This window comes from Carettochelys insculpta, chromosome 16 (assembly GCF_033958435.1).
Source record: "Carettochelys insculpta isolate YL-2023 chromosome 16, ASM3395843v1, whole genome shotgun sequence".
In the NCBI taxonomy this organism is placed as follows: Eukaryota; Metazoa; Chordata; order Testudines; family Carettochelyidae; genus Carettochelys; species Carettochelys insculpta.
In genome coordinates, this window is record NC_134152.1 from 31,326,943 (window position 1) to 31,398,553 (window position 71,611).

The 71,611-nt window shown below is 49.6% G+C and overlaps 1 protein-coding gene across 1 annotated transcript; it reads right to left on the minus strand.

Moving 5' to 3' along the window:
* Positions 1 to 17,098: 17,098 nt before the first annotated feature.
* On the minus strand, positions 17,099 to 34,926 carry LOC142021484 (ATP-sensitive inward rectifier potassium channel 12). Its single transcript, XM_075010300.1, has one exon. It carries the CDS (start codon positions 34,909 to 34,911, stop codon positions 33,598 to 33,600), a length of 1,314 nt encoding a protein of 437 aa, XP_074866401.1. The 5' UTR covers positions 34,912 to 34,926; the 3' UTR covers positions 17,099 to 33,597.
* Between the last annotated feature and the right edge of the window lie 36,685 nt (positions 34,927 to 71,611).

The following is a 71,611-nucleotide window of genomic DNA, read 5'->3' on the forward strand; positions in this document are numbered from 1 at the left end:
TAAAAAGTTTGTGAACATCCTGCAGTGAACACGTCTTGCATTGCAAATCATCGTGTCTGTGCACTGTGCTTAAACTAGGGATTACAAAAAGTCTGGTTTGATGTTATTTATTAGCACTGCCTTGTTTTCACCCGCATTGCGGCTCTTGAATTATTGAGTTATTTTACTGAATTGGAAAAAATGACTCTTCTTGCTATTTTGTTTGCTAGCCCCTGGTTTGGAGCAATAGGCGGTTGTTGAATTCTGGTGAACGTTGCTGGCTTAACAGCTCTGAATGCTGGCTGCTGCTCGTTAGCTGCATATTAGGAGAAGGGCTGTTTAAGTCGTTATCCAGAGAGCCACAGCCATGGAGCAAGAGGCACATCCAGGGCTCAGTCCTTTGGTTCCAATCATTTTTCATCCTTTATCTGCAAAGGAACAGATTCACAAGGAGAGGCTTCCGTCCGTTTATTCTATAACTCAGTGGTTAGCACACTCTCCTGGGGGGGGAAGGAGAGAGAGAACCCACTCAAACCCTTTCCCCCAACTCAGACAGATCCAGGTTTCCCACATCCCCGGAGACCAAATGGGCCAAAAGCTCAGGTGGGCTGCTCCACTGGATGTTGTATGCGGAGTCAGGCAGGTGCCTCGCTCATTCTCACAAGAAATGCCTTAGGCACCTAGGTCATCTGACTCCAGGACACAGGTTCTCATGAGTGGGCCACTAAGCAGAGATTGGCACCTCCCTGCAGCCCAGACTTGGGTGTCTTGTTCCAAGAGAGGGATTTAAGATCCGCACCATCATCAATATCTCCTGTTGGCTAGTTTAGGCGAATTCTAGACCCTTTGATTTGCTACAGACCTGAAATATGCTGCTCCTGGTGGGCCTTTTACAGGACCACTGCCCACCACCAGTGCCACCTCATGGCATGGGCTGGCCCTGCACAAGCATAGCCTCAGTTTTCCCACCTTGGCATTCTCCACATGGTTTGGTTTTGGTGATGACGCAATGGGCCCGCTGGCCAAGTCACTAAACAAATTTAACCCATCCAAAAAGAAGGCCAACAAAGGGTGCAAACTTCCTCCTGCCCCTCTGGGCCTACTCTCCAGCCAGGCTTCAGTTCTCAGCCCCTTCCAGGCTATCGTTAAACCCTGCCTCACCCTGTTGTAGCACACTGACTTGCAGGCTGCTCCTGGAGCTCCTCAAGCAGCCTTGTGCCTGAGTTCCCTTTTCTTTGCTTATGTACCTCAGCTCTGCAGAATTCCTCCTTGTGTCTTAGATGAAACTCTGCCCCCCAAGGCTTTCTCCAGGGAGCTCCTTTTTCCTACCAGGCTCCCCTCCCAGGGGATTATGGTAACTTCTCCAATAGCTTTCTGCAGACTCTCCATCAAGGCCTCCCACAGGAGCTGAACCACACCTAACCTACCTCCTCTCATTCTTCCCCCAAACTAGCTTCTCATAGCCCTTTTATGAGGCCCACCTGGTAACACCTGACTCCAAATAGCCCCACCCCTCTGTCATAGGGGTAGTACTTATAACTCAGGTGGGGCTGCCCCTCCCACCCTGCACATTTTCCCTTAAAGGGGCCAGTCACCCTGTGGCAGGGCCCAAACTAGAGCCCTGGTTCCAAGCACGGGAAGGGCAAAGATGTGAATCCAGCTCCCGAATCTGCAACCTGAGCACTTGTGTGCCACCCATCCTCTCTCAGCTGTTGCAGCGATGCTCTCCACTCTCTGTAGCACCCTGGGCAAAGTTCCTGGCTGCAGAACACGTTGACAGGTAGGCTGCCTGGTGCCTCTATTGATCTTTAGGTAATCAAGTGAAATCAGCCTCTTGGCTCATTAGGGAGCCTCAGATTAAATCTTCCCTTTGCCTGATCAATACGTGTTCTTTGGTGCGGTTTTAACATTAAATCCAGAAGACAGATGGATTCTGTGATCCTGGAGAACAACTTCCTCTTGCTCCAACAGAGTTCCCCCCTGCCAACTTTCCCCTGGCTTCTTGAGTTTTTGGTCTGTTGCCAGAGGAAGAACAATTGATGTAGGTGTAAGAGTTGGCAGTCACAAGGGTGCCAGTGATGGGGTGCTGAAGGGTTGTACAGTTAATGCCCCTTTGCGGGTGAGTTTTGTGGGGTGGTCTGTTGTCTAAGGCTTGGCAGGGACTGTGTCCCCCAAGTCCTTTGCTCTTTCATGCATGTGGCTGGAACAATGGTATGACACACCAGCTAGCCATCAGAGGGTGACTGTCCGTAAAGGCTGGCTCTGACCCGTTGACCTGGAAGTGAAAGCCTCTGCTCTCTAGTAGAAATTGCCCAAGGGCTGTTACTTCTCAGCACATGATTAATCAGGAGCCCCAAGGACATAGGGGCAGAACACACTGCAGAATGGCACTGCCAAGTCATGTGACCTGCTTCAGGGAACGCTCCCTCCAAACCCATCACTGAGCCTCATCACTGACTCCTAGGGGTCATGTGAGGCGTGAGAGAGTCGGCCAATCTCTGTGTCCCCAGAGTGGAGTTGTCTGTTAGGGCAGCAGACCCTGTAGGAGAGCCTGCTGCCCCAATCTCTCTTTTAGAGTAAAGTATCCCGAACTTAGTGTATGGGGATTAACTGGGCCATCTACCACATTGGTAACCCCCTAGTCCTGCCGCTCCCAGAACTAGGTGTGCAGGGAATTTGAGGTGGGTAGGGGCTCCTGGGCCCCCCTGTTCTACCAGTTCTCAGCTATGGGCCCTGCAAGTGTGACCACATAGAATGGGATAGTGAACCCTGATAGGTTAGGTCACAACGCTGGCAGCCAATGGGAGTTCTTACAGAGACAAAGTGGGCGAGGTCATATTTTTTATCAGGGTGAAAGAGACAAGCTGTCAAGCTCCTTAGATCCCATCCAGATCAGACGCGCTGTATAAGCTCCACAGAACATCTCTCACCCTCAGAAGCTGGTCCTGGCACAGATGTGGCTACACCACCATGGCAAATAACCAATGGGAATGCTGGGGATTCCAAGCGGGAAAGGCAGGCTCCAGAGATCCAGCCCATGGGCCTTACACCTCAGAGATCATGAATACATCTGGGGAAGCTGCACTTTAAGGGGCTTTTGTCACCCTTCTGCCACTGGAATTGCCTTGGACAATGGGACTGCAGGGACGCTCCTGCTGCATTGACCAATGGTGAAGACTCTCTGGGAGGCCCACCGTTGGCAGAGATGTGCTGTGGCTGGTGGGACACCTGTGGACCATCCTGGAGCTGCCTGTCAGGGCAGACAGAGCCTTGTGACCCTGGATCCTTCGCCTCAGAGCGTTGGGTTCTGAGACGGCAAGGTTGTTTCAACTCCCCTGTCCCACAGCCAGAGCTCTGCTTTCTCAGCTGCAGCCATGGCTGGGTTAGCTAATCACCAAGGCGGGGCCTGCCTTTTATTTTTACTCCAGGCTTGGACTGAATTCCAGTTCTTTGGCCCTGGCACGTCTGGCTAATCCCTACGCAGTGATGCTGTGAGGTCCTGAGCGATCGCCTTTCTTGGGTTCACTGGGGCTAAGACCACCAACCTCGTTTGCACCTGTGACCTTGCGCTGGATTCCGGTGCTACAGGCGGAAGACCAGCATTATCACCCATCCCCAGCTTCTTGGCCAACCCCCTACTCCACCACGACACTCCCAAAGGTATGAACAGCAGGATCTTAGGTGCTTATTCAGCTGCTCTGGAGAAGCAAAGTGTGTGTGGGAGTGTATTGGAGGAGCATGGGTTGCAACCCATTAACTGTACTTCCAGCTGCTCAGCAAAAATGTGCTGAACAGTTTTTTGCAGGTGTTTGGGTGGGGGCTGATGGTGGGTGCGGTGGGGTGGGGGATATTCAGGAGGTGAGCCCTTCAGTGCCAAGCCTCAACCAGCTGCCCATGCTTCCAAAATCTGTACTAAAGCTCATCCCTGGGAACTGCCAGATATTGAGGGCCAGGGCTTAGCTGAGGCAACAGACACATTTGAGAGGAAGTGGAAGGAATTGACCCAGATGCCTCATACCTTTTCCCCCTCAAAATTAAGTGGCTTCTGAACCCAGAGCGACCTGACTGACATGGACTCCACGCATTAATAGCTTCTGGTTTTTAGATTCCTGCCTTGCATCAGCACAAACATATAAAGATATTTGACATAAGAAAGGAGCTTTTCTCCCCACTGCTTCTCCAATGACATCCCAAAGAACCCACAGACTTGTCCTCAGACAGAGCAGGAAGATGAGCATGGGAACCTGGCTGGCTGAGTTTGGACGTGCCCAGCTAGGGGCATTTGGGGTGAGAGGGGATGGGTGTGGATGAACAGAGGTGCTTGACTGGAAGTGTTGGAGGTGGCGGGGTGGGGGGCGTTGGGAGCTGGTCCAGAGGCCAGAGGATTAGCTAACCTGGCCATGGCTGCAGCTGAGAAAGCAGAGCTCTGGCTGTGGGATGGGGGAGTTGAAACAACCTTGCTGTCTCAGAACCCAAAGCTCTGAGGTGAAGGATCCAGGGTCACAAGGCTCTGTCTGCCCTGACAGGCAGCTCCAGGATGGTCCACAGGTGTTCCACCAGCCACAGCACATCTCTACTGACTGTGGGCCTCCCAGAGAGTCCTCACCATTGGTCAATGCTGCAGGAGCATCCCTGCAGTCCCATTGTCCAAGGCAATTCCAGTGGCAGAAGGCTCAGAACAGTTGAGGGTTCTTGGGCCTCCATCCGCAAAGGGCTTTTCAAGCCAGGCTGCAGCCAGAATTGACTGGGCCTGAAGCAGGTTCCTCCAAGTAACCCTGTTTTCTGCAATGGCCCCAGACCGGCTTCATTCTCAACTGTCTCCTCATCTCCTGCCAGAAGAGGAAACTCTGGTGAGTTCATTTTCCCCTTTCACTCAGCCCTTTTTGGATGGAGGCCCAAGAACCCACCTCTCTCCTAAGCCAGCTCAGTGCCTTGGCAGTGGCAAGCAAGACACAGATGGTGTTTGGCATTCCCCTTTCGGGGCTCCCGGTAGCACCCCAGAATTCTGCCAGCTGCTGTGACTGAGTGGAGGTGCTGGCAGGGAGGCCCCAGATGATGTGGTGGTGGGTGCACCACAGCAGTGCTGGCCTTCACCAGCAGGCGCTGGAAAATGGCTGATGAAAGAAGAAAGAAACCACTAGCACACCCTGAATCCCTCCTCTGTGGGAGATGTCACCACGGATGCAACATCAGGCGGACTCAATCAGGAGGTCTTGTTTAGCTTCTCCACCTGCTGAAATTATGGTGCTGCCGGCCCTGAGCTCTGTTCCCCATGTCACAGACCAGTCACCCCATTCGTAAGGGAAGCCAACGGGGGAAGCAACTCTCAGAAGGATTTCCCCTTCATCCCACCCACCCACGTGTAAGTAGCTTGGGGCTCACCCAGTCACGAGACCGGGGCTGGGGTGAGTTGGACGAAGATCTCTTCGGCCCTCAGGATTGGTGGATCAGCCAGGCTGCTGTTTGCCAATGTCAGGAGTACAATGAAGCCCTTCCCGGTTAGGCGTCTAGGGACTGGGCAGTAAAGCTGTTATCTTTGTCCTTCCCAGATCTTGTCCTAAGCAAGTGAAAAATACACAAAGTGACTGCTGCCGGCAGGCCAGAAATAACCAAGGTCCCAAACTGCTGACCTGCTTCAGAGGGTTTTTATTTTTTTTCCAGCCCTGGGAGTTTCTTTGCATTCGGCTTTACTTTCACCTGTATTTTTGCAGCGTACTTGCAGGAAAACCAATAAATATCGCCCTTCTCTGCAGCCTGGATCGAATGGCTGGGAGTGCATGGTACCAGGAGAGCAATTCGGTTCATTACACCTACTTAGCCACGGTCTGGCCAGGCAGCTGTGCACCCCTCTGTGGGGGTTGGCCAGGCAACCCGGCTGCAGGTCTTCCTGGCTTTAATCTGTGTTCCTGGCATGTCTGCCCTAGCAGAGGGAGAGCGGCCACTAGCATTCTGAACACTGCGAGATGGGGCCTGTGATACCCCGAACTCAGTTCCTCTCTCTCGCTCACGCTCAGGTTGTGCCAATGACTCCTGCTTTGTTGTGGGGTGAAATCAGGAGCTGGCCTTTCGGGAGGGTTTGCAGGTGGAAGGGTGAGCACTGGCCTCCCGGCTGGCTTGGGTCAGCCAGTCTACGAGTTCTGCAGAGCTTGGTCACTGGGGGGTTAGACTGGGTGCTTGGATCCAGCAGCTCCTGGGTTTTGGTGGGTGCTGTTCATAAGACAAGCCCACGACTGGGCAGGGAGAATAAAGTATGGGTGGGGTTAGTTTTTAAGGTGCCACAGGACCAGCGTTCCCTGAAAGCTGAGCGCTTGGGTGGCCATCCAGGAGAGATTCGGGTGCTGCCCAGCTGATTGGGAGAGTGCCCACAGCCTGTGTTTCTTCTGGTGGTGCACATCACTACATGCCTCAGCGCACATAACAAAATTTATTCCACCCACAGATAGAAAACAAAAGAGAGAATGTCACCGAGGACTCCTTGTTGTTTTTAACCATCCGAGGCTCTTCCAGCTTCTGCCAGCAAGAAGGGAAGACGATACACCTTGTACCTGAATCTCTCCTGGGCTACTCTGGAGAACCCAACCCCAGCTCTGCCTTGCCCTGGGCTCTCCTTTCTGCAGCCCCTGAAACCTGACACCTGGTTTTGTGTACTCCCTCCTAGTCTTGCGCCCTGCAATGCCAGCTTCCTGTCTGAAAGGGCACGAGGTCTGCAATGGGAACACTTGGACATGCCTGCGCCACGAGGCCAGGTGCATGGACCCTGTGCTCTGGATTCGGCTCCCAGTCTCTGCCACAAATGCTTATTAATTAAAACAAGACCACTAGGCCCCTGACTGTCTGGGTCCTTCATAGCCCTCACGTAAACCAACAGGCCTTGCATCTGCCTTTCCAGCAGAGCAGCTGATTGCAGCTCAGCCGTGCTGCCTTAAGGCCCCCTCCTCTGACACTGCTTCACTTGCAGATGGGCTGATTCCCCTCCCCTTTCGCCAACCGCCGTGCCTCTGATTTACACCATTGTGAGTGGAGGGTCAGGCCTAGAGATTTCCCTCAGCCTGCAGAGCAGGGAGAGCTGATCACCTAAGACTGCTCTGACCAGGAAAGAAACATTGTGTCTGCCTCCACTGAGGTTCGACCCCACCCGGAGCTGGCCTACGCCGGTGGACTTGAATGAAGGGGCTGTTTAAATGCAGTGTAGCCATTCAGCAGGAGGTCTGGAACCCTCCCACCTGGCAGGGTCTGAGAGCCTGGGCCACAGCCTGCTCTTGAATGTTGCTCCCACAGTTAAACAGCCTCTTTGCCTGAGCCCGAGTCAGCTGGCAGGGGCCAGCCGTGGGTTTTAATTGCAGAGCAGACATGCCCATTAGGCCGCTTGCCACAGAGCGCGATATCTGAGAGCCAGTCCTGGGAACATCGTGAGAAGAAAGTAAAGGCTTCCCCTGGCATGACCCTCCGCTGGACTGCCATGCATTGGCTGAGCTGTTTGGGAGAGGGGATGGGGAAAAGAGTTAAAAATAAGGTCTGCCCTGGCTCAGTCAGGACAGCTGACGCCTGTGCTCTCCACAATGGGATGGAGAACCATGCTGTTAGCCATGTGGTGTCAACACCCTGTTCCTGGCGTGTCACTGCCCTAGGTGGGATCAGCCTCAGGTTAGGTGAAAAGAATACAGGCCGTGCTCCCTTGCTGCAGCATAGCAGGGGGACCCTGCATGGGCGCTCCTGGCTTACCTTTCCCAGTGTAGCAGTATGACAGGCTCTGAAACAAGGGCCTAGCCTGACAGATGCTGTAAGGAGGAGGGGATGCCTCCTGCACACTGCCTCAGAGGCCTGGGGTTGAGTGATGGAACAGGAATGGAATGGAGAGACCACAGATCATTGGGGGTAAAGCTCTGGGGATCCAGTGAGGGGACCTCAAAGATCCTCAGCTTCTTCTGGTCAGAAACATAAACCCAACCCAAGGCTAGGCCATAGGGCAACACACAGGGCTCCACATTCCAAACAGGAGCTCTGAGGCTGAGTTACTACGCAGCAGAATTCATGGGTGAAACCAGCATCTGGTCACACTGACCAGGCATGAGCAAGAGATTCTTGCTTTGGAAAACAGAGCCCTCACTGACTTTAGGATGGACTCTTTATTTAAGCCCTGAAAGGGGCATTTGCAATCTGTCAGGAGCTACAGAATGGAAGCCCTTGGTACCATCTGCCCATGGGCCTGGTGAATCATCCTCATTTCCAGTTACCCACAGTTGCTTGCCTTGGGAGATCGCCAAGTGATGGTGGTGGTGGTGGGGGAGAACAGGCATCTTTTCCCACACAATAATAAAAATGCATTTTTTGACAAAAGCTAGAGTCAGCTCTGCTTTTACTGAGGCAGGAGGCTGGATAAAAATAGCAAATGAGAGCACGTGGGCTTCAAATGCCAGAACCCAATCCAGGTAAGGGCTGGTGAAAGAATCCACCAACAAGGTTCCAGGGAGCTCAGCTGGGGGGGGGCAGGCAGCGGAGGCTTTTCTTCATGACACCCAAGCTAGAGGGCCAGGCCACATTCTGCTTTTCCTATGTTGTTTCCCTAGGGCAGCATTCAGCAGGTAGGTGGCCACTGGGGGAGGCTACTGGTGCAGAGTTGTCTCAAAGACTGTGACCCAGATTCCCACATGCTGTAGTCCTGGGCAACTCCACTGCAGTCAGACGGGTGTGTGTGTGTGTGTGTGTGTGTGTGTGTGTGTGTGTGTGTGTGTGTGTGTGTGTGTGTGTGTGTGTGTGTGTGTGTGTGTGCGCGCGCGCACACGTCGGACTGCGTGATGCACTTCGCTTCCCCTGGATAGAGCAGTTGGCCTTAGAACCTGCTCCACTCCACAGGGCATCAGGCCATCCAGCTGTCACACTCCTAGCTCAGCTACTTATTAACGTGGCTTTGTTGTCTGTTCCTGCCCAGCCCTTGAGGCTTTCATGGCAGGGAGCTGCTCCCTGGAGAGCCCTGGGAGCATATCCGAGCAGCTGCCAAGCTCAGTGCAAGAGGAGGTTCCTCATCAAGGGAGGGACGGGACTGGTGCGGTGTGAGGGGTGCAGCTGTGTTTGAGTTCAGCAGGTAGCAACCCTCTGCGCTATTCCTCCCCCTGGGCTGGCCAGCTCACTAGGCCTGGAACTGGGCTTTTCGCTCCAGGGAACTGCTTAACGGGTGTGGACAGTATGTGGAAAGGGGAAGCCAAAAGCACACTAAGAATCAGCCTGGAAAGTTTTCAGACCGCCCCCAGCCAGCCAGGGTCCCAGGTCTTCTGTCTTTCTAGGAGGCAGGCAGGCTTTCTGTACTTCCCTTAGGCACCACATCAGGGTGGATCTGCTTCCTTTCCCTGTTAATACAGTATAGCCCAGCCCAAGGGCAGGAAAGGGTGCTCCTGGACCGTGCAGGCTGAAAGCTCCAGGCTGTGCCCCAGAGAGGGTAGTACAGCCTGCCCCAGAGCTGGTACTCCCCATGCAGGGTGCCTCTGATGTCACCAAAACCACAGGAAGAAGGTGGAACATGAGGAACAAAGGTTAAAAGGGTTTAAAGCCCTGAATAACACGAGTGCTGGGCCCTGGCCCTGATCCAGCCATTCAGCTCTGGAGCCTGGGGCTCCAAATCTCACCCAGGTCACGAGTGAAATGAGTTTGCTGGATCTCATCCTAGCCCTCTGCAGAGACTGTCACAGCCTGAAAACCAGCTGGTTGCTTGTAATGAGGGCCAGCGTTTGCAGAGGCGAAAGCCAGGGCTCAGTTAGCAGAGGGATGTGGCAGGTGGCTTGCCAGGACTGGAAAGGCCTGGTAGCACGAATGCGCCAGGCCAGGCATGAGCTGAAGAACATTGGCAAAGCTGAGGCTCAGGACTGGCCTAGTGCGGTACAGCGAGAACTGCATCAAAACCTTGAATGGCATCTGCCCAGGCTGCCTTGGCTGAGGAAAGACAATCGCATGGCTCCAGAGGGGCTCCTGCGCAGCCTCGGTTGCTTTACTGGGGCCGAGTGCCTTGTTTACTTCACTGAGCAGGTTGGACTCAGCGGCCACAGATATTTCTGTCTGGGTTGAGTGGTGGGCTGAGCCATTTGAACTCACAGTGGCTACTGCCACAGAGCACGTCTCACAGAGCTAGAGGGGACCTGGGGAGGTCATGGAGTCCGGTCCCCTGCCCCCTTGGCAGGACCAAGCACCATCCCTGTTCCCCTCCCCTCCTGTTTGCCTAGATCCCTAAATGCCCCCCTCAAGGGTTGAGCTCATAGCCCTGGGTTTAGCAGGCCAATATGCAAACCACCGAGCTCTCTCTCCCCCTGCGGGTGGGTGGGGGGGTGGTCGGGTGGGTAGAGCCTTGGGGGGAGGGGTGGAGCTGGCGTGAGGGCAGGGTCTATTGGGAGGGAGGCTGAACGGACATGGTAAGAGGTGAAATGAGGGTGGGGCCAGGCGAAGGGGCGGAGCGCTGTGGGGAGAGGCTGAGCAAGGGCAGGAAGAGGAGCAATGCAGATAGCTCCACAAGGGATGAGCGGGAGCAGGACCTCAGGGTGGGGAGTGAGGGTAGGGGGGTCACAGCCCAGGCATCTGCACTCTCAGGGTGGCAGCGTGCTCCAAACAGCGGTATGCCACATCCTGTTTGAGGGCGCTTAGCCTCCCCTGGGCTTATGGACACCACTGCCCATGCCAGGCAGAGTTCCCATCAGGGAAGGGAGGGGTAAATAAGAAACATGACAATCAACTGGAGTTTTCCTTAGAGCTGGTCACAAAAAGGGGACTTCTGACATTTGCCCTCCAAACCACGTTGAGAAGTTGAATTTGCAAAACTTCCTGCCCAATGAAACGTCCTGAAAACATTTGATTTGGAACAAAAACTTTTTGTTTTGTTTTGTTTTGTTTTCTGATGCTTTTGGTTGAACCCAAACATCCCAGAACAGACTCATTTTGTCTGAAACAGCGATTCCAGCCAAAGTGGTGCCTTGCCCATCGGGGCTGCAGTGTAACTCGTGACATAACTTCAGTCCAGCTGTCACTTCGGATGGCCACTTGGCAGCCCGAAATGTGATTTCATTTTGAAATATCAAATCGAAACAAAAGAAATGTCTCCAGAAAATTGAAAGAAAAAAAGAAAAAACAACCAAAAGTTCCATCAGAGCTGACAATTTCCAGTGGGAAGTCTCAATTCTCATGATACCGCATTGGCGGCATGGAAAATTTCTCACTTGACAAAGGGTGCTGGGATTATTTTCGGGGTGGCGGTGCTGTGGTGCACCCCGCTGCTAGACCTGCTGAGACCAGCTTGCCAATTCTCCCGGCCCTAACCTGGAGAATGAGGAATTGAGGAGGACAGAGGGACATATGGCTCAGGAAGGCTATTCCAGGCTAGGACAGTGAACATTCGCTGTTAAATGCTTTCCTTTCTAGGCAGTGTCTGAGACAGCTGACGCTTGCCCCCCGATGCTGGAGGCGTTAGGAAGGAGCAAACACCTTTGTCTTAAGTCCTATCTGGATAGTAAGATTTTCAAGGCAAGAATCCTCTCCCTTTCAGTTCAATTTCATTTCCAATACAGACTGACATGTATAAGTACAGAGGACCAAAAAAAAAAAAAAAATTGCAATAAAAACTGACAAATCAGTGAACTCTTCAATGGAGCGGGCCATTCTGTTAAAGACCTGAGAATCTGTGTCCTGCAGCACAGAGAATTTAACAACAGATTAGAGCGAGAGATTGCTGAGTTAGAGTACAGATTCAAATCGACACATTAACACATGGTATGAACAGAGACATCAACTACCTCACTCATTACAAGGACTGCTTCCCTTCCTTTGATGCTCATAATTATCTCAGACAGGACAATTAACGCCCCCCCCGCACCTCTCACTCCCTTCCGTCTATCCTATTGGATTTGTCAGTTTTCATTGCAATTTATTTTTGTTCCTTTGTACTTATAAATATCGAACTGTATTGGAAATGAAATTGATCTGAAGAAGTGGGTCTTGCCCTTAGGAAGTCCCAAGATGTAGCGGGTCTCTGCTGGCCAAGCTGGCCTCAGGAGATCCGGTCCTGCAGCATCAAATGTCCCAACAGAAGGGTTTCTTCTTGCTCAAAAGCGGCTTAGGCGCTTAGAGAAATAATAAAAGTAGCATTATCTTCAGCAACAAGGCAGATGGTTTGGATGATTGGTTTGATTCTTAAGCTGGATTTGAGCTCTGCACATATATTCTGATTTTTAACACTTTTTGGTGGATCAGGCTGTGGCCTCATAATCCCCAGATTCAAGTTCCATCTAAATCCAGTTCTTGAGCCTCTCCAGGTGACCCTCTCCTGGGCACTGCACAAAGATGTGTGTGGCCCTGAGGATGGGTGAACCTGGTAGCCCACTGGTAGGGCTGCGTTTTATATCCTACCATGCCCTCCTCCAGGTCTACTCCAAGTCGATAGCCCACAGTGCCCACATTTAGCCCTCATGGTCAGGGTTGACCCTTAATTCACACCTGGGTCTTTCATAACAAAAAGCAGTCGAGTAGCACTTTAAAGACTAGCAAAATAAAGAAGTGGGTCTGTCCCACGAAAGCTCACCTAATAAATTATTTTGCTAGTCTTTAAAGTGCTACTTGACTGCTTTTTGTTTTGATAGTGTATAGACTAGCACGGCTCCCTCTCTGTTTCTGGGTCTTTCATATTCATCGTGCTCGGACTTCTTTTAGAATTCTGCCTAGGGATCACATATGTGTCTCCACGTCCTGTCCTAAGCTGGTGCATGGCCGTTCTGGCAGAGTCCTGCTTGGAATTTTTCATGCTGGCCAAGGGGCTCCCTACAAGAGAGAATTTGCAGGAGTGCTTTGGGCTCCAACGTGTTGCATAAATGCATCAGTAGCATTAGCCGAGGCATGAACGGCTGCCTCCATTGTCTTTGAAGGGGTTTGTTTTAGCCTTTTGTCCCAATCCTCAGGAGGCTTGGACTTCCCTCTGCCATATGAGCAATGTTCTCAGCTAGAAATGCTCCTACTGTCTCCTGCGGATACCATGTAGCCTGTTCTCGCCTTCGCCCCCTCACAGCTCCATTCTGGCATTGCCTTATGGAGCAATTTTCCAGAGGAAGTCTTGCTCGTTCAGAACATGGCAGTGGGACAGGTTCCCACCAGCCCAGCACCTCATGCACGACGCTGGCTGCTTGGAACATTTCTCATTCATTTTAACCACAAGGCTGCCACAGGGTGAAAGCCCTGATGCTTTTAACCTTGATTTTTCCAGCCCAGGGCTCTCTTCTCCCCAGTGCACTGTGGGCGGTGAGTTATTCACTGCTCCTAAATACCAGCAGAAGACAGCAGGTGCCAAAGCATTCGTCTGTTGCTGCCTTGCAGCTCTGGCTTTCGGGGTGGCCAAGCACATCTGTGCGGAAAGTGGGGACAGTTTCCTTTCCTTTTCAGAGTGCCTTAAAAGTGCCTGCTCTGAATGCCCCAAACTTCCATGGGAGGAGGGTCTTTCAGAATTCAGCTCCTGTAATTGGCCCCCATCTCCACAATGGGTTGCCCCCACTCAGATTAACCCACCTCTCCCAAAATTCTTCAAATCTGTGGTCTGAGCCCACCTCTAGTCTCTGAAGTGCAGCTGTTGGCTGGGAAATGAATTTGTTAGCGCAGGGGCCAACTCCCCCATACTCCTTGCTGTGCTCTGGAGGCAACTTCTCTTCACTTTTACAAATTCAGGTGGGTGTTTGCCCATGGCCGGGGTTGCTGGCTCAGCCGCCGTGCTGAGAAACTGGTCTTTATTCATGGCACTCCCTAGCCAAAGGCACCTCAGGAGATCCCAGCTCATGGTTTGGGAGTTAGGGAGGCCCTGCAGGGCTGACGCTGGTGGGTGGGTGCTTTTGTGGATAAGCTCTGCTGATGTCCCCCTGGGAACAGGGGCCAGATGCCATGTTTGAGGGCCAGACCTCTGGGAAGGAGAGCACCTTGCAAGACACTTAAGAGAGGAGGAGATACACAGTCGGGTGTTATATAAGCCAGCCTGGTGCTTCGCCTGTTGAATTACAGCATATGGCTAATTGCCAGGCATGTCACATTGAATAAAGAGCCTCTCCCAACCCTCTGCATAGGGGCTGGAGGCAGGTGTGAGTCCTGAGCAACCCGGAGCCCAGGCTTCTGCAGAACTGCAGGGCGCTGAGTGCTGCAGCTTTCTTGCCAGAAATCATTCCAACCCGGCCAGGCAGAGGGTCTTGGGTTTCCAGTTGCCTTGGGCACGAAAACAATTACTGAATCATTTTAATGTGAACAAATGTCTCCGTAATTTAGCAAAGTTCATTAAAATGCCAGCCTCACACAGGGCATTGTGTTTAACCTTGGTGCTCTCTTAATTACCAGTTCCAGCTTTGCCCGGGGTGGCAGGAGACTCGGCATCTGCTGCAGCTGCTCGAGTCGAGTGCCAGCCTGCTTTTCTGCTTAATTTTTTTCCATTCTGCTTCTGCTTCTCATGTGCTGCATGACAGACATGTTGCCTAGCGAGGAGTACCCTGGCTTAGCATAAAGGCATTCGGGGTTCTGCTCCCCAGCTGTGACACTGACCTATTGCGTGCAAGTCACTTAGCCGCTCTGTGCCTCAGTTTTCCTAGCTGTTATGAGGCTCAGTTCATTAATGTCTGCACATGACTTTGATAGCCTTAGAGGGAAGAAGCTAAGTGTGTGAGTTGTTGTAGTTAGTCCCTCCGTGGTTTCGGTCTCAAACAGATCTCAGGTACCCCCTGAGTTATGAATATCCGACTTACAAACAAAAGCTCACCTGCAGCCTCAGGTAGGGACGTCCTTAGGGTCCCTGAGGCCCTCACAGAACTATTAAACTGGTGCTCCCTCAGCCCAAGGGTAGCCCAGGGGTTGGGGAGATGATGACTTTCTAGAGATGTGACTTTAAAATCTTCAGCAACACCTGGATGAGATACTTTAAAGCAAAATTTTAAGGTCCTGTTGATGACCACAGTAAATTCAGAAACTGACAGTCTATGCTTGGGGCTGGCAAATGCCTGTGAAGCCATTTTGTTGCCACTGGAATGGCTCTTTCCTAGGCTCGGTGTCAGGGTAAAGGACAGCCCTGTCTCAGGGGAGCCGGCAAGAGGCACAGGTGGAGGCAACCAGCACAAGTGTTGGCTGAGGGAGTCTGGAGGAGCAGGGGTTGGTCACGCAGCCAGATGCTGGAGGGAAGCAGCGCTTTGAAGGGGATACCGTCACCACATGCTCCTCCAGGGTGCTTTGGACTGTGCTCACAACACTTGCCTCCTTCTCGTGAATGGGGGCTGGGTGCAGCCCAAGGGGGCTGTTGGGAGGGATTGGTCAGGGGATTGGGAAGGCTTCAGGAGGTGGCCCAGAGACTGCAGAGTGCAGGGTTAGGTGTGGCCAGGAGAAGGCCAGGCATCCCCTTCAGAATTTCCACCTAACTCCTCACCCTCCTCTAATTAAACCTGTTGTAACAGGACCCACCACCATGTGAGCCCCCCTCTGTGGCAAAGGGATGCCACGTAAGGTCTAAGCCTGATTGTCTCCAAGGCTCTTGGGCTGGGATTTGACTAGCCCTGTCCAGGGTGCTGTTGGTTCTTCTGTTAGGCTTGTGGACAGTCTTTGGCCAGTAGACCTGGGCCTTACCCAGGTCTAAGTTGAGCTTGCACCCCTGCTTTGTGGCATCCTAATGCCTCCAAGACCAGGACCAGGGACAGGGAATGCTGGTGCTGATGAGACCAAGTGCTCAATGGGCTTCACTCCTCAGCTGCTGAAACTATCATCGGTCATCTTCATGCCTGTCCAGCGAAGGGCTGGGACTGAAACCCTGGGTCCCAACTGTCCTGATATTCAGCTAAATTTGGACATTGTGGTTTGGGCAGTGTCTATAGAACAATGCTCAGTACCACAGCTCACCTCTGTGGTGCTTTAAATTCAGGGACATGAGTTTTTAAAACCCGATTCTCCTTTCACACAGGTTTGGCTCCTCTCAAGATGTACAAGTGGAAGAGCCCAAGGGACTCAGAGACAGGAGGAGAAGCCCTGGGGCCAGGACTGTCTTTTGCTTTTCTGTCTCTACAACACCTTCTACAACAAATTCCTGATGCGTGACTGGGGCTGCCCAGCACTACAGTAACAATAGGAAACAATAACAATTAATAAAGCTGCCGTTCATCCTCCATCGATGAGCAGCTCATCCAACCCACCAGTAAGTCCTTGACATTAGTATTAAACTCAGAGTGTCCTGGGCATTCACAAGAGCCTACGAGCCTCCTGTCTACAAAACAGATAATGGTTGAGCTAACTCAGGCACCCTTGGCTGAGAGGTTGAGCCTGTGCTGTGTGTGGTAGGTTTGCATCAATCACCCTCCACACCTCAGTGACATGGGGGGAGTTTACTGGGGAATGGTAATTGGTTTCTGCTGAATCATTAAAGTGGGTGGGTCATTACCCCATATGGAGACAGTGGATCCAGAAAGTGGCCATCTAGACAGCCAACTCCTAGGGCATAGGCTGAGTGAGGAGCAACCAGGTGTGGGGAGGATTGTGCTGAACTGGAGGTTATCTTGTTAATCCTAAATATTTGTTAGTGTTTTTGTTAATAAAACTGTCCAGCAGGAAGTGGATGAGTTTTGACTCTATACCGTGTCTGGACCTTATTTTAGAGTCAGTCGAGACCCCTCACCCTGCTCACAAGAGTCAGGTTGACACTTTGGGCATTTTTTTTTTTAACAAAAAGCCTGGCCGGCTGCATGTCAAGCACTGCAGTGGGTCTCAAACGAGCTGTGTTTTGTTCGTGACTGCCACTGTGGGCTTGGACGAGCCACTCCCCTAATCTGCCTTTTAGTTTCCCCATCTGTAAAATGGGGATAATGAAATCTTTTAGATCCTTGGATAAAACATGCTAGAGAAATGTGCAACGCTACTGCTGAATTTTGACCACATGATGAGCTGGATTTTGCTGATCTTGAGGCACACGTTATGGAATTGAAACTTTTTTTGCATGTATTTTTGTAGGACTGCACCCAACGAAAGCAACAGTATAGCATTAATTAAAATTCAAATCAGTGCAGCACCCTAGTATCTAGCCTTCAAACAAAGGGCACAGTGCCAGGCACTTCATTCATATTAGAATTGTTTTTATTAATTAAATCTCCATAGCATTAAAATAAAACTTCCCAAAAAACAAGGATCATCTTTGTGTTTACAGGTAAGTCGTAAACCGGGCAAAAGAGGAAGACTTCTACAGAGGTCAAAGGTCAACCAATCATCCCTTTAAGAGAAATAAACATCCATTTTCTCAGGTACAATCACAGACTTCTGTGCTGGTGGACACTGTGAACCAACGAGGTGGAAGGTGTTAATGAGAGAGGGCGCCAATGGAGGAAAGGTGGAGGCTAAGGGGGATTATGTGTGAATGCAATAAAGGTCTGAGTTCCACAGTTGGGCGGGGTGAACCTGGAGGATGACCTCTACCATTGGGCTGCAGATGTGAAGCCCCTGCCCCAGTAATGAAACACACAAAAGAATAAATAATAATTTAAGGGCAGGGTCCGGGTGATTTTATGACACTGTGTGAACCCTATTACAGCTGAATCATTGCACGTCTTTCAGGGCCCATGTATCAGGAGGGAGTTGCTGAAACCAGAAGACTGTCAGCTGCCCAGATGGTTCTAAGGACATTAGAAAACTCAACTGCAGGAGTTGCTGGCAGATTCTTGTGCTTGTAGCACCATGAAAGGGAGAAGGTGCGGTGCAGGGTTTGAGATGCACCAAACACACCTAGCCCCAAAGACCCATGACCCCAGCACTTTCTCAGAGGCTCTCTCCCGCAAACCCACAGCATGGTGACTTGCTTTGCCCTGATCTCAGGGCCAGCAGGCAGAATAGGACAGCAGGCGGGGGGTTAAGTGCGGAATCCGGGTGATGAAGACATGTTCTTAAGACCACGTGCAAAGAGAGAGAAATGAAATGCAAAGCCACCTGTTGCTGAGTATGGACTGCTGGGAAACCTGGAAGCATATGGCTTTAGGAGCTACTGAGACCCGGGACGTGTGCAATAGATAACACCCCATCCCCTGTTGCCTTAGTAAAGGAGTGGCTCCGTATCTAATCCCACGACAAGTTCAATTTCTTGCTTTCTCTAATACAACCCATGACAAAAGGTGCCTCAGAGCAACCTAAGCTGCAAGGCATCTGAAGTCAAACACTGAAAAGGTTCCACTTTTTTAATCTGCAGGAATCCCCCCCCAACAAACCCTCCACCTTAAAAATCATATTAACTCAATAGTGCTAAATAGCAGTTTGCAAGGCCAGACCCAAAGGACAGGACAGTTACAAAGTAGAAAAACTTTTCTCCTTATAAACAGTTTGTTTGTTTAAAAATAAAACAGCCTTTGAGTTCTGCTCGTTTGGTCTTATCCTGAATCCCCTTCTTTGGTGTCGTTATTTCTCTCATTATGCCACAACAAGCTCTCAGGGTTGGCACACAAGGGAGCTAGGATCTCCTGAGTTCAAGTCCCAGCTATGACATTCATGTCCCCTGTGGCCTTGTGCAAATTACTCCCCCCCACCTCAGTTCCTCTCCTCTCTAAAATGGGGGCTACTTGTCTACCAAGCAGGCATGTTGTGAGAATTTATTAGTTGGGGTTTGTAAAGTGCTTTGAAGATGAAAGTTGCTCTGAAAGTGCTAAACAGGCACTGCCGATGCAGATGCACCCATTAAGAAAAAGACAAGGAGAAAACAGCTGTCTGCACACACATTCATTTACCAACAGAACTAACTTGGCAGTTTATAGTCTTCTATTTCTAAAAGGAAAAGCTGAAAACTCTAAAGGGCTTCATGCCCCCTTTGCAGAGTAGTGGATGGCAACTTATAAGTGACACAGGAACAACATTCGGTTTTTGTTCCCTGATAACTGACTGGCTACTGCTTCACTGCTCTTCTCTTGACAGGGACACTGGCAGAGTAAAGTTGGCCCAAATTTAATTTTTAAAAACTTTAAGACCAGTAGAAATTTTTCCATTGCATTTTTTTTAAAATAATTGGAATGGTGACAGATTTTCTTAACAAATAAATGATCCCCCTTCAGTGCACAAGACCCAAACCTGGCAGCCTTTTGCTGATTCTTAAAGACCTGTCAGCAAAACTGACTAAAAACTGACAAGAAACAAAGTGAAACTGACTCATCTGTTTTCTCTATCCAAGCTAAATTAAATGTGAGCATTGAACAAAGAACTTAACAGGTGGGAATTAAATTAGATGTTTAAAACTCAGCCTCTTTGAACAATGCACAAGGTTATTATTAAAAGAGATATGGGACTTTTTCAAAGAAAACTAATATTGAAGATTCTTACCCTTGTAGTGACCCATTAGAAACAAATTGAAGGGAAACCCTTAATTATGTCCCAATTATCCTTAAGTGCTTCTTAAGGTAGGCTGGAGACAGTAAAGCAGCCAGGTTGTTGTAATCATTGTAAAGGACTCTAGTCACCTCATTTGCCTCTTAAATGCACCAGTGCAAATTTAGTGTAACAGCAGAGTTATGCCAAGGAAAAACTCATGTAAGGAAATGGAAACTTATGTCCCAGCTGTTTTCTTGACTTTGGTTGTGCAGACAGAAGGGGAGCAGAGTGAGAGAAAGGCAGAAAGTTTCCACTTTAAGGCAAGATGAAAAACCAAATTGATAGTAGAAGCAAAAAAGAAGCTAAGGATGTGTTACTATGGTTACCTCATGTGAGACATGCCTTGAACACCCCAGAGGTATCACGCTCTTGGGCAGGTACAAAGATCCTCACACAACAGGTTGTTCGGGCCTTCCCAGAAGGCACTGCAAATACATGAACAAATAGGACTTGGGCAAAAGGAAAGCTCTGGTTTGTATTGGAGCAAAAGTGCCCAGTAAACAAACAACCTTCAACCCATCTCCAGGCTGGACAGAGGGACCCACTTTCAAGACAGGAAGAAATATAATAAACCTCATTTCCTGCCCTCCCCCCACAGTGTAACGTTACTAGTTATATTATTATTTTGCTCTGGACATTTCGGGCAGAAAAATGCTCTTGATCATAACATACTGTTCTGCATGCCTGGTGGTAAGGCCAGAGTCTCATCTGGTGCAGCCAGCAGAATCTCCATGCTGTGTCTACACTTGCATTCCTCCTTTGGAAGAGGCACGCAAAGGAGGGAAATTGAACATGTAAATGAGGTGCAGATTTACATACCGGGTGCCCCATTTGCATATTCTTCTTTCGAATGAGCTGCTTTTGAAAGAAGCAAAGCAGTGTAGATGTGGCTCTTTCAAAAGGAAACCCCCCCATCTGCGAAAGAACCTTCTTCCCTTGTTTTTTTGGGCAGAAGGCTTCTTTTGAAGACGGGGTTTACTTTTGAAAGAGCTGTGTGTACACGGCTTTTCTTCTTTCAAATCAATAATATGCAAATGAGGGGCCAGATATGTAATCTGCACCTCATTCACATTTTCGATTTCCCTCATTTGCATGCCTCTTTTGAAGGAGGAAGTGTAGACCCAGGCCATGTGTGTCAGTGGAGTCAGACAGAGAGAAATGTCTCTCAGCTGCCCTTCCAGGAGGACAGGTAGGGGGAATTAATTGTGAATTTTCCTACTGGGATTTCTTCCTCAAATATTCAGCCCCCACATGGGTGATCTTGGCGAGCCTGGGTGACTTTGGCTGGTGCATTAACTCCAAGAGTAGAGCTACACAGCAAACTTATTTCGAAATAACAGTATCTCCATGTCTACACGTCGCAACCACTCCTTCGAAATACTTTCAAAATAGCGGTTGACTTATTTTGAAATGGGCAACCCTCATTTCACGAGGAACAGTGCCGATTTTGACATAAGCCACAGTGTATAACACGGGTCTGTTTTGACAGAGGCTCTGTATGTATGTAGACGCTGCATTTTGAAATAGCTCGGAGCTATTTGAAAATGCATTTTTGTGTGTAGCAGCATTATTTCAAAATAATCGCTTCCGGAATAGCTCATTTCCAAACAGGGTTGCTGTGTAGACGTACCCCAATGGTCCCAGTCCTGGCTGTATGGATACTTCCCACGGGAAGAGCGACTGGTTGCGAAAACACAAGTTAAAGTGAAAGATCGCCTTTCTTTGTTGCCGTCCTCTGCTCTCCTGCCGTACAGTTAGTTACAGGACACTGAGCGCTCTCGAGGTCAGCTTGCTCCCTTTAAACACAGCCTCTTCCGCTTTCCCAGTCTTTTTGCAAACTGGGCATGAGAAAAAGCATGGCAAGATAAGCTGCAGTTTAACCCTTCCCATTCCAGACCCTGGTGCAAACTTTAGACCACACCTTATCAATATGCCTTTCGGAAGTCAGGACAGATGCTACGCCCTGTTCCTGGTATCGTTGGCGTATCCTTCACTAGGCACGATTTGGGAGTAATACAATCTCCAGAGACTAAAAAGCTTGAAAATTAGGTGTGTATCGCTCAAAACCTATTGCAGTTACAATACATTAGCATGTAATGCCTGCCTGACTGTCAGTTCTGCTACAAACAAAAATAGTGACCTGAAATCTCTGAAACACACTGTGGAGGGGAGCCACGGAATGACTCTTGCCTCTGGCTCAGACTCCTGGGGTCCTTTGTTCTACCTGCACCACATGAATAAACAGCACTAGATGTTTGAAGCCAGGCTGTGATCTAAGTAGGAAGGTGCTTGGGCAGGGTGTCAAGTATCAGAGGGGTAGCCGTGTTAGTCTGGATCTGTAGCAGCAATGAAGGGTCCTGTGGCACCTTACAGACTAACAGAAAAGTTTTGAGCATGAGCTTTTGTGAGCACAGACTCACTTCATCAGATGCTGGTCATGGAAATCTGCAGGGCCAGGTATAAATAAGCCAGAGCAAAGCTGGGGATAACAAGGTTATCTCAGTCAGGAAGGATGAGGCTTACTACCAGCAGTTGATCTGGAGGTGTGGGCAGGGTGGTGATTAATAGAGAAGGGATAAAATGTCTCTGCCTAGTCAGCATTTAAGCAGCCAAACAAGCCTCGATTGTTAAAAAGGTTTTCTGCGGGGTGTAATAAATAGACCCAAATGCCTCTGCTTACCATGTAACATTCATTTATAATTTGATCAGCAACAGTAATTAGATTTTTCACCCTCAAAAGTTGCTGAGGGTTCACCGGATTGAACACAGACGCTTCCCGCTAGCATATTTTGAAAAACACCACATTTGTAACAGCTCATTGGCATTTATTTACTTGCTGGAGCCCTGGGGCCGCATGAGTTGGATGTGGTGATAGAAGTTCTTTTTGGCTAGTCACTCATGAGTGACAATGCCGAGGGGGGGAACAGGTTGTCTTCTACTAAACAAGGCTCAATCTTATCCTTTCCTCATGTGTTCTGGAAGCCGTCTCCCCTCCCAGGCGTAGCCACTAATATCTGTATTGAGAAAATGAAAAGGAACCCAACAAGGATTCAGAGGATTTAATGGGTTTGGTCCTGCCTAGGGCAGGGGGCTGGACTCGATGGTTTTTTAAGGTCTCTTCTAGCTCCATTGTTCTATGATTCTATGGCTGCGACTGCAAGAGATATTCATGAACCTGTCAGTCCACAACCACCCCAGTGCCAAATGCATCCACCCGTCCGCTGTGGAAAAAGGCAAATCAGGTGCTTCTACACTCAAACTAACTTCCCTACCTCCCCACCTGGGACAAGATGTGCAGTGGCCTGGGTTTGCAATGACTATCATTACATTGTCTTTCAACTGGCGCACCTGCCTTGGAAAACTGGGTCTGTGTTTAACCCTGAAACATAGAATTAAAGTTAAAGGCAAAGTAGGTGTTTGCAGCATATTTGCTTCAATAGATTAAAACTTCTCCAGTGGTTAATCACCCTCGCTGTTAAAAATGTGAGCCTGATTTTGAATCTCAATGTGTCTGGCTTCAGTCTCCAGGTTCTCATGAGGCTTTTATCCTGCTAAACTAAAGAACCTTTTAGTACCCAGAATTTTCTCCCTCGGAAGTGAGTTAAAGACCGTCACCTTTTTAATAAGCCACAGAGATGGCTGCAGCTTCAACCCAACGCAAGGGGATGAGTTGGCTGCAAAGTGTTAGCTTCCTCTGGGGCTTTGCTGGCTTCTGTGCTCATAAGTCAGGTGCTTAAATATTTGGCATTAGATTTGTACAGTGCTGGTGACTTAGTTCTTAATTAAGATTGAATAGCAAAACAAATGCTCAGCACATGGACCCAAGAGCTTCCAGGAGTGGATGTTTTTTGATTGGCGCCCAAAGCCTGCTGTTTATCCTCAACACTGATACAGTACTGGCAAGGGCTCTGTGAGGTTCCCCCCATGGGGCTGCAGCCATTTCATTTCCAGAGATTCATTCACAAAGTCTAAATCTTGGAGGGCCCATTAGATCACCTTGTCTGAGCTCCTGGCTGTCAGAGGGCACTACATTTCACCCAGTTACCTGTGCACAGAGCCCATTGACCTGTCTTTGGCTAATGCCTCTCTTCCGGAACGGCAGCCAGTCTTGACGTGAAGACAACCAGCCAGGGGGAAGTTTTCTCCAGTGGTCAATCATCCTCGCCATTAAAAATGTGTGCCTGATTTTGAATCTCAATGTGTCTGGCTTCAGTCTCCAGGTTCTCATGAGGCTTTTATCCTGCTAAACTAAAGAACCTTTTAATACCCAGAAGTTTCTCCCTCAGAAGTGAGTTAAAGACCGTCACCTTTTTAATAAGCCAAACAGTTTGAATGCTTTACATCTTTCACCACAAGGCATCTACCCCCAGCCCTTCAATTTTGTGCTCTTGGTCTTTTTGCATAGCTGATCAAAAGGTGGCTGTGGTTGGCCAGGGTTTTTGTGCTGCTGAGAGCTCTCCACTAAGGAACTGGACTGAAATCACCAACCAGCTAGTTAACAAAGTCGATTTTTGGGCACCATTAGTATGTCTTGGACTCTGACCTCTGACCTGTTTGGGAAAGGCTCGAGATCAACTCAGCAACCCTGCACCATCTGGTTCCCCCAAAAACTTATGTGCAAGAGTTGAGAAGAAAATCAGAATGGCTGGCCCAGTGTCTCTGTGTCCACCACGTAATACATGTCTGTGCATGACTTACTTTCCAGCACATTTCCCTTCTGTTGCTAAAAGAGACCAGGAGCTGCCAGGTGAATACCCGGCTATGCACCATGTCGTCTAACATCTCTTTGTGGAAGCAGTGCCCTTTGAAAAGAGCTCCCACTGGAAATCAAGCACCTTTCTGAGGAATGGTCCCTGGCTGCTGCCACATGGGACAACAAATATTGTTGCCTTGAAGAGATTTTTTGGATGATGCCTTGGACTCAGCTGGGCTGTTTTTGTCCTGGCTTGACACACAATTCCCATCTCCTTTCTGCTTCTGCATCTTTCCCTCTTAGTGCAAGACCTAGTCTATTGTAAGTTCTCTCCTGTGTGTTTCAGTTGTGTCCCTTTGTTGGCACCGTGCTGTCCTTCTTGGCCCTACTGATGCTTCCCGTGACCCCCTCCCTGTGTCTGCAGAAAGCGAGAGAGATTTTTAACCTCCCAGCATGTTGCAAAGGGGACTTGGCTGAAACTTCTTTCTCTGATGTTCTGCAGAGCCCAGCGCTGAGCTCACTTCATTTCTACAACAACATAACCTGACTGACGTAAATGAGATCATAACTGCGCCCTCTGGCTGTAAAAATCTCTTAGGTAATGTCCTGTTTTAACAGTCTTCAAGCGGGCTTTAAAAACTTACAACCTCAGGCCCTGAAAAAATATCTCATCCACTTTCCGCCATCAAAGCTTGACAATGCGCCTCCCCATCCCAAGCCCAGCCCCTTGAAGCTTCTCTGTCTCCATCAAGCCAGCAAGGAGACCGATCAGTTCAGCTTCTGGGGAGTTTTGTGAACACAAGCAGGCTACTTTTAATTCCTTCGCTGCTCCCCCATGGACCAGGTCCATCACTTCTGAATGCCACCTTTCCACTGGGAGATCGGTGCCTCGAACAATCATTGGGCTTTCTGCCTCTAGAGAGAGGATGCAGGGAGGCCTACGCACAAGGGGATAAAGATAGTTTCTTCCTTCCTTGCACTTACTGGCTTGCTGCTCTTCATGTTAACACCAGCCTGCTCAGCATCACTTGCCCAGATCTTTGCTAAATGTCTGACCAAGGTTGATGCACACTGAAATTATACATGTGTCAAGTGACTAGGTCATAAAATATATTTAAATATGACACAACCAGACAATTTTTATGCTCTTCAAAATATACATCCTGACTCATATTTTAAATAGAAGAAAATACATTTATTATATATTTCAAGTGTTTTCTCTATGCTATTTATATCCCTTGGATACTTTTACAGTTCTAAGGTATTACATGAAAATTGGCCAGTTTTGTCATAGGAAATACATGTTACTATATAGATGTAGTTGCATACACCAAAGATATATGTGCATGAAACACATCACTAACAGTGCTGGTGGAAACGATACAGGTTTGCCAAAACAATCCTCTGGGAATGGACTCATCACTTAATTTTGTTTGCCAGAGAGCAAATACTCCATGGCAACAGACCTGCCTGAGTATACAGTATCCGATGCTCCAGGGCTTGGCACTTTTGTCCTCTTACTGCTTGTCTACATGGTGCAGTAAGGGCAATGCGCACTAGTGAGGTATGAATTCTAAAATGCACCAACTTGTTACAGACTCAGTGGCCTGCGTAGGCCCTGTTGATATGCACTGAAAGTTTCCCAGTGTTGAAACTGTACCACATTAGCACGCCTTAGGCAATGTTTACTGCACGCCAGCGTTGCATATGATGGTGGAATTTACAATTCAGATTCCCTCCAGCACACATCGTCACACCATGTAGACAAGTCCCAACACCTGTGCAAAGGGAGCATCAAATGCATCCAGGTCAGAATGGTGGGATTGGTCCCTCACTTTGCACAAGCAAGAGTGACTCCTCGCGGCTCAGGTGTGGACGAGGGCACTGGAGAATCTGTTCTAGATTCTATTGTCAACTGGGGACCATTAAAGCACCAGCCAAAGGCAGGGAGCTCTGGAGAAAACTTCCACTTGACTTTTCACACCCAGGCTGTGGACAGTGGTGCAGGGAAACAGCAAAGTCAAAGACAAGGAAGCTATTTTCAGAACAGAGGGGCACGATATTCAATGGATTTTCTCTATGCATCACCAACCTGCCAATTACACTCTTTGTCCAATGAAACCTCCACGGAAAGGAGGAAAACGGTTCACAGTGAACCAAATCAGGCGGGTCCTTGCTCAGGCACCGCTGTCATTGACGTCAGCTTGGGAAGGCGTGAGGAAGGGCTTCAGAAGTTGGCCCTGTGGGTCTGATTCAGACACAGCCCAGGTGCACATGTATAACCGCAGGCTTACGCAATGCACTTCAGCTGGCACCTAAATGTAAGCACATGCAGAAGTGCTTTGCTGAATGGGGGACTCGAAGAGGATTCTGTACTTATGGTAGATATTAGAAGTGGGGTCTAAAAACAAACACCCAGATCTAAAGACATTTTGGACCGTTTAGAGTTCCCTAGCACCAGGGGTCGGCAACCTGCAGCTCCGGAGGTACATGCAGCTCTCTAAGGAGTCATTTGCAGGTCAAGATGCTGCTGCTGCTGACTCCTCTTACGGCTCCCTGCCCAGGCACCGCTGAACCAATTGAACTAAATTTAATTGGTTTAACAGCTGGTAGGACAGCAGAAGGGATCGGGCCGTTAACCCAATTAAATTTAGTACTATTATTTCAGCAGCGGCGGGGCAGGGAGCTGCCTGTCCTGCAGGTGGGGGAAGTGCTAAGCCCACAGGAGAGCTGGGGAGGTGGGGTGGCCAAATCTGCCCCTGCTGGAGCCTCACAGCCCCGCTGAGAGGGAGGAAGACGCAGGAGAGAGGCAGTGGCCGCGGCTGAGCGGTACCACCTCCTGCTGGCTGCGTGCGAGCACATGTTCCAGTACAATGGGCATGCAGTTCAAGTGGTAAGAGATCTTCCGCAAGAAGAGCGAGGCTCTGGCCCACGCACAGCCGGAGGAGCTCGTCGGCTGGGGTGAGTTAATCCTGGGGATGGGGGACGGGTTTGGGGGCTGAGAGGGGTAGAGCCTGGGAATGGGGGCAGGTGGTTTATGATGGGTTGATGGGAACATTGCTCTTTCCTGCTTAAGAGACTATCCCCAGGCACAGTGTTTTCCTTGTCCTGAATTGCTGTCCAATCCAGGAGCGAAAGTAACAAACACTCTAACTGGTACCAATCATTGTGAGTGCACTGTTCCTACAATAGGGGTTGCGAAAAGCACCGTTAGATGTTGTTTATGAAGGACTGTCTCGTATCCACACGCATTGTGACTCTTGAAGGATTGATTTTGTAACTGAGTTTGAAACAATGGCTTTTCTCCCTATTTCGGTTGCAGACCCCTGCTTAGATCCAAAGCCCAGTCTGTATTTCAGAGCTCTGCTTTCATTCTACAGCCAGACAAGCTAGATCCTGGCAGGCCTGAATTTACCAAGGGTTTCAGAGATGGCTTCAGATAGACATCTGGAGTTAGGCTGATCTTAGCTAAAGATGCTCTTTAAACTCGTCTCTTCGCTCAGTGCTTCCCTCTGAAGTGCGAGGAACAGAGGAGCGACTCGTGTGGTCTTCAGCACAAGTGAAAAGAAAAGAGCAGGAAAGTTTAAAAATAAACACATTTGTTCGGCCTCATGAAAGATAGAAAAGGAGGCTTTGAATTCCTCTCCTAGGAAAGGTTTGAAGGTCAAGCGGGTACCGGATCTCCAAAGGTTACTGGCAAGTGATTGTCCCAGCCCTAAAGATTAAGTGCACGAGAGTAAATAAGAAGCAGCTAAGGCTTATCACAACAGTTTCCATTCTCTGGATGCAACCAACAGCTGAATTACCCTGTATACCGGATCATCTGGAGAGAGTTGGACGAACAGTCACCCTGAAACTATCCAGGGTGGGAAGGAAGACCTCCTGCCCACCCTGAACGGGAGGGACAGGAATTCAATTTCCCCAGTGCAGACGGAGCAGCAGCTGTTCCGCAAAATCTCAGGGTGTAGATGTAGTTGAGGGAGCAGGGAATATACCCTGCAGTTAGGACAGAGACCAGTTTCCACTGTCAGTCGTGTAAACTGATGGACCTCATTGGTGCTGCATCAGCAGAAGCGACAGCAGAATAGGGCCCAGGATCCCAGCCAGCCCATCAAACTGATTCCCTTTCAAAGCAGTGGATGCTGATGTAGCTTTGCTTGAGACCAGACTAAGGGTCCACTTTATACAGCCGGGACGGCAGACCGAACTTGGCGGGTCTTTTCCATTTCTCAGGTCAACGATGCTGTGGGGAACAAGTGTCATACCCGGGAGTTATCTAGACATAAGGAAGGTTTTAAACTTAAAGGAAATGGCTCGCAGATGTTTTGCCTAATCACCACTTCACTGGCTCTGCTCAAAAAAGCCCTTTCCAGAAAGGTGTTCATCGCTGGTTGGCTACAAAGATCTCCCACTTAGCTCTGAGCTCGGAACTCAAAACCCAAACAAAACAACACCACACGCCACACAAAGAAACACAAAGAGCTTGGCAGAGATTGGCCCAAACGTTGTCCACTCGCAGGCAAAATCCTGTCTTGCTTAACTTGTCACAAAATCCCTGAGTCAGGCTGAGATTTGCCTGGAGTCCAGGTTGGAGAGACCAGGTCTGGAGTTGATAGAGTAGCTTGTTTCACTCATGTCAATCCAGAGAGTTCCATCCAATGACTCCTGACCTATTCCACTCGAGTCCTTTGGGATGATGTCACTTCCCTTTCAGAGGGCCACGCCTTTTAAAGGTAAACCTCCTTTCATTAACTCTTTGGCTACGCCCATCACCATATCCAGGGCCCTTTTTAGAGTAAAACATATTTTCATGCACGGCTGCCAACACGTAAAATGGACATGAAGGCTACGTCTACTCTACAGGCATCTTTTGAAAGAAGCCCTTATGGACGATCTCCTCCCAAAAAGCTGCTTTCGAAAGAGTGTTTCCACACCGAAAAAGCGGATCAAAAGAGCGATCTGCTCTTTCAAAAGAGAGTGTCCACACAGCCCCAGCTCTTTCAGAACAACAGGCCAGCGATTGCTAAATCAGCCCTGGAGGACTGTTCTTTGGGGGGAAAAAAAGGGCCTGCGGACCACCTACACATGTTTGCTCTCGAAAGCAGCTTTCGAAAGGGGGCATTCTTCCTGAAACGGGAAAGGAAGAGCGATTTGGAAAGGAGCGCCACATTCTTTCGATTTACTTTCGAAAGGAAGCTTTTTTGTGTGGAGATGCTCAACGGGCTCTTTCGAAAGCGCCCCCCTCCTTTTGAAAAATCTTTCGAAAGAACTCGCTAGGGTAGACGCAGCCGAAGAGCACTCCAAGAAGGCCTTGTTACTGCCTTCTCATTGCATCGCAGGCTGCTTGCCAGGTGGGAAATGATCTTCTTCACAAATGTCAAATACACAGACAATGTTTGGAGTACTGTCTTTCCGAACGCTTGTGTTTTGATGCAAAAATACTCATTAGCCTAAAGGAGATTGTAGGGACATCCTTGTATTGCTCCCTGATAGTTGTAAAAAGCCTGATCAACTATAGCACTCACAGTTAGACCAAGAAAAAAAAAAACTATACATTATGTAACAGCACGTTCCATCTCTAGAACTATACATTATATATAACATTACTCTCCAGAGCTAGCTCTTCACTAGCGAGATGTTTGGGGTAGGGGGCATGTGAACAAGGCTGAGGAAAAGGCTTTGAAATTCAATTCACTAGGGCTGCATGGGTTTTCCACAAGCTAGTTCACATCCTCCTATGTTGTAGTTTAAAAATACATATGTATATATTATTCTATTCTCCCAGGTGGGACTGTACAATTATATAATATTTCTAAAGCAATAATTTACGTAAAGACAGCTCTATTTTTTTCCTCTCTATTCAGTTGTATATACAAATATTTACCGTGATATCGATTAGGAAAGGAACCCTACAGCAGCAAAAGTTGCGCACCTTTTTGTTTTTCAAAAGAGCCTAAAGCCACCCAAAAACAGCAGTTTAGAAAAAAATATAAGTTAATAAATAAATAGTACTCGCGAGAAACATTCTTGCCATCCATCTTTCCTCCCTCCTCCCCCTGTCCCCACTGACGTTACTCAAGGAGCAGGCACCAAAACTGACCTTTGAATCACAGAAAAGAAGTCGCAAGGGTTCAGCTGGAACCAGGCAGGGGAGGAGGTGGGATCATGTCTGCATTTTCTGGCACAGAAACACAAAAAAATTTATTGTCCATTCCGGGGGGCTTCCTGGGGAGGTGTGACCCTGCAGGCACACCCCTCTCTAATGGGGTGACCACACGGTCTGGCTACACAGGGGACAAAATCTCAGCTCTCACCATTTTCAGGGCTGCCTACACTAATACAGAGTTTTCTTTGACATCAGTGGTAAAACTTCCAGGAATACCTCCAACCAAAGCTGGCAAACAGCTTCGGAGATAACCACCTGAAATAGTTAATCCTTCCTATCACCCGGCCAAAGCACCCTGATTTTACTGGTGGATTTTACGAGGGAGCCATCCTAAGAGACTTGCCCAAGGCCACACATCAAGTCCTTTGCAGAGCTGGGATTTGAATTCAGGAGGCCCATGCACGATGCCAGCTGAAAATAGTCACAGCAGGGCTGATATTTGGCCAGGAGAAGCAGATGCTTTCCCACCCACCCCCCTTCTCCCACAGAGCAGGACTGCGCATCCTTAGAGGAAGCCAAAAATAAAGCAGCCCCTTATGTGAGCAGTGTGGAGCCTTCAGTCTGCTGGAAAGGCTACCAGATACTGGAAATGATGCCAGGACAACTCAGAGGAAAACTCCCTGGAGAGGTAACCTCTGTGTTTTCAGTGACGTCTCCTGTGCACTCTGATTGATTGTTACCCTCCACGCTGCACGTTCCAGCCCATGCTTAGAAGGCAGCAAGAAAGGAGGCATATGCAGCACCCTGGCTTGGGGAGAAAGCTTGCCGAGGAGAAGGTGGGAGCTCTCTCAAGAGACACAGCTGATATGAGCACAGGATGAATCCTGTCTCCGACACCGCCTCCCTCGATGGCCTTGAGCAAGTCCCTTCACCTCCTGTGCTACTCCTCACAATACTTAACTCCTCAGATGCACTGATGGAATCTCTGATCCTTACAGTTTGCAATGCCCTGCAAAGCTGGCCCAGTAGGGCCTGGCTGGTAGGCAGGACCCCAGCTGGCACACTGACTGTGGGGCCCAGGCGGTAGATGTTATATTTAATTACAGCACAGGGCCCTGAAGGTGTGGGGCCCAAGGCAACCGCCTTGCTTGCCTTGCCCTGAGGTTGGGCCTAATGTCCTGGAAAGATAACAAGAGCTGAGGATGGGTACTAAATGATCTGGCTGATGGCTCCATCTCAGGGCACTTTCATGGACTCCATCTTAGCACACCCACTTTCAAGCCGCCTTTCCCCGATCTGGATGCTACAGCAAATGTCCTGGCCAGTGGGTCTATGCACCACTGCCCTCTGTTGGATAGAACAAGAGCTGCCCAACTGTGTGTCATAGAGTCGACACTGCCAATCGGTGTTAGAGTTGTTCCTGTAGCTGAAGTGGTAGGAGTCTGTGCTTTTAGGGCAGGAGTTTCTGAGTTCTACACTAACTGTCAAGAGGAATGGTGTGTAGGAAAGTGACAGCTGGCCACAGGAAAGTTAGGCCACTGAGACACAGGTAATGATAGGCCCGGTACTGATTTAATTCTAATTTTAGATAGTTCCTTTCTCTGCGCAGTGCCACCGAGCTCCTGATGTCCTTTCCCTCTGGGAGCAAAAGCTCCCACGCAAGTACAGGCTTGATCTTTTGTGCCTCGTGCAATGACAAACAGCCGGTAATCAATAATAGCCTGTAATGTGTGCAGTGTGGGGCCCTGTTTATTGCATCTGATCTGTTCTGTGCTCTTGCTGCATGGCTGAACCCATATGGAGTGACACATGACATGTTGTAAGGCTGGAGGAAGAACGCTTGACTAGGAAACAATTCAAAGCGGGGATTCTGGTGCTAGGAAAAAGCTGTGTAGGGCTGAACAGTTTTGCATCTCTAAGGCATGGGGCCCTTGATTTGAGAGCAGAGGAGGTTTGACTCAGAGAAATCATTGGCTTTCTCTTGTGGCCTCTGCACCTAAGGCTGTCCAACGCTGGGGCAATTCCTCAATTACTCATGGAGAGAATAGACGCTAATGCAAGGAAGGCAACCAACTCATTGTGAATTTTGCTCCTCGCAAAAATACCTGACAAAATATTGCACATAGGTTTTCATGGTCAAAACAACTGGACTGTTTGAGAGAGGGGGAAAAAATCAGATTTATTGGAAAAATGGGCAATGCCTGATTTCCGGAGCTTCTGTTGAATTCTTTAAAAAAAAAAAATTCTGAATGGTCCCACTGGAGATACAGAGCCAGCTCGCCAGCTGGTGTAAAGCTGAAGTCAATGAGCGGATGGGAGCTGCATTTACACCACTTAAAGGCTGGCCCATGAGGCCACATTTCACTCTCCGCAACAATGCCATTGACTCAGAACATAGTGCATCCTCAGCTACTCACCAGAGCCTCGCTAATTAACCCCAAACGAGCCTCCAGCTTGTTTTAACCAAAGACGCAAAAGACAAAAGATCAGCAGTCAAAGTGTTAACCCAGCCAACATACACAGCCCTCCCCTACAATAAATATTTCCATCTGCGTGTTAAGGATCATTATTATTGTTTGTCTGTCCCCAAATCCAACATTTCCTGTTCAGGGCTAAGCTGCCAGTAATTGTGCTCCTTGCTTTTGCTGGCTGTGAGCATCAGCCACTCAGTGCTGTGTCCTGGCTACACAAGCTTTGCCAGCCAGAAACCAGGAGGCAGGACTGATGGCTGCTGAGTCCCTGGGTGGCAGCCCTAAAACAACTCATCGGTCTCCCCATCGCCTAGTTTGTTTGTTTGTTTGTTTTAAATATTGAATCACATTTCGAATGTCTGATTATTCAGTTAGGATGACGACAAGTAAACTGTCTCCTGAGCACTGAAGTTGACAAATGAAAACCTCCCTTCCCTTCCCCCAAATTAAAAACAGGTACTTTACGTTGCATGTTTTCAAGTGTTGTTCTTGTGCAAGTAAATCAAACTCATCTCCTGCCGGAGAGCGAGATCGTTTTTGTGCTCCATTTAAAACAACAACAAAACAAGGATTTGTTGCCTGACATTTCCTTCTTTACAACCTCCCCGAGCTCCGCTCCATGAAAATGCTTTCATTTTCACAGAGCGGAAACATAACCACCACCTCTCTGCATGCAAAGAAGATACTCCAGTATGGACCACCCAAGGTGTTCTCCCTTATCTGGGCCGTCATATTGAATCTGCATCTGGTACCTTTTCTAATTAGCTTGATCGATACTGGAAGTTTGAAACATTTTGTGGCCGGCTGTGGCTTCCTATCACAGACCGTTCAGTGGTTATTGCAATGAAACTTTAAACTACAAACAATACTAATTTCTCAAGCATTCCTATGGCACTTGCATTGTTCTGCATAATTTGAGCAGGCGGTAGGGGAAAAGATAAGAGGAAAAATACCCTCAGAACAGTTAGCAAAGAGGCCCTGGGTCATATTTCTGACTCCCTTCTGTATGACCTCTGATCCAGTGCTATCGTGGCCTGAAGTCTGTCAAACTCGTGCCTGTTTTCTGGATTGAGGCCATCCAGACCCCTGCTGTCATCGTCCTCTTCCTCCTCGTCTTCCTCGTCGCGGCTCATGAAGGCGAGTTCATTCTCGTAGCAGAAGGAATTGGTGCTAGGGAGAAGGAATTTGTTCTCCACCAAGTCCTTCGCACTGCAGCGCGGGGTCGACGGCACCTCGTAGGTTTTGTGAAAGTGCGAATAGTCCACTTTGTATTGGTTTTTCTCCTCAAACAAGACAGGCTCAAAGCGGTGGCCCCACAGGATCTCACTGGCCAAGTACGAGCTCCGCGCTTGCGTCGTCATGGCTGTGGCTTCTACCATCCCTTCAAGGATCACCACAATTTCAAAGTCGTCCGTTTCCAGGTCCTGGCGACTAATTCCGAACAGCGGGCTTTCCTCGTTGATCTCATGAAGAATGGTGATTGGAGACACCAAGAAAATACGGTCCAAGCCTTTGTCAAACCCAACGTCGATGTCTATTTGATCGAGGGGGATGTACTCTCCCTCCTCGGTGATTCTGGGCTTAATTAACTGAGCTCTCACGTGGGCCTCCACTATGTGGCTTTTTCGAAGGTTTCCAACTCTCCACATCAGGCAGAGTTTCCCATCTCTCATGGCCACGACAGCATTATGGCTGAAAAGTAATGTTTGCGCCCTTTTCTTGGGCCTGGCCATCTTTGCCATGATGGCCCCAATCATGAACGAGTCGATTATACACCCCACAATGGACTGCACCACCACCATGAAGACGGCCAGTGGGCACTCCTCCGTCACGCAGCGGAATCCGTAGCCAATAGTTGTTTGAGTTTCAATAGAGAAGAGAAAAGCGGCCACAAAGCCGTTCACTTGAAGAACGCAAGGCTTGAAGTTGTCGTCCCCGGCTGGATTTTCTAGGTCTCCATGGACAAGCGCAATCAGCCAGAAAATCAACCCGAACAATAACCAGGACACCAGAAAGGCCAAGGAGAAGAGCAGCAACATGTATCTCCAGCGAATGTCAACGCATGTTGTGAACATGTCAGCGATGTATCTTTGTGGCTTGTCATCCATGTTGGTGAACTCGACGTTGCACTGGCCATTCTTCTTCACAAACCGATTCCGGCACTTCCTCCTGGTGTGGATCTTACCATTTCCAAAACCGTTGATACCTGGCATGGTGGTCAACCTCAGACCGTCTTCCTCCGAGGACACTATGCTGTACGGGTTGACTCTGCCTGTACTCATCCCTGAGTCAAGCATGTAGAGAACATGAAGGGTCTCCTGACCCCTTCTGATGTTTCCCTCCCCCACCCCAACCCCCCTCCCCCCCAAATACTGCTGGTGCAGAAGAGAAGTCCAAGGCTGCAAAGTCTTTGCTGCTACTTCACCAAACAGCTCCAGTGAGAGACTCTGCAATGAGAAAACAAAGACACACGTTACCATTTGCACACAGAACCGGAGCGTGGCAAAATGGACGCAGATGTGTGTGCTGCAGTGGTGCTGGGCCAAAGAGCCGTGTGCTCCTCCCCAGCGGCAACTGCATTTTGGGAGTGGCTGAAGTGACTTACTTTACTTCCTATGGGTATCCTGGGCCTCACATAGTGACTTGAAAGAGAGAGATTAAGTGATGCAAAGAACTACTCCTTTGTGCTGCGTAAGTGAGCACTATAAATGGGAAAACACTTGAGCGTTTACACCAGGGGCCAGCAGCCTTCCCGAGGCGGAGTGCCGAAATTTGACCTATGTACGGTCCAAGTGCTGGTGATACTTTTTAAAGTCACTAATAGGCCTACTTACAACCGCTTCATTAATATAGAAATAAAGTGCAGAGCTTTATCAAGTAGGTGGTGGTTGGTTGCATTAGCTGGTCCTTTGTTAGTCCACAGGCAGCCTGGCTTTGAGCAAGCTCCTGGCTGCATGGGGCAGGAGAGGTGGGGCTGAGCTCCCACTTTGCGTGCCCATGACAATCGGCTTGTGTGCCGCTCTTGGCACCCACACCGGGGGTTGCTGACCCCTGGTTTAAGCCATGCGAATGAAGGAAGACTGGTTTGCTCGCACACGGGTGCAGGAGGATGGCTCTTTCGAAACCACCTCTTCCTCTCTAGTGGTCCCTCTTCACATCCAGGGACCCTTGGGGTGTGGGCATTGGAGAGGGGAAAGGACCAGGAAACACAAAGGCCAGGAGGCATTCTTCCATCAGTGCACACAGCGAGGGATAAATAATCATGAGCTCCCATGGAGGGGAGGCAGCAACATCCCCCTGTTTTGCAGATGGGGAAACTGGGCAGGGAAGTGATTTGTTCAGCCTCACCCAGCTGCTGAGTCAAGGATAGAACCCAGCTGTCCTAAGGCCCAGCATGGTGCACTAGCCCACACCGCCCTCTGGAGGGATACGAGAAAAAACAGACCATCAGTTCCCAGCTCACATGCCTGGCAGATCTCTGCCCTGGCACAGGACAGCAGCCCAGCCCCTGACATCCCAAGCACCCACCCTCCTGAGGTCAAAGCAATCTGCAGGGAGCTGCCTGAAACTGGGGAATGGATTGCTGGCTGCCACTATATCATGAAGGCCTCAGTGAGGCAGTGGGTATCAGCTCCATGGAGTAAAGTCTAACCCTGCAAGGGACCCAGTGCCTGAAGCACCAGCTACCACCCTGGGGATGCAGTGACAAGCTTTTAAAGGTTAGTGTTCACAAGTCATCCGTTGGGCATGCCAAAAACCAGGCAGGCAGGCAGGCAGGCAGGCAGGCAGCCAGCAGCGGGGCAGCCCTGTTTGCAAAATCACTGGGTGCCCTTTGCTCTCCTGATAACCCACAGCACAGATTTGCCACGCTGGATCATTTTGTCCAGCCCTCTGCAGGGACCCATACAGAGGAAGGTGCTGATCCTGGCTGGGCACTAGACACCTCTGCAAATACTATACATGGAGAAAGGCAGGGGCAGCCTTCCAGACACCCCCATTTCCTCCAGACACCGGCAGGAGCAATGTCAGGGAGCTCAGCTGGCAAAGCTGTGCGTGTTAGTGTTTATCTCATAGGGCCAGCTTGGACAATCGATCCAGTCGATCCCTGCAATCAGTACCAGTGCCCGGGGAGAGAGTGTGACACGCACATCCTTTTCCATCACGCTGCAGGCTGGGGATGGGTTGACTTGCCTAGCATCATGGTGTGAGGAGCCGTGCTAGCCACAAGCTGCCTGTGACAAACTCAATCCCCCTGAAAGGGTACCAGAGTTTCCTTTGAAATGCAGTGTCCAGTTTTGGACCCCAGTTTGGCCAGAGAAGGACAGCACCACGCAGCTGTAGCGTGGCCCCCGCAGGGAACCCACAGGAGCTTGTCAAGGGTTGGGGGATAGTTCAAGAACATGAACGGCCAGTGGAAACCCTTGCAGGGCAGACAGAGATCCCCGAGGAGGATCATCAAGCTGCTTTTTTGAAAAAAGAGCCCTCCAGCTCAATAACAACATTCAGAACTTTGCAACTTTAATTCCTCCCAGCAGCCCTGTTATAACATCTATGGTACAGCTGGGGAAACTGAGGCAGACAGGCCAGTGTCACCAAGATAGCATGTCAGTGGAGGGGATGTGAACTCAGGAGCACTTGCCTTCCCAAGTCCTCCACTTACAACACACCAAGGGGTCTTTTAACATAAGAATGTGGGGCCACCAAAAGAAATTAAGAGGTAGCAGGTTTGAAACCAACGAAAGGACATATTTCATCTCGCAACGCACAGTCAGCCTGTGGAACTCCTGGCCAGGGGTGGCTGTGAAGACCTGGTCTTTAACAGGGTTCAAAAAAGAGATAGATAAATTCATGGAGGTTGGGTCCATCAATGACTGCTAGGCGGGATGGGCTGGAATGGTGTCCCCAGCCTCTGTTTGTCACATGCTGGAAATGGGTGACAGCTGAAGGACAATGCGGTTCCACAATACTCACCTAAAGGGGATGCCAGTTAGGCCAGAGCATGTAGCGGTTCCTGCTCTCTCTGCTAATTATTTATACATTTCAGAAGCTATTGAACTTGTAGAAATCTCCATGCTCAGACTAAAAGAGAACAGTTAGTACCATTTCAGAAAGTGGGCTTGGTTCTGCATTGCTGGTTTTATGCCAATGTAACAATACCATGGAAATCCCACAATGGAAAATCAGGCTCTGATCTCCCATTCTGCTCAGCAAGAGAAATGGCCTCCAAACAAGCAGGGGTAAGCCATTAAAAATCAGTCGAAGACGCTCATAGAGGGAGCAAAAAGAGGCTGAATAAGAGCAAGACTTCAGTATTGGAGCTAGTGGTATAAGTAAACCACAGCTAAATAAAGGAAAGTAAAATGAATCTGAATTGGATTTATCATACAAAGTGCCCCCACTATTTTGATGATCTGTGGTTAGGAATTTATGTAGCTTGAGTGGGGTTTTTTATTCTTTTCTTAAAGGAGTTTGTCACTCTCGAGTGGATTGCTTTTAACACGGGAGTCCTCTGTTTGTCCACCCAATGCAGGAAGGGACTCGGTTTGTGGCCAGAATTTTTCTAAACAGCTCCATACCCACAATCAGGGCCAGGACCTCAGCGGCTGGTCTCTTTAGAAAACCTGGACACACGTTACCCTGGGAGCTTCTAAGTGGCCGAACACATTTGAGAATCCAGCCACATATTTGGGCACTTATTTGGGAACTGAATGCTAGTGGGGAGGACTGCCACCTCTGAGGTGTAAAAATACCAGGACATCCAGGACAATCTAGAGGCCACAGAAGAGGACAACGGGCAGGATATTCTGAGCCCGCTGAAGGTTTCCTGGTCATTGTTACCGTCTATGTTTTGTTTTTTAAATTGTCCATAAAATACTACGTTTCTCATTTAAAATAACAGTTACAATTAAATCTCATCATAAACATGCTCCACCTACACTCACAGGGTTCCTCTTCGCTACCCTCTGGAAGATCCAGCCAGAGTTGATCTTCTCGGATTCGATTTCATGTGCCTAGTGGGGACATGCAAAATAGAACTCTCTGGGGTCAACAGTCGACCCCTGGACTCCTAATTCTTGCGAGGAGTAAGGGAAGTAAACAGGAGAACCTCCCACAGTGAGGACGGCCAGGTAAGTCAATGGTAGATAAGTCAATTCCAGCTACACAGTTGATGTAGCTGGAATTACTTATCTACAATTAACTTTAAGATCTAGTGTAGACCTGGCCACAGTCTCATGCACATTAATGCCTCTAATCTGTCCAGCCTGACTATTAGCTCTGGCTCAGGTCTGCCAATGCGGGGGGCGGGGGGGGGGTACGACAAAAAGAGCAGTTGCCTTTGGGCCCGGTATTCCCAAGGGACCTGGTAGTCCATCCGCAGTAGCCGTGATGGCAGCCAGATCTCTAGGCCACCTTGAAACACTGCTGACTGCTGTGCCACCTCTCTGCACGTAGTGGGGGAACCAGGGCTGACTACCCTACACCCCACCCCTTCCATCCTTGGCCACACACCTTCCAGGGGCAGGGAGCTGGGCTCCCTCTCACTTTGCCTGGCATCAGCTGTCGACACCGCTGCTCTTGCTGCTTGAAAAGTTTTGGGCTTTTAATTTTCGGTTCTCAGCAAGCTAAAAAGCAACATGTGCAAAGAAACAAGCAGTCCTGTAGCGCCTTAAAGATTAACACATTTATTTATTAGTCTATTTCCTAATACTAACTAGATATTACTAACATGGCTACCCCACTGAGTCTATGTGCAAATTAAGATGCAAGCCGGATGGGACTGTTTTTGTTCTGTGCTTATGTGATGATGGACCTTGGTCAAGCTCAGCAGAGGAGTTTGTGAAAGACAGAGAGACAATATATAGGAAAGGACAGAGGGGCTACGTCTACACTACATGTACGTCTACATGAGCAGATGGGAATAAGGGGACTTCGAAGTAGGCGGGGTCCTTTCGAAAAGGAGCCCCATCGGGACGAGACACGCGGCGGTGAGGCACGTCAATTTCGAAGTGCCGCGGCCGCCCGCATGCTAATGAAGCGCTGAATATGCATTTCAGCGCTTCATTAGTAAACTTTGAAATGGCCATTTGCGTGGCCATTTCGAAGTTTGGGGCACGTGTAGACACGGCCAGGAAGTATGAAAAGGAACAGTGGAGTGGATTGGAAAGAAAAAGGGAAGACAATATTTAGCACACACACAGCTTCCTATATTCCCCACACTTTTGCGACAGAAAAACCATCGTGGTCTGTGGGCATAAGACAGGCCCTAAGTGGGAATATTTTTAATACATTTGTTCCTTGGGTAAGAAGGAAAACATGTTAAATGTAAGCAGTGCATGAAGCAAAGGCAGGGCCTAGCTGCAGGGATGAGACATCATAAGCAAAACCACTTGTTGGGAGAAAATGTGGGTGAAGATGTGGATATGTCTGAGTGGATCGACTGGATAGTAACTTAAATAATTCACTTTGCAATGCATTGTTCGGCACGTCTGCCTTTTGAAAGTGTAATTTCACAAGTAAATTCCCAAGCTGTTTGCAGTGTTGCATGTTGTTAGAAAAAAAGTTTTAGCTTAGCTTATCCTCATGGCTTGCTTAATTAGTCACCTAGGTTTAGAATCTATCATCCAAGCATACAGTACCAAAAGCTGCAGTACGAGAAATCTAGTTGCCAGTTGCCACTAGCTGTCATTTTCTTATTTTATATTACATAATAAGTGCCCCTTCTTTTGGGGCATCATAGACTATAATGTTGATGCCTTAAATCTAGTCCTTATTTTACTTCAGCTGAACTCAGCTTTTCCACGGGACCCCATTCTATACTTTTCTCAAAAAAATGACGTGCCAGTGAGTTCAATAGGGGCTACTCCAAAATCAAATGCACTCTAAGCACAGAGTCTATGTCTACACGGTGCCCTAACTTTGAAATCTGCGCAATGCAAATTGTGTAGTTTATTTCGCATCGATTTCAAAATAGGCTATTTCTGCATGCTATGCTGTCTAAATGGCACCACACGCCAAAAAAAGCCCTATTTTGAGGCAACCCTGTACCCTCCTGCAATGAGGTGGACAGGGATGCCAGAACAGCGCACCTGTTATCTTAAAAACCGTTTCGAGACAACAGCCACATTGCTTAGATGCAGGCAGCTATTTCGGGATACTTCTGTATCCCGAAATAGTGCCCGCTGTGTAGACGCAGCTCTCCGTCTTAGCTTTCTCGGTAACTTGATTTAAATCAATGATTTTTGGGGGTGTGATTTAAATCGCAATTTAAATCAATTATTTAACTCAATGCGCTCTGGCTTTTTTTCGTGGTGTGAAGCTTAAGTTTAAGGGGATTACTTCTGGTGAGTGAAGTTAAGCTAATGAGCGGGTGTGTGCTGGATCGCCCCTGGGATTGTGAATTTCTTGAGCAGTAAATTTTGCACTGTGAGAGCCCACTGTCAGCACTCAGGAAATAAAACAGACTCATAACATTAATGCCAAGAGAGAATAAACATCAGCTCCCTGGCAGGGCTATTGATGTTGAACGCAGAAATGTTTGCTTACAAGTTTCAATCATGTTCTAGACCAAACTTAAAGCTAATTACTTCTGCTGCTTTGTACCAAATGCCGCACCCCCTCCCCTCCCAGCACTCCCCATGGCTGGGCTGTTTCCCACAGGGCATCAAAGCATCTCAAACAATCTGCCAACTGCATCGCTAATTTTACATTTTTCAAACGGGAGCAAATGCTACAGTGTACTGAACCGGCCGCGCTGTCGGAAAATGTGTTCAGTGCAGAGACGATCGTTGGTCAGAACTGGCTGAGCCTGCCTGCGGGTTATAGTGCCATACCTTACACTGCATCTACTGGGGGCAGAAGAGCACGTCTGCACTCCTGAGGGCTGGGAGTTAGGAACCCTAGGGTGAATCCTGCTTTTGACATGGCTGCGCTAGCCCTGAGTCTCCTCTCGGTTACCTGGGTGACCAGTAGATCAGAGGTAACACTGGTGCGTTCAGTGATGTGTAACAGCTTGGCCATCCAAACGCACCCCCTCAGGGCCTGACGCAGGAAGACATCAGCTCTGCCTCAGTTTCCCCACATCCTCTTCAGCCCACGTGAGCTGGACCTGTGACTTAGCTCTTCAGCCAAGACGCTTCACGGAGGCCAGCTGGGCTCAGTTTTCAGGCCCCCTTCCTTTCCATTACGGCCCCCAGCTGCAGTAGCCTGTGTTAACATCCAGCTGCAGGTTCCTGGATTTCAATGAAGCCAACAATCTGGCTGGGTTGGGTCAGGCCTTGCCTCCAGCAAAGGGCCACCATCCCTGGCTCACCTCTGGAAGAGTCTGTCTGCTCTACTCCCCAGTCAGTTCTCCTTCCGTTTATACCTCCCTTTCCCCCAGTCCCAGCCAGGTCACTCAGAACTGGGTTAACAGGGCGAATGTCTGTGTATTAACCCCTTCATGTGTGGGGCGGGGGGAGGGTTGTATACTCCAGGGGTACGTGTACCCCTGGGAGCACACAGAGCTCTTCCAGAGGGTACATTAACTCTGATTCTGAACTTTTTTTATGAATAAAAAAAATCAGACTTATTTTACATTCATCTAATTTTTTTTATTTATCCTTTTTGCAGAATCATAAGTACAATGGCAAGTGTATCGCCTATAGGTGAACTCTTCCAAGCAGCCAGTTATGATTAAATTGCTTAAACAAACATGTTGCACTGGTAGAAAAAAAAATTGTGCACCTGAAAGTTGTAGGTACCGAGGGTACTTACAATTTTTTTAAAAGGGGGTATTTTACTGAAAAAGAAAAGGCTGAGAAACACCGGTGCACACCCTGTCAGACTGATGTAAACCTGGTGAAGGTGATTATCAGGCTCATGGTGTGACCTTGATAACATCACTTATACCCCCTCTGTGCCTCAGTTTCCCCATTGGTACAGCAGGGGTAACAATGAACTCATGTAAAGAGCACTGAGTGCTACAGCTGAACTGCGCGAGGTAGCTGGACAGTGCTATTACTGTCGTCATGAGCACATCCCGTAGAAAGGCCCTTAACACTCCCCCTTGCAAGAGTGACACCTCACTGTCGTCCAGTCCCACACAGGGGAGATTCCCCCTCTTTTTACAAGCCAGTTTAGAACAGACAGCTCCGCCAGCTGTTTGCACAGCTGCACCCACCATGCAAACCCTGCCTGCACCAGCCAAATTGGTGCGCTTGGCTGGGCTTGTTAGCACGTCCACGACAAACGAGCTCTGACTGGATGGATCGTTTGCCTGTCAGCTAACTCACCCTCTAACAGCGGCAGGTAAAAGTCAGCTGGGCACACGGAAGCAGGGTTACCCGGAGCTCTGGTAGCTCCATTCAGCACCGCTGACCAGGGTGTTAGAAGTCCTGTCAGCAGCGCAGCAAGGCTAAGGTAGGCTCCCAGCGTGCCATGGCTCTGCACCACTCCTAGAAGCAGTGGCATGCCCGCGTCGGGGCAGCTGAGGTGCTGCATGCAGCCCCTGCCTCAAGCACCAGCTCTGGAGCTCCCATTGGCTGGGAACCACGGCCAATGGGAGCAGTGGTGGGGAGCCTGTGGGTGGGGCAGCACGCCGAGCTGCTGGGTCGTGCTCTGCCTAGGGGCCAGACGGAGACATGCTGCTTCTTCCAGGAGCTACTTGAGGTAGACATGGCCTGGAACTGGCACCCCTACTTCATCCCAGCCCCTTGTTTCAACCCTGACCCCTCCCCACCCTCCAAATCCCTCATCCCTGGCTGCACCCCAGAGTCTGCACCCAAAGCCAGAGCCCTCACTAACCTCACACCCCAACCCCCTATCTCAGCCCTGATTCCCTCCTGCCCTCCAATTCCCTCACTCCCAGCCCAGAGCCAATTCCCATCCTCCAAACCTCTCCGCCCAGCTCAAAGCTCCCTCCTGCACCCCAAATCCCTCCTCCGTGGTCCCACTGTGGAGTCTGCACCCCCAGCCAAAGCCCCCACTAGGACCATATCAGAACCCCCTGGCCCAGCCTGGTGAAAATGAGCAAGTAAGGGAGGGCGGGAGGGTGAACAATGGAGGATGGGGAAGATAGAGTGAGCAGCGGTGGAGCCTCAAAGGAGGGCGGGGCAGGAGGTGGGGCAAATTTGTTCAGTTTTGGGTAAGTATGAAGTTGGCAACCCCACTTGGGAGCTCTTATTGCAAATCCCCTGCCAGGACAGCCAGAAAAGCACCCTCTTGTTTTCTGCAACTCTCCAGTGGCCAGTGCAGAGAAACCACCGCGCAGATTTTCCCAGGTGGATTTCCCATATTTATTGACACTGCAAACTCTCGGGGCACTCACATGTTTGTACAATGCCTCCGCCGGCACCGGGCTGCTGGCTGCTCCTGCAATGCAAACAATGCCGTATGCTCCGATTTCAGAACAGCGCAAGCGAGCAGACTGGGACAGTGCCCTGCCCTTCTCTTTAGTGCCTCTGCATGGGCTGGCACTTCGGCCAGGACAGTCCCAGCTCTCTCCTGGTGCCAAGCAGAGTCTCACCTCACCACTCACTCCAAGTCCTATGACCCGTTCAGACTAGGGCATAAATTGGGGACTTGGCTGGAAGCCACATGCTGAGTCTGAATGGAATGTTCTGAGTAGCTAAATATGGGAAGGGGAGGTATGGAAGCCCCCGCCAGCTGCTTGCTGATGGTTGGCCGACCAGGGCCAACCTTCTGCAATTAAGACATAATCCTTCATCAGCCAGCCAGGGCACTGTCTGCCCAGCACCAGTGGGCATCCTTCCACCTTCCCTCCCTTCACCGCTTTGTTTGCAGACTTCTACCACGTTACTGGCAGATGGGAGCCAGCCAGGCCCCTGTGAGCGTGGGAAGGTAAATGACTCTCCACAGCCCTAGGGGATGGAGCGGGGGCATCTCCTGAATAGCGAGGGAACCCGTCAATGACAGGCAGAATAAGGATAAAACATAATCCTGAGCAACTCCTCAGTTTGTCGTGCTGCCCTTCGCTCTCTCCTGCCAGCCACATGAGCTGTGCGCCAGAGAACCAGGGCTGCTTCTCCCCACAGCAGCTCTGCGTGGGAGGGGAATTCAGAGGCCCGGGGAGACTGGTGAAGTTCAGAGGTGGTTATACTCCCAGGATGTTGAATTCCCGTGAGGTGCCCAGCGGTATCATTACACCCCTGAACAAACACCTGTAAAAATCTGGGCCTCAGTGGTTTGCCCAGTTCACAGGCAGCTGGGAGAAGTGGACTCTGGCCCCACGTCTCCCGGATCCACGGCTATCACTCTAACCATCGTACCATCCTGTCTCTCACGCCCCCGGCCCATTACCAATGGTGAGGAGTTTCATAGCAGCTCTGTCCCCACCCCCAAATCCCTAGATATACATCAAGCGGTGGGGCAGAGCTGGGGTGGCCTCCATGACGTTTGGATTTTTCCCAGATTGTCCCTATCACAGATGAGCTCAGCAGATAGAGAGGTACCCAAAGCGGATTGAGTTTTGTTTCCAGGCCAGCTGACCCCCTCCCCGCTCTGTCCTTACCCTGGCAGCCTAGCACTTATTCAGCGCCTTTCCACTTCTCGCATGGGCGAGCATTCCTACCCCATTTAAAGGCAGGGCCAAGGGCACATTGCAAATCAGTGGCTGAGAACAGACCTTAGCTCCATGATCAAGCCTTTGGTCTAGAGCTCAGCTGACATACACTTGCTAGCACCCAATACAATTCCATAGGAAGAGCCAAACACGGAGTGACTGACCACAGCCAGAGCAGAATGAAATCAGCTAATGCCCGCTGATGATCCCTGATATTTGCCCCCAGCCCTGTTAACAGCAAGGACCTCCCTTCCCAGCCACAATCCCAGTGCCGTGTAGCCACAGTTATCCACCCCAGGCAGGCCAAGAGAGACCCAGGGCATTTTAATTGAATTTCTAGATTATCCCCCTGAGAAATAATCGCCTTAACCTCAGCCTCTTGTAAATTCCCTGAACCTACTCTCCTTGTGCAGGGGAAGGGATTTAGCATGGGGGCGGTACAATTTCCCAGCCTACCAATGTCATCTGTGACCCATCCTCTGGGATTCAGTCCCAGGCTAGGCTGAGCCAGTGCCATGTCTTTGCCCTAAAGAATAGATCAGCTCCCTGAGGTCCCAGATCTTAATAGGCAGTTAATGCTTTGCAGCTGTGCTCTCTCCAGAGGCTTTGACAGCTGATTGCTCAGGGAGGTTGAGCTCTTGCAGGTCTTGTTAATTTCACTGGTAACTGGCGCTGCGCAACACCTGCAGCTCAGACCAAGCAAGAATGGCACCTGGGAGAAAGGCTAAACTGTTTGCAGGAGGCAATTAGTTACCTGCTCTGTACTGTCCCGAGAGCCCTTTGGGGCGCTGTCAGGCAGCGAGTAAGGAGAACAACTTGGCCAAGGCTGAGCTAGATGGTCTGGAAAGAGCAGGGTCTTCCCTAATTGCAAACACCTGCCCTGGATGCATTCCGTCTGTTCCATGACAAACTAAAAGATTTGAAACACCTGAGCAGGCCGGCTGGCGATAGGTGGGCCCCTTTCCTGGATGAGAAAGAAAACCTGATGGCACAGAATCCTCTGCAATGCCTAGGACAGAGTTAGAGGAAAGGGCCAGATGTGCAATGGTCCCTATGCTGACCCCATGGCTTCCTAGAACATCTGGGACAGGAACTCAGCTCCTCCTGCTCAGCAAGCTCAGATCCTCCCACATCCGCTCAAGGAGAGCCTCGCTGAGGTTAATCATTACTAGGGTTCTCCTCTGACCAGGGCTGGCCATGGAAAGGCAGCAGATTCACTCCTTTAGCACTCCCCTGCTCTCTGGCCCTGGATAAATAATACACCTGCATTAGTGGGACATCCTGTCTGCTCACTTCCACTGCGCTCTGCCTTTTGCTGGCGTCTGGTGGCCCTCTCAGCCATGTTCCTCCTGCCCTCGATCTGAAACAGCTGAGTTCCCTCCTTGCTCTCTGCCATAGGTCACTGGATTGGTTTGTGTTGTTGCCATGAAACATGCCCTGAATTGAGCGGGGTGCTCCTCGGGGGACAGTTTGTTCTGATTCAGCAGGAGGGGGGACTTCCTGCAGCCCAGCAGAGATTCAGGCTCTGGGCTGTGCCCTTTCAGCACTCCCACCTTCCCAGGCCTGATGGGATCTGTTGGCAGCTACCATGCACCATGGGAAGCTACAGAAAAGACAGGAGCAACAGCCAAACAGCTCCATGCCAATTTTTAACCCAGCAGAGAATGGGATCCCCAGAGCAGAGCCCCGCCCCTGGCTTGGGATGGTGATGGTTGCACAGGATCGTGACTGAGTCAGCCACGTAACAGCAGCACAAAACGAGTGAGCAGCAGCAGCCTGCATCTAAATACAGCTGCAGAACAAGGGGCTGAACTCATCTCAAGGCTCAGCTGTGAATAATGCCAGCCCCTCTGAGGTTGGATTAAAGGAGCAAAAGCCCCAAGCAGAATTTGGGAGCCAGCTATTTCAGGGCAGGGATTCTTCAGCTCACAAAGCTCTTCCAAGGAACCCCACTGCAGCCCCCCCCCCCCCGCCCTTCTAGTCCTGCTCATGCACCCCCCTCCAACACTGCAGCACCCCCTGCTGTTCCAGTCCTGTCACCGCACCCCCTCCAACACTGCAGCACCCCCTGCTGTTCCAGTCCTGTCACCGCACCCCCTCCAACACTGCAACACACCCTGCTGTTCCAGTCCTGTCAATGCACCTCCTCTAGCACTGCAGCACCCCCTGCTGTTCCAGTCCTGCCAATGCACCCTCCAGCACTGCAGCCCTCCCTGTCCTTCCAGTCCTGCCAGTGCACGCCCCCCAACACTGCAGCACCCCCTGCTGTTCCAGATCTGCCAGTGCACCCCTTCCAGCACTGCAACACCCCCTGCTGCCACGAGTCCTAACCGCTGCCACGAGTGAACTTCAGTTGTCCTCTTTCCTTTTTCAAAGGCAGCAAGTGCTATGTAAGACAGCCCTGTCTGAAGAGCCTAGTTAGGCTTGTCCCAGCCCAGTGGCTCCAACCCTCACTTAGGATACCTGGACAAAAAAGTAGTCCAGTAGCACTTTAAACACTTACAAAATACTTTATTAGGTGAGCTTTCGTGGAGATTACTTTGTTAGTCTTTAAAGTGCTACTGGACTGCTTTTTTCTTTTGATAGTATATAGACTAGCAGGGCTCCCTGTCTGTTAGGATACCTGGGTGTAAGTCCCTGCTGTGCCACAGACTACCTGTATGACCTCAGGTAAGGCAGTGTGCTGCTATGCCTCAGTTTCCCTATCTGTGCAATGGGGATAATAGTCCTGCCTGGGCTCACATGGGGTAGTCAGATGTCAAGATGGAAAAGGTTCTGAGCTCTACAGATGAAGGCATGGCGTGGCAACGTGGCATTTTAATTGTTTGTTTCACACTCATTCTTGCCACATTTAGAAATGTGTGAGAAAACAGGGCTCGCGCTTTCTGAAAATGCCACTGGTGGGCAGAGCCCATGCCTGGAATATGTCGTCTCGAACGCTGGCTGCTTCACCGACCAAAATGTTCTCAGGATCAGCGCTTTTTCGGTGCCGTTCCCTGCTGGTACTGAATACCAGCACCTCGGTAACCCTAGCCATAGGATTGGCTGAGGCGGGGGCAGGGAGAAGAGCGAGCTAATTACCAGCTTTTTTTTTAAAAAAACAAAAACAAAAACAAGAAAAAAAATACACTGTTTAGGATTTATGTGGCCCTACGCAGTACTATTAAATTGGTGCCCCCTAGACCTGCCAGCAGCCAGCACGGGGGAAGGGACAGAACATGATGATGTAATGATTTTTTTAGAGATGTGATCGTATAATCTTCAGCAGCACAAAAATGAAATACTTTTAAAACAAATTTTAAACTTAAGGTCCTCTAGACCAGTGCTTCCTACCCTGGGATGTGCGGACCCCTGAGGGTCCAGGAAGGTATTGCAGAGGGTCTGTGGAAAAAAGATAAATAAAAATGATCACAGAAAATAAGTTTTAAATAAATTGCAAAGTTACAAGCAATTATTATATTTAAATTAAATACCTTCCAATAACATTGTTGATTGCTGTCCAAGAATCTCTGTTGTGGTTGCCTTTTTCTTTTAATGCAGTGAACATAGCGGGTACAATTGGCTTTCACAGAGGTCTGCGAATGGTTTGGGGGAATGATGGGAGGTCCGCGAATGGTTTGGGGAGGGACTGGGGGTCCGTGAACAGTTTGCAGGGGTGACTGGGGTCCCACACTAGAGAAAAGGTTGGGAACCACTGCTCTGGAAAACTCGGAAGCTGAAAAGGGTTGGCAACTGGCTGTTAAATGGCTTCATAACCATTCAAATGGCTTTCTTGGGTTCTGCTAATGGCTCTGGCTTTGTCACTTTTAGGTTAACTAGATCAAAGCAGAGCCACAGAACAGAGATAGGAAGAGGCAGGTTGGTGGATGTGCACCTAATCTTCTGCTGTGCTATGCAGTTGTTTTAAAGAGCTGGCAAAGTGGGTCCGAAAATATTTCTGCGGATGGGCAAGAATGACCCTGTTCACCAAGTCACCACGGGCGTAAAGGGAACGGGGGTGTACGTGGGTAACAAGAAGTGCGGACGGACCAGAGAGCAGAGCACGGTCGCATGAGACACCGCAGTGCGGTACAGACACAGCATGCAGATGCAGACAGCAAGGCGCATTCCTTGACGGAGCGTTCTTAGCCCCAGGCAGGATCCAGAGTCAGTGAGCAGCCCCAGGAATGAGTAACAAAGCCACCCCAGCTGTGGGGTCCAGCCTGTTCACCCTGCTCCTCAGGCCCACCCTGCCAAGTCCTTTCCCTCTGCAAGGGAAGGGAGAAGCTGAAATGAGGTTAACCCTTTATTCTCCCAGGAGCATCTGCACCCACTTTGAGATGTCCGGACTCCCTCTAGAGGCACAAGGAAGTTCACATCCCAGCAAGAGGGCAGGGACTGCACTTGATGACCTCCTGAGGTCCCTTCCAGTCCTATGAGATGTGTGTATCTCCATAGTTCACTCACTGCTTCATCCTTCTCTGGTCCCAAGATGCAGCTTAATGAGTAGGGGCGATGGGAGGTTGTCTTAAGAAATATTGTCAGACCCACTTTGCCTGCTCGTTAAAAACCCTGTGCACTTTGCTTAAGACCAGCAGTTTGTTCTCATTCCTTGATGCCACAGAGTGTGGGGGTCACCAGGCCCTGCCCCGCTGTGCAATCAGATGTGACTCATTCAACAGGGAGAACAGATGGTTTATTAGGCGACAGGGACACAGCACAGAACAGACTTGTCAGCAGAGAAACCAGAAGCCATCAGTACAATCCGTGGGAAGAGGGGTCCCAGACGGAGTCCCGGAGCTGTGGCCCTGACCCTCCTTCCTCCCTCTCCAGCCAGACAAGACAGCCCCTCTCAGCAGCCCAGTTCCCATTCAAACCAGCCAGGCCCCTCCTTTGTCCTGTTTCCCAGGGAAGAAAGGTGTCGGCCGGTTGCCTAGGTTACAAAGAGCAGAGAGGGCCACTGCCCTCATGCGAGAGGTCAACACACTGAAACTCTCAGCAACAACAATACACTGATGTTGCACCTGGGGAAACTGAGGCACCAACCTTGGGTAGTGACAGGACAGTAGGAAACACATGCAACCCAACCAAGGGGGAAAAAATCCTCATATGCCCCACTCTGTCACACTTGGTATCATCCCCCCTCTCCCTACAGTGGTGTGTGGGATGCTGGGGGCTAGGGAGCCGTTGGTTGCCACCCCTCCACCTTGGAGGTGGCTGCATTCCCAGGGTGCTGTACGTAAGCAGCTTGTAAAGCCCTTCCAGATGCTCGAGGGCTCCAGTTGCTAGCTTAGTGCAGCTTGCCAGTACAGCATTAGAACAACAAGTGTAAAAAGGAAAGGGCTGGCCAGCTGCCTCCGTTCCACTGGCCCGCCAGCCAAGGTAGCTGCCACACCCACGTGCCGCTGGAATCACTGGAGTTTCGGCTCACAAGCCGGATCTCAAGGACTTAAGCAGAACTTGAAACCACCTCTGCAGCTGGCCCTGGCATGCAAGGGACTTCTGGTGCTCACTGACCTCGGCATATACACCAGGCCCTCAGTGCCACAGCTACTTTCACCAAGAGCCTTGGCACATTATTTGCAGCGCAGCTGTTTGGGTCTGTGTTTATGCAGCCCCTGACACAGTGGGGTCTTGTTCCATGATTCCGTTTTCTAATAGCTGCAGTAGCCCTGGCCTGCTTGGCCTGGCAGATTGTGCCTTTGGCTCTGTGTGTCTTTTAGCTCTGGCAGTGAAGGTTCCTACACTGCAGTCTAGAAGGCCCAGGCTTGAGCCCAGGTGCTGCTGAATGGGATCTGTTGGTATCATACTGCCACAAGTACCCAGGCTGGCTCACTAAGAGGGAGGTGTTTTTAATTGCCAGCACGTAAAGGAATCAGAGCCACCATTCCCTCTATTTTTATCCATCCGTGTGCAGCATAAATTTTGTTATGCGCACTGCTCTGTGGGGATGTGCACCACCAATAGAAACGCATGCTGCTGGCCGTGGGTGCTCTGCTAATCAGCTGGGCAGCGTTGGAATGAGGCACACCACTTACAGGGAACAGTGGTCAAAGCCCAGGAGGCAGCAAGCTGTCAGAACAGGGGACTGCACAAACCCTCTGCCCATATCCCCGCTCTTCAACTTGTCCCAGGAAAAGCTGGAGCATGAGTCTGCTGCTAGCTCCCACCTGGCTACTCAAGGAAGGAAGGGAGGAAGGGCACAGCACTTCCAAGTACAGGCCAAACACCCCAGCAATGACAACGCCCTTCCAAGGGTCTGCAGCCAAGACCAACATCTGAATTGCCCAGTGTGGCTCAGGCGTGGCCTGGATCAAAGCAGGATGTAGGAGGGATTCAGGGACTCATTAAGCCAAAAGGGACTAGGCACAAGGGAGGGTCCCACACACAGCAAGCCACCGTCGAGGGCAGCTTTAGACTTCACCCCACTACAGCAGATCAGCTTCTTTGCTAGAACCACTTGCGAATCTGACCCAGAGATAACAGGATGGAAGAGACTCCTGGAAGTCTTCAAACATAATGTCCGAACGGCACCGACAGACTTCCATCCCGCACGGGCATCCTACCCCTGTCACATGCCAGGTTTGGCTCAGGCTGGAGGTGCCTGGCATGTTGTCCAAGAGAACTGACAACCCACATGCCCCGATGTGGGCTCTGCACACCACATGCCCAGACATAGGCGCTGTAAAACAGGGCTCCCAAGTGCTCTGAGAAAACCAAGTACTTTAAGGGGCACTTCAGGTCTTTTTATTCCAGCATCTCCAGCTCTGATCCAACTGCTGATTGGCACGTTCTTGAGAACTTCAGTAGCCTTTGCTGAGGATCAGGCACTTTGAAGCTTGGACCTGATGGCCATTGAGTGGCGACTAGAAATAAAGCATTGGGAATTTCCCCCAGCTGTGCCTGGGGAAGGGGCGGGGAAGGAGTAAGCCCAGCTCCCCAGCCCTCTGCGGGCCAATCACTTCCTTTGCTATTAACACCATGGCAGCCAAAGCGAAGAATGAACTACCACCCATGCCGCAAATCGCTGAGCACAGTGCAGAGTGATGCTGCAGCTGCCACTGGGGAAGTCCAGGCTCTTTGCAGAACCCCGACCCCACCCATGGGACCTGCCAGCCCTGGTTGGAGAACCTTCCTTAACCTGTCACTCTCCAAGGGCTCCCTTCCTCTCACTCACCCCAGCATAAACTGCTCTCCCCTTGGCAGGATGAAACCTCCTGGCCAGGACACCCGGTCACGCAGGCACAACTTCATTGCTGCAACCAGGTGGTCTGAAGAGCTTTGCAGGGTCAGCTGAGCTCCATCCTGCCCTTGGGTGGTATCTACTTTGTTTTACTAACACTGAGAGTCATTTCCTGAAGGAGGGGGCAGGGTATTAACGAGCTCAGACCCACAGGAGCTGCTTTATCGGATGAGTTCATTGCTTAACGAGGGGAGTTACATAACGCTGAGGTTTGTGCTCCGCCCTCAGGGATCAACCTCTCAGTTCAATTAATCCTTTTTAATTCACTGCCCTTGGGGATCTGCAGCTGGAGGGAGCGCCAGGCAATGCAACTTACTGCCCGCTAGGCCAGAGCCTGGTGTGTGGACCTGGGGCACCCCCCCCGCCGTAGGGAGAAACAAGATCTCTTTCACACCTAGAGAGGTCACCCAGCTGAAGGGTGTCTCGTTCAACAGAGCTGGGATTCACGTCACATAGTAACCCTACAATAACAACGCCCACAAAAGCCACCCTCCAACACCACATCTTGGCATGCCGCCCATTAAAGCCACCCTACCATAACCCATCTGTGTACTCTGCCATCCAATAACAAACCAACGAGCACTGCGCAGCGCTCAGAAACCACAAGCCACGCAAGCCTGCGCACACGCACAAGGCAGATGGGAACATTCCCAGGGGTTATGAAGAGACAGCAAAAGTGAATGGTCGAGCAAACTTCACCGCCAGCCCCCTTTTAAAGCTGGCTGCAGTGACTCTGTAAAACAGGGCTCCCAAGCGTGCTGAGAAAACCAAGCACTTGGAGTGGCACTTTAGCTCTTTTGATTCCAGCATCTCCAGCTCTGATCCAACTGCTGCTATTGGCACGTTCCCGAGACCAGTTTTTCACTAGGCTTTAGGCAGGAAATGTACCAGAACAGCCCGTCACAGCCGCGTTCCTATTTTCAGGGTCTAAACCGGTACCCGACACCATCACGCCTTTTCGTAGCAGCACCAAAGGGCTTTAGCATTGAGGAGGAAGACTTCACCGTTTCAGCAGCCCTGTGGCTTGCAGAGTGCTCCATCACTGTTGCTTTTTGTTCCAGTGCTGGACATTTACTTTAGAGCAGTTCCCAAACTCACAGCTCCACAGGGCTGTCCAGTGTTTCTTTGCAGCTACGTGTTCACAGCTACAGTCCAGGGCCCTCTGTGCACACAGCACTTCCCACCTTGCTGTTGCAGTTGTGTTTTTGCATCTCAGGCCTCTGTTCCTGCTGTGAGCCAAGGCTGAGCATCGTTTCTAAGGCATGGGGGGGCGAGGAGGGTCTGGGATGCAAAAACATCTCATTTTTCCTTGTGCCCAGGTCTCCATTAAAATAAGTTAGGTCGACCCAGTTATGTTGCACAAAGGCGTGAATAATCTACATCCCTGAGCGACACAGTTACAAGCAGAGGGAAGAATTTTTCACTGACCAACCTACTGTCTCTCAGGGATGTGAATTCCCTCCAGTCAGGGTGAGCAAACTTTTTATATCGGGTGCTGCTTTTTGCCCCGGCACTTAGCAGCCCTGCTCCCCAACCTGCCCAATGTCATCCAAATGGATGAAAATTTTGGTCGTGTTCTTATGAAAGAAAAACCAAACAAACGAGCTTTCGGTGTGCGTGAGAAAACAAGTAGGTGGCAGGTAAACCCTTTATTCGTCGGTATGAATGCGAATACACAGACTTAAAACCAGCAACACAGTTCAACATTTTTGATGAGATGGACAAGCCTGAGACCCAACAGCCAATCGAGCTGTGCCCTCCACTTAGGAAACTGCATCCCCCCCCCAGGGTACGCCCCCACATTGTGCACCCCTGACCTACAGTGATGGGAGAGGCTCTCTCATTGGCGTAGATCATAGGCAGCACGTAAATCCCCCAATAGGCTGGCTAGCCCCTGGCCCCGCCCCTTCTGCCCAAGGCCCCGCCCCCTCCTGCCTCTTCCACTTGAGGCCCCATCCGTGTTCTTGCCCACTGGGGCCAGAGGAGCGCCAAGTGCCCCCACTGCAGCCAGACCACTGGGTGGCCTGGCCAAGCCACCCCACACTGGTTGCCTGATGGAGCCCTGAGCCGCGGCAGCCAGGCCCCAGCACAGGAAGCCTTAGCAGAGGCCTCCTCCAGCCTCCATTACCCGCCGCCCATGGCGTAGGTAGTGTCCACACGGAGGCAGTGGCAGACCCTGATCCAGATGGGGGCTCAGGACTGCACAGTGGGGCCTCCTCCCGCTTGCTCTGAGGTGAGCAGCCACCACCTCGGCACCAGTCGCACTCCAAAGCCGTGCAGGGGGAAATGTCCCTCCGCTCTTCCTTCCCTGCCAGCGGTGCTCCCCAGGTGAGGAAGAGAAACCCCAGCAGCAGGGAGCGGGAAACACAGGGATGCTGCCAGTGACGGCCGCTCGCCCCCCTTCTGATCCAAGCCCTCTGCTTCCAGCAATCAGCCTGGATGCCTCCCCGCCTCTCAAGACTAATGTAAATGCCAAGAACAGGAGGCAGCTGAGATCCCAGGAAGCCGCTACATCCCTTGGGCCAGATCCTCAGCGGGCTGATTTCAATGGAGCTGGGTGGATTTACACCAGCGGAGGAGCTGCGTGTTAGCCGAGCCGGGGTATTGATCGGGAGCAGGGCCTGTCAGATAAGCAGCATTAGGAAGCTTAGGAGCAAGTTACATTTGCCAGCTGAAACTCAGGGGGAGGTGATGCTGCTGGTGTGAGACACCGCCAGTGCGTGTGCAACCACGTGTTGGCCTGGGGCAAAGTTCCGGCCCCCTGGGAACGCTGGCGGGCGAGCAGGGCATCGGTCTGATGCGGACACAGCTCAGGCTGAGGGGCCCGGGGGGGGGTGGACCTCAGGGCTGGAAGAGCAGAGGGAGTTGCAGGCTTGGGAGACGTGCACAGCAGAGAGGCTTGAAAGAGGTCCAGGGCTGAAATAGCACAGGGCTTGCAGCATAGGCGGTGGGTGGCTAAGCCTCTCCAAACAGCCAGTCAGCACCTTGCCACTCAGGGGGCACTTGGATGGCGCTCCCCTGCCTCAGGCTCCGCTGTTCAGTGTTCCCTTTAATTTCTTCTGTCCGGGGTGGAATAAATTGTGTTATGTGCCCTGAGGCACGTGCAGATGTGCACTGCCAGTGTCCCCCATCAGCCCCTGCTGAGTCCCACCTGTCATCCTCAGGTGTCTTTGTGCACCGGTTGCGGCAGCTGTGGGCGCTCTGCTAATTAGAAGGGCAGCAACTGCCTCTCTCCTGGACAGCCGCCAGAGCTCTCAGCTGACAGGGAACGCTGCCTATGATCCCCTTCTCGCTTGTCCTTTCTCCCCAAGGTCCTACCCTCATTCTGCCTCCCCCTGTCCCTGCTTCGCTCACAGGGAGCCTCAGGGGAGTGAGCAGAGAGGTGCAAGCGGCAGGCGGGTGGGCAGCAGAGGCCAGGGAGAGGGGATGAAGAGGCATGAGCAGTGGTCCAGGGGCCTCAAGGGACTAGTGGTGGGCACTAGTGGTGTCCCCCGTCAGCCCCTGCTGAGTCCCACCTGTCATCCTCAGGTGTCTTTATGCTACCACCCCCACCACCCATCAGCGAGGCCCCTCTGGGTCTCATTTCCCAGAGCATTTCCCCAGGAGGGTCCTACAACTCAAAGACTTGTTGTTCCCATGAGAGTTCAGCGCACATGCACACAGGTACCATTGGTTAGCTCAGGTAACCCTCCTTCGCGCAGCAATGAATTAATCCTCACAGTTCCTCAGCAGGGAGGTCAGCATTAGTAGCCCCACTCACTAAATGGGGAAACTGAGGCACGGGGCCTACTCAGTGTTGCACAGCTAGTCAGCAACAGATTTCTGGGTAGAACCCAGAGTTATTCATCGATTCCAAGGCCAGAAGGGACCACGGTGGTCATCTCATCTGACCTGTATAACGTCAACCATGGAACTGCCCTGAAATAATTCCTTGAGTATGTTTCTTGGGAGAACTTTCAGCCAGTGATGGAGAGCGCAGCTCAACATGTGGTCATTGTCCCCCTGGTTGTGCACTTATGCGTTACATGTCTATATCTTGTTTCCAGTCTGAAGTCTTCCACCTTCACCTTCCAACCATTGACCTTTCCCCGCTCAGCAGACGAGCCTGTTATTAAATATTTGTTCCCCAGGGAGGTGTAGCCTGGGATCACGTCACCCCTTCACTTTCTCCTTCTTTAGCTAAAAAGATTGTGTTCCCAGAGCCCATCACAGTAAAGCATGTCTGCTAATCCATTCACCATTGTCATACTCTTCTTTCTCCGCATCCTTCTTGAACTGTGGACCCCAGAACTGGACACAGTATTCCAGCAGCTGTTGCCACCAATGTCAAATACTCTCCTTTGGTTCTTGAGGTTCCCCTGTTTATGCATTACGAGGATTAAATTAGCCCTTTCGACGCACACACAGACCCAAATCTTTTTCCGAATCACTTAAATACGTACATGCAATTGTTACAGGACCGAATCCCCCGAATTCTTATGCATCAGAATAAGGCGCTGATAAAACCCCATTAGCACGTAACCGGTTTCGTTCTTATTGGAACTCGTCAGACATGCATAAACTGCGGTCTACAGCATGATTCAAACGCAGGACACCTTCGTCAGAGTCAAGGACGATACCATATCTCCACGGGTTCACAGCATGGGCTGTGGGAAAGCAGGACATATAGATCAGCTGGATTGATCGCTTTCCCACATAATTGGACCAACAACTGTTGGCCACATGTGCTACGTTCACAAGTGAGTTGAATCGGGTTTGAATATATTTATTACTAACTGCATCCTTTGTTCCTAAGTTGACACATGCACAGTTAACTGAATTAAAACATGTCCTGTTGGCTTGCGCTTAGCTTGCGAAACAAGCCAGATCGCTATCCACCTGTCCTCTGCATCATTCACCACTCCCCCAGGAATTTTTGTGTCATCTGCCAACGATCACACAGACATGACTTGCACTCCTCACTCTCCTTGGTCTGCGCCACTCCAGGGCCCCTCCACTCACTGTAAGTGGCATGAAAACAAAAAAGCAGTCAAGTAGCACTTTAAAGACTAACAAAATAATTTACTAGGTGAGCTTTCGTGGGACAGACCCACTTCTTCAATATTCATAAACCTGAATTACCCACCAGGAGAAATAAAAAAACAAATCGACAGGGCCAGACGAATACCCAGAGACCAGCTACTCCAAGATCGGCCCAAAAAAGCCAAGAACAGAACACCACTGGTCATCAGCTACAGCCCCCAACTCAAGCCACTGCAATGCATTATTAAAGACCTACAACCTATCCTTAATTAGGATGCCACACTCCAGAAGGCCCTAGGTGACAGGCCTGTTCTCTCCTACAGACAACCTCCCAACCTTATGAGGATTCTCACCAACAGCCACAGTCTATACTGCAGGAACACCAGTCCTGGAACCTTTCCTTGCAACAAAGCCTGCTGCCAGCTTTGTCCACATATCTATGCTGGAGATACCATCACTGGACCTAACCAGGTTTGTCACAGAATCATGGGCACATTCTCATGTTCCTCAACTAACATCATATCTGCCATCATGTGCCAACAATGCCCAGATGCTTTATATGTTGGCCAGACTTCAAACTCTCTTAGACAAAGAGTTAATGGGCACAAAACAGAAATAAAAACACTCCTGATCCACAAACCTGTCAGCTGGCATTTTAATGGAGTGGACCATTCTGATAATGACTTAAGAGTTTGCATGTTACTGAAGAGGATTTTTCACAACACTCTTGAAAGAGAGGCTGCTGAACTCTCTTTTATATTCAAATTCCGCACCTTAACATGTGGTTTGAACTGGGATGGGAATTTTCTGGGTCACTATAGGGGCTCGTTTGCATACTTGGCTGAATCTAATTGTTGACTCCCCCCGCTTTTGCCCCTCTACTCTCTGATTTGCTCACCTTGATAATTTTTTTCTGATTTGTCCACCTTGATTACTGTTTTTGGTTCTCTGTGCCTTAAATATTGCGTCTGCTCTGGTATGGCTATGGTCCAAAGAAGTGGGTCTGTCCCACAAAAGCTCATCACCTAATAAATTATTTTGTTAGCCTTTAAAGTACTACTTGACTGCTTTTTTGTTTTGACAGTATATGGACTAGCACAGCTTTCTCTCTGTTACTATGTAAGTGGTATGGTGCTTCTGGAGGAAGAGATAGTTGGGGCGGAGCAAAGGGAGGGTGCAGGGCGTGGGTGGAGAGAAGGCAGAGCAGGGGCATGTGGCTAGTGCCTCCCCTGGAATCCTTCTCATGAGCCATCATGGATGCTTTTATGTTTTCCAGGTGATGGATAAAACAATGCAACAGCATGGGGCCAGGAACGGGGACTTGTAGGACCATGCTAGAAACACTTCTGCTTGATGACAATTCCCTGTTTACAGTTACATTTTTGAGGGCTATCTGCTCGTCAGCTTTTAATCAGTTTAATGCATGCCACCTTCATGTTATATTGTTCTAGTTTTTTTTAATCAAAATGTTGCCCCGTACCAGTCAAAAACTTTTCAGAAGTCTGTTACATTAACACTATCACTTTCAACCAAACTTGTAATCTTTTTTTAAAAAAAATCAAGTTACACAGGATCTATTTTTCCATAAACCCCATGCTGATTAGCATTAGTTATTTTACTCTCTTTTGTTTCTTTATTAATCAAGTCATATATCAGCTGTTCCATTATCTTGCCTGGAATTGATGTGAGACTGACAGGTCTAAGCTTATTCTGGTCATCTTGTTTACCTCTTTTTAATATTGACACAACATTAGCTTTCTTTGAGTCTTTCATAGTGTTCCAAGACTTACTAAAAACTCAGCATCAATGGCCCAATGAGTTCCTCTGCCAACTCTTTTAAAACGCTTGAATGTGAGTTCTCAAGACCTGCTGATTTAAATGCATTTAAACTTAGCAGCTACTGTTTAACATCCTCCCAAGATGCCAGTAGAATGGAAAGAACATTATCATAGGATATGACTACATCATATGCTTTTTTCCTAAGCACAGAACAGAAATATTTACTCCACACGTCTGCCGTTTCGGTACTATTATTGATAATTCTACCATTTTCATCTAGTATGGAACCAAACCTGTTACTAGGATTATTTTTGTTCTTTTGTCATGACTTCCTAGCCTGTGTAAAGGCCATTACATCCCTTGAACTACCAATGGGTGTCTAACCAAGTACTTATTTAGGCCACACAATTCCTATGTTTGGAAAATTGCTGCTACTGTTGTACAATCATCCCATCTCACCCTATACATATGCACACACACACGCACAGAGCGTATGTAAAGTACAATATGCCAGCACACAGAGAGCTGATTCAAGTTGCCATAGCAATGATCAAACACTAATGCTCTGAGGACTTACCCCAGAAACGTTTCGTTTTTCTCCGGACTCCACAAAACAGTAACAAGTCTTGAGAAGCCCAAGAGCAGACAGACTTGCCTGGGTGTCTTGGCTGTTTATTGCGACCCAAGACTAACGTTCCTTCTGACCATGGCCAGCCTGGTCAGGGCCTCTCACCACTGCCCCCGCCGACCATTACTGACCCCCAACCATTCCCTTCCTCCCCCCCGACCCATTACTAGCATTGGTCTCTTTTTCACCCACAACCATAAAATCAGCAATGGTTTGCTCCTCTAACAACCACCTCTTCTGCCATAGTTCCCTTTCTCCCCTAAAAACTCCTGCCCTGTCCCCAAAACGACCCACAATGCCCTGGGAGAGCTCTGGCCTGCCCTCCATCTCAAGGTGGTGTGCCTCACTCACTTCCCCAACTTTGGTCAAAGTGACAGAGGAGCAGAGATGCTCCTCTGAAGGTTTGATCACCACGGCAACCCAAGGCAGCTGTCTCTAGGAGACCAGCTTTTTGCCTTTCACTCAGTTTGGGGATGCAGGGACTCAGGGAGCTGCAACAGCAGAGGGCTAAAGAAACGAGGGGAAAAAAAGGCAAAAGAAACTTTCAGTCCTGCTCTGAAACTGCCATCAAACAGATTCCTACTCCTGCAATAGCTTGACCTCACTGGGAGCCAGACAACCATACAGATTCAACACCATCACCCCATCTCCCCGCCCCCAAAATACACTCACTTGCACCTGGCAGTGTTTGGATGACACCTGGAAACCTAAACTCCACCGCAGGATGGATAGCTTTGGACCAGTGGTCACTGATACAATAAATGTCAGTTGCAAAAATGAACACATAAAAATCCTGCAATTGAACCAGGGAATCCAGCTAAGTTACTGGTTTCAGATGGTGAGGTTCTGTTCTGATGAATTTCTCATTCTGAAAAAGATTGTGGGGAGGGGGGAACAAAGGGTTGAAAAGGTGGACAGATCCCCTTTTTGACCTGTTTACACCAAAAAAAATCCTTTGTTTGAAACAACTTCTGGACTCGCCATTGGAGCGATAGTTTCATTAATGTTTGAACTAAAAAACTTGACATTAAAACAGAAGGTCTCCAAATTCCAAAGTTAAACATTTTATTTAACCCAAACTGAATTTTTGTTGCTTTCCTTCTGATTCTCGGCTGGCAACTGTTTTGGAGATTTCAACTTTCTGGCCCATTTCAGGAAAGGAAATTCTTCTCAGAAGCCTTCTGAGGCTAAGAAAACAACTTCCCACTCAGTGCAGCCATGGGGCGAGGGGAGGGGTGGGGACACCGCTTGTCCTGCCAGTGCCCTGGTCTGGGAAGGATAAAGCCTCTGCATTCACAGGACTTTCAAGCTATCCCTTTCTCCAGCACCAAAGTTACGTGTCCTTCCCTGCATACGCCTGGCTAGGGGAGCTCCTCTCTACTTGCTCAGCTAGTGTAAGAGGGTGACAGAGATGGGGGCAGGGACCATGGGGGATCTGGCACCGCTTTGCTTTTCAGCAAGACGGACGCTGCCAGTTCCAATTTAAAACACTCCCTGATCAATTGCAAAGACAGTTTGCAGTTTGCACGTGGGCGAGACGCTGTCCTCACTGTGGGAGCACTCAGCAGGCTGCGTGGTGCATGTGGAGGGATGCATTTCACAGAGCACAGGGCCAAACAGACCAGGGCCAGGGACCTGTGCAAAGAGGGGACCGGGCGCACAGAACACAGGAACAGCCCTGCCCTGGTTGGGGCATGGACTACGTAGCCTGGTTGGGACGTCTCACCTCTCTGGCCCATCTGAAGGAACACCTCTTCCCCTTGCTATGGGCTCTTGGAGTCCGATTCACTCATCCCAAAGGGATATTGATTCTTCAACAGAGGGACTGATTTCCACTCCACTGATCTAGTAACTTATGACACAGAAGTATAATGTAAGAGCCCAACCCGAGGGCAGGAATCTCCTCAGGTTACCCTGCCTCTATGCAAGGGTCCCCTCTAATTTTTTTCCATCCATGGACAGAATACATTTTGTTATGTGCACTGAGGCATGTGCAAATGTGAACCACCCCCAGCAGCACATGCTGCTGGCTGTGGTCGCTCTGCCAACCCACAGGGCAGCACCTGAATCTCTCCTGGGTGGCCGTCCAAGCATTCAGCTTACAGGGAACAATTACTCCCCATATTAGGGTGTATAGTGGAGAATAGCTCTATGACACAGCATATGGGCAAAGCCTGGGCCAGTGTGGGAAGGCCCACCCAGTGGTTAGAGCATGGGCAAAAGAGGGTGCAGGTAGTTTCTATTCGCGTCGCTACTCCCGACTTTGGGCAAATTGCTCTCTGCTCTGTGCCTCAGTTTCCCCAGCAGGAATAACACCACTGACCTGCCTCACGGCGTTGCGGGGGATAACCAGTCACACTTGCACAGCGCTGGATGAGGAGGGCATTATTCACGAGCCACGATGTGGCTTATTCATTTCCGAAGCGGTGGGATGCACAGAAAGGCCAGGCTGTCCTTAGCAACGGCAGCTGGCCGTCACACGAGCACAGCCGCTCTTTCTGACCTGTTTGCCATGTGATTTGCCCTGTGCCCAAGAAGCAGCAGCCTGGGAATTCCTGTCCCAGGCCAGGCTGCTGCTGCCGTTGCACCCTGTGAGTTTGTGCACACACGGGTAGTAAAACATTAACAGCAGCCACAGAGGTGCCCCGCACCCGGGACTGTGGTAGCAGGACACATGGCGACAGCCAGGGGCGTGGCACATTGGCAGGTGGTGAACAGACAGTGATTCTCCTACCGCATTCCCCTGTTTTTCCTCCCTGGGCTGCTGCTGCCCCAGCCATGCACTAACAAGGCTGGTTTGGGAGCAGTGTTCCCTGTAAGCTGAGTGCTTGGGCAGCCGCCCAGTAGTGATTCCAATGCCACCCAGCAGATTAGCAGAGTGCCCACAGCCTCCCGCAGCCGGCAGCTTGTCTTTCCACTGGTGGTGCACATCTGCAGCTGCTTTGGTGCATACAACAAAATTTATTCTGTGCATGGCTGGAGAAAAATAGAGGGAGCCTCGTTTGAGAGGTGTGGGAAGAATAAGCCATCCAGCTCCTGCAGATAAAGATGGGCTTCTCCTCCAGAGAGCTTTCAAATGCTGCAAAACGGGGCCAGCTTGCTCCTACCCTCCCAGCCTGGCAGGACGGTTAGGAAAACGGTTGGCATTGTGGGTCTTCGGTGCGGCGTCTATGGTCCAGAGGGATGCACGGAGCACAGCAGTGATCTCTCAGCGACGGTGTGGATGTTAGGGTCTCTAGAAGGGAGCCACACCGAGTGGCCTCCTAGGCTTGGCTGTTCTTCCTGCACCACTAGGCGGGAGATCCCCTGCTTACATCTAGGTCTGGTTTCTTGCTCCATGGGCTCGGAGTGCTATGAACCTTGTGTGCCACAGGTCCAGGCAAGGAGGGAGAGCTTAGCTATGACTCTCAATAGCAATTCCGCCAGCCGGATAAAGAGCAGCGTTAGACCCCCACAGCTCCTCCTGGGCTGAATGGAGGGAGTAAGATGGTGGGGGAATTAAACAGGGGAAGAAATGAGGAGAGTCGTTAGCACTCCATAAACGAACCCCAAGACAGATGGGCGTGCAGTGTGCACCTAACCCACTGCCAGCCCCATAACGAATCTGCAATGTGGATATTGCATGTATTTTTCCCTCTCTCACTTGCATGTCAAAGTGCATGCACTATTGACCAGCTATGGTCTGCATTGTTCCTGTCCTGTTCAATTCCACCAATTGCACGGATCGTTTCTTCCCTCTCTGTATATTTAATCTATGCATTGCCTTTGCACAGGCAGCCGTGACTGCTGCAGGCTCGTCCTTCTGTACTGTCCGTTTCTGAGCTTGGTGGAGGATTCCTGCTCTTTGCTTCTCAGCACCTCTGGGTCCTTTCCAGCAGTAGCTGAACAAAAAATGCTACTTTTCCCACCTTATAAGCTATGTGAGACAAAACGGAACATTTTCATCCCAAAAAGGATCGCTGTGTGAGGCTGTTCAGTTCCCCTGTGCCTACGAACCACAATACTAGGCCCACACAGCCACTCTCCAGAGAGAAGGGCTTGCGTGGAGCATATAGAAACACCAAATACATCCTCTCTTGCTGCCCAGGAGAAGTAGAACTGCCATTCCCTGTGCTTTGAAACTCTCACTAGATGGTACCAGTAACAGAGAGGTCACCATGGTAGTCTGTACTCCAACAAAACAAAGCAGCAGAAATGTAGCACTTTAAAGACAAACATAATGATTTGTAACAGAGAGCGAGCCGAACTAGTCTATGTACTATCAAAACAAAAAAGCAGTCCAGTAGCACTTTAAAGACTAACAAAGTCATTTATTAGGTGATGAGCTTTCGTGGGACAGACCCAAATGATCTGAAGAACTGAGTCTGTCCCATGAAAGCTCATCATCAAATAAATTATTTTGTTAGTCTTTGAAGTGCTACTGGACTGCTTTTTTGTTTCAACAAAATGGTTTATTCGGTGATGAGCTTTCGTGGGACAGACTCACTTCTTTGGATCAATTTCATTTCCAATACAGACTGACATTTATAAGTACAGAGGACCAAAAAGAAAAAAAATTGCAATAAAAACTGACAAATCAAATAGGAGAGACGGAAGCGGCTGAAAGCTGGTGGGATGTTAATTATCTCAGACAGGACAATTAACATCCCCCCACCTCTCACCCCCTTCCTTCTATCCTATTTGATTTGTCAGTTTTTATGGCAATTTTTTTACTTTTTGGTCCTCTGTACTTATATAGGTCGGTCTGCACTGGAAATGAAATTGATCTGAAGAAGAGGGTCTGTCCTATGAAAGCTCACCACCAAATAAATCATTTTGGTAATCTTTAAAGTGCTACATTTCTGTTGCTTTGTTTAGATGGTACCAGTAACTGCCAGGAGGCTGGAACAAGTCCCCATTCCCAGGTGACTTCATACCCCTCAGCTATTCTGTACACAAGCTGGGAAAGAACTCGGATCTGCCTTCTTCAAGCACATAGGCTGTGATCACTTAAGATCCAGGGGAATCTCCCTCAGCAGTTGTAGCTTTAGGGCTTACAACCTGGGCAGGCGGTAGCCATAGGAGGGCGATGTGACCTCCAAGGCACAGTAAATCGAATGTTTCATCCAGCAGAGGGCAGCGGTGATATATTCTCACCAGTCAGTAGGTTAGGGTAGGTCTACCCGGCAGTTATTTCAAAATAACAGCCATTATTTCGAAATAGCTTTGCGAGCGTCTACCCAACGCAACTGCTATTTCAAAATAACTTCAGAATAGCGGACGGCTTATTTTGAATTTGTTAAACCTCATTGTACGAGGAACAGTGCCTACTCCGAAACAGATGGTTCAGAATAGGGGCTGTGCAGACAAGCAATAGGAGCTATTTCGAAACAAGCTTATTCCAAAATAATTCTCTATGCAGACATAGTATTTTGAATTAGAGCCTCTGAAAGCAGTCCTTCCAGGGGCTCTACTCCGAAATAGACGCCTGTGTGTGTAGACACGCTATTTCGGAATAAGTTTAGCTTATTCTGGGGCTTCCCTGTAGTGTAGACGCATTATTCCGCAATAGCTTATTTTGGAATAACAAATCCAGAACAAGCTTTCTGGAATAACTCTGCTGTTTAGACACACCCTTACAGGGCATGGGAGAGATTAAAAACTGATGCCATGTACACCTGCCGAAGGGAGACATATATGCAAAGAGTACACCTGAGCGCACCACCCCCCCAGCCCCTGGCACCTTTGGAAAATGGCAAACAGGCAGCTTTGAGGGGGGTCCCACAAGCAATGCAGAGCATCTCTGCACACACACTCCCTGTCAGAGCACTCAGGGAGCTAGACCAGAGAAGGTAAGCCCTTGCTGACCCTTTGTAGCAGCTCCTCTTTAAGAAGGCCTGTAAGCCGACATGCCTGAATTGACCCACAGGAGCCAGCACCCCAGTTTGCTGCTGGCTCTAGAACAGCTCAGATGACCCATGTTCAAGGCTGGCCAGAAGCTGGGCTGCAGTCTATAAGAGTGAAAAACAATTCAGGAGAATGCAGAAGAGTGTTATTCAGCTAACGCAGAGCTGTTGGGTGGAGCTGAGCACCCACAGTTCCCGCTGAAGTCAGTTACTGCGGTGGGCCCCTACACATACTGATCCCCTGCTGCTAACAAATTCTGCTCCAGCTAGCAATGAACTTATCCCTGGCAGGAGAGTCCTGGAGGTCCAAAATAGATCGCACAAGCCAAGCAAATGTTAGAACCAGGTCCACTGGCACAAATCCCAACCCTCTGAAAGCTGAGGCATTTCAGAGTCACATGATGACCAACAGAGAATAGATGGTCTCGGGTTCTGCTTTGTCCCCATCCCTTCCATTATAATCTAAGCAGCTTTTAGACTGAGCCAAAACAAATAAATACACAATAACAATAGAGCCAAGGGAGTCTGTGCCTGACACAACTGCTCTAGAGCAGTGGTTCCTGACCTGGGGTCTGTGGATCCCTGGGAGTCTGTGAGGATATTGCAGGGGGTCCATGAAAAATAAACAAATAAATAAATAAAAATGAGCATCGAAAATAAGTTTTAAACAAATTGCAAAGTTGCAACCAAATAGTATTTTAAAATCAAGTATCTTCTAATGATGTTACTCATCGCTGTCCAAAAATCTATGCTGTGGTTTCCTTTTTCATTTAATGAAGTGTACACAGTGGCTAGAATTGGCTTTGATGGGGGACTGTGAATGGTTTGGGGGTGTGATTGGGAGTCCATGAACAGTCTGGGGGGGGGGGGGTGATGGCAGTCTACAAGAGAGAAAAGGTTGGGAGCTACTGCTCTAGAGTCTGTGAAGCAATGCCTGAAAAGAAGGTGGCCCCCTGAGACTTAGAAAGAAATCTCATACAGTGCTATTTAAAAAAAAAAACATCTTGGATAATGAAAGGCTTGGCAACAAGTTCCCCTCCTTGCCTGCCCCTCTGGGCAATGAAGAAGCTGAAAGACAGCACTCCCCAAAGCAGACAAGTGCATCCAGATGATGATAATCAGGTGGTGGATGAATGGGGGCAGGGGAGAGAAATCACAGACATGCTTCAAAATTTGTATTTCGATGAAATCTGAAATGAGTTGAGCTGCTTGCAAAATGACAAGTATTAGAGAGGTAGCTGGGCTAGTCTGTATCTTCGAGAACAACAAGAAGTCCTCTGGCACCTTATAGACTAACAGATATTTTGGAGCATAAGCTTTTGTGGGGCAAAGACCTGCTTTGCCAGATGCATCTGATGAAGCCGGTCTTTGCCTACAAAAGCTGATGCTCCAAAATATCTGTTAGTCTATAAGATACCACAGGACTTCTTGTTGTGCTCGCAAAATGGACTTTCCAATGCTCGGGGAATTCCAAATTTTGGGTTTTGTCCCAGATCAGGAATGAAAACTCCAAAATGTTGGTGTTTTTTTACAAATGAAATATCCAGCACACATTTTGTTTTGAACATATTGCTAAGACATTTTGTTTTGCTATTATATGATATTAGAAAAAGTGACACCACTGAAATGAAATGTTTTGATAATTCCCCATGATGTTTTTGAAGCGATCGATACGTTCCCATTAAATGATTCGGTTTTGTCAAATCAGCGCTTTCTGATAGTAAACTGCCATTAAAAAGTTTTTAACCAGTTGCAGCAAGGTGTGAATAACTGTGGGCCAGATTCTGATGGCCCTACATGCTATAAATAACACCTCTGACACCTCCATGACTAGCTCCACTCTTGTCAAATGCAAGCCCCAATGGTGTAAGAAGACAGTATTGGTGAGTCTGAGTCGGGGGATCGGAATTGGCTGTTTGGATTTTACCCTGAAACAAATATCTCAACACGAAGGAAACAAATGCCATTTAGCCAACAAAAATGGGCAGCTGCGTCAAACCCCATACTCAGAGCAGCCCCGTTGATTTCAAGGTAGCCACATGTGGAGCACGCTAGCACCCAGCATGAGTGAAGTGTTGCAGAATCAGGCCCAAAGATTGCATTTCTGATCAAAAGGCAGCGCCTGGACAGTATTAACAATGTCTAATGTGTATGCAGCAAGAGCTCAAGGAGCATCATCTATCCTAAGTCATTAACAGGCCCCCAGGGAGACAAATTAGCAGGATGTTTCCAGGAGAGAGACGATGTGTTATTGTCCAAGCGTGGAGAATTCTAAGTCGTTGCCATTCTGTTCTCCAAACACAGATAAAGCCTTCAGGTCGGTTCCCAGGGAAGGAGACAGAATCACAGTCAATTCATAGGTCCCATATTAGGCAAATTGGAGTTAATTACAAAGTGTGCATCTATCTCTGAAGCAGCAATAAACAAATTAAAGGTGGGTGGACACAGCTCCTGTTGGCTCCAGGGAGAACTTGGCCTGTGCCTAGGGAGGTAATATCTGGTCCCATGCAAAGATTAGCATTCAGAATCCACAGTTCTCACTAGAGCCCCGGAGCTGAGGTCTCAGGGGTTCAGACTCAGGCTTTTGGCTCTCAAAGCATGGGGTTTTATGCAGGTATGACACCTTTCAGCAAAGGAGCACCCAGGGGAGACCAAGAGAAATGCTCAGAGCTCCTGCACATGTCCCCAGGAAGCCCAGGGACTCAGTCTTGCTCTTCTGCAATTCTTGCCCTGCTTTCTCTGGGGAGGGGCAGGGGGCATCCATTTGCTGCTGGCCCGTATCAGTCCAATTTCTCTGCCCAGCAAGTAGGCGAGAGAAGAAAGGCTCTGTCAAGGCTCCACCTGTCGGCTGTCTAAGAGAGCGTTGCCTGAATGTAGGCTGTAGGGAGGCAATTGGCCTCCACAGTCCCAGAGAAAGAGGAACCCCTCCTTGGGTTATCGTAGGCGGAGCCTTGCTCCATCTCACCATCCTGCAGGAAGTTGGTGGGCGGCGCAGAAGTATAAAAGGCAGGTCCAGGTGTTGAGTTGGGACCCAGCTGCTGGAGGAGGCAGACACCTCCTCTTGAGCTGGGAGGTTGCCACAGAGCTCAAGGAAGTGGAGGACTGGCCAAGACCATTGATGGAGCCAGGCTCAGAGGATCTGCAATTCCTGGTGGAGGCTCACTCCCCCAGCGACCCAGAGGACCCGTTCCCAAGCCAGGTGTGCCACGAAGTGATGTTAGGAGTGAGCCCAGGGGAGCTAACCCTGGTCTGGCTGAAACAGTACCAGTGAGTGAGTTAGCCTGTTGCAGTCAGGATCTCTGCTGACCCTATGACAAGGACACAGTGGAGATGGTGGGCCTGCATCCTCCCCCTGGGTGGCAGCCATGTGCTTGTCATCTCTGTCAGAGCTAGGAGACCCAGCTGTTTGCTGTCCAGCCTGGGGCCCGTGTGCATTCAACTGTTTAAAGGCTCAGTCTGAATCAAGGCCTGAGCTCCCAAACTTTTAGCGGCCCTGCTCTGACCCAGGGCCTGGCCTAACTGAGCGTGTTTGTGGCATGGCCCCGACCGGAGAGCCGTACCCACGACACCAGTCGCCCTGCTGATTCCTCTGACCAGCACCAGAGGGGGAGGTAAGGAGGTGAAGTGGCTGCCCACAGACCTGGAGCAGGAGGAACCACACTCCAGCTCGACTACATAGGCATAGACCTGCCTTCTCTCATCTGCTGGAAACCAAAGCCTGGGTAGTGGGCACAGGGATATGGGCACACATACTCCAAGCAGCAACCCAGCCCTTGGCTGGAACACAAGGAGAGCCCTGCAAATCCCCAGATAGCCAGGATATTGATGTAGATACAAACGGGTGTCTAGAGCCTTGCAAATTTGTGGATCTCCGTGGGTATCCGCGTCTGTGGATGCAGATACCCGGGGATCATTTTTGCAGATGCAGATACCGATTTTTGTATCCATGCAGGACTCCAAACATAAGCAGTCCACGCACAGTGCAGCCCAGCGACTAACAAAGACATAAAGGGAAGCCAGTCAGGATAAACTGTACATCTCCTGGTTCCACGCTCCTTTTTTCGAAACCTATTCCAATATAACTGCACCACAACAGACTTGCAGTCCCGAGTCCCCGGCATCCTTCTTGGGTGGTTGCAGAATGAGACAAATGCAGCCAGACCGAGAACAAATAGCATAAGCAGGCTTGCCTTAGAGCGGCTTATTATATGATCGATATCTAGCAGGCAGGAAACCTACCATAATGCAACAGAAAATTATATATCAACCCACATTTAAGGCCAGAGTAACTCACAGTCTGTAAACTCAGAGAAATACCATGAGGAAAAGAGTCTTTTCCTAGTTTCACTCATAAATATAGATTCCAAAATCTTAGCAAATATAACAGCCAGCAGGTCATCACCCATGATGCTGGAGTATTTCACCCTAATCAGGCAAGATGCATTCAGACTAGACTATTATAGCACAGAATAACAGAGAAAGCAAGTCAGAATTTTCTCCATTGGATATTAACCCCAGTGAAAGAGAGGCCAAGTGAGCAAACAGCAGCTGCGTACCCGGATCAGAAAGCAGCATTATGCTAATCTAGGCCTTTCTTACAGCACTAGACTAACGAATTCAAGAGACACCTTTAATGTCTGACATACTTCTTTGGCCAGTTTGACTAGTGCTACTACAAGGAGCGCCTGAGCCAGCGGTAACTGCGAGGGATTCAAGAGAAAAATATTTTTTTTTATTTTCTTTCAGATGGTAACTCTGACATCACTCAGTGGAGAGTCAGTTTCCCTGGTACTCTTATGTAATCAATCAATTAGTCAGTTTCCCTTTTTACTTGTGCAGAATTTATTATTAAAGTTGAGCAACTAAGGTAGAATAAATCATTCATATGACAAATTTTTTCTGCCTTTTTCTGTGTGCTCTTGAATTCCCAATGAGCAAGCCACAGTCTGAACTGACAATTATTTACTGGGTACCTGTGGACTTTTGCAAGATGTTTGCAGTGAGTGTTTGATCATTGAAATTCCCACTGGCCAGGTGAGTGGGGTTTGGCCATTTTAGCACAGCTGATGTGTTGCTGATAGCTGATGGGATCAGCAGAAGTCTTAGGATTTGGTTCCCAGTGTGAACATTTGGGGTTGTTATTATACTAGTATTATTGTGGTGGTACCTGAACAAAGGCACATCCTTCCTGAAGGAGTTCACAGTCCAAATTTATGAATTCAGGCCCTGTTTTCCATGAATGTTCTCCACTAGACACTTAACCTTCAATGTTCCCTTCAACCCTCCTGCCTGGGAACTGGCTCGGTGGAATATAAGTACATCACAAAACAAAGAGGAGCAAGCAAAGTCTGAGCAAACGGGCTTTGGAATCCCAAATAATATATGTGGTGATTACTATTTGCCTCACTTGAATGACCCTTTGCTGAAAATGGTGGTGACTCAACATGGTATCTCAGCTTTCCCCCCTCCCCCTACTTAACACAGAGGACAAAATTCATCCCTGTGCAGAGAACAAGCCCATGAATCACTTGTGAATCGCTTAAGCCCTCTTTGGAGAACTGTCTGCTGGCTTTTTGTACAGGGGTCAGTTTCACCCACAAATAGTTTTGCCAAGGACGCAAGAAAAACCAGCCCTGTACCCAGAGGGAATGGCAAACAAAAGCATTTGAATTACGCTTTGCAATAGGCAGCATTCGAGTGGGTTTGAAATTAGGGCCAGGATCACTTCTGCCAGTGACATAAGATCAGTGTTCATGTTGCACTCCTGGTCAAGCTAATGATCCAACCAGTGGACCTCATTCAGTGATGAATCCTGGACACGTGCCCCCTGAGACACATTGCACATAGGGTAAGAAGAAGTGGGGAATGTTCCCCAGCCAGCAATGCGTTGCAAATGCCTGTG

Coding starts and splice junctions, on each gene's coding strand:
- LOC142021484 (XM_075010300.1), bottom strand. CDS start 34,911: ATGCTTGACTCAGGGATGAGTACAGGCAGAGTCAACCCGTACAGCATA.